The sequence below is a fragment of the Lathyrus oleraceus genome, chromosome 3 (genome assembly GCF_024323335.1).
Source record: "Lathyrus oleraceus cultivar Zhongwan6 chromosome 3, CAAS_Psat_ZW6_1.0, whole genome shotgun sequence".
In the NCBI taxonomy this organism is placed as follows: domain Eukaryota; kingdom Viridiplantae; phylum Streptophyta; class Magnoliopsida; order Fabales; family Fabaceae; genus Lathyrus; species Lathyrus oleraceus.
Window position 1 is genome coordinate 494,696,544 of NC_066581.1, and position 72,089 is coordinate 494,768,632.

The 72,089-nt window shown below is 34.8% G+C and overlaps 2 protein-coding genes across 6 annotated transcripts; one reads left to right on the forward strand and one right to left on the reverse strand.

The window, feature by feature from the left end:
- Positions 1–10,094: 10,094 nt before the first annotated feature.
- Positions 10,095–15,114, forward strand: LOC127128347 (probable protein phosphatase 2C 33). 5 transcript variants are annotated; one of them, XR_007805853.1, is made up of 7 exons: positions 10,095–10,440; positions 10,587–10,931; positions 12,087–12,452; positions 12,543–12,660; positions 13,183–13,406; positions 13,887–14,379; positions 14,663–15,114. XR_007805853.1 is itself a non-coding variant. In XM_051057601.1 (7 exons), the coding sequence occupies exons 1-6, from the start codon at positions 10,432–10,434 to the stop codon at positions 14,175–14,177; spliced, it is 1,353 nt and encodes a 450-aa protein (XP_050913558.1). In that variant the 5' UTR covers positions 10,095–10,431; the 3' UTR covers positions 14,178–14,179; positions 14,663–15,114. The 5 variants fall into 5 exon arrangements, 3 of the variants coding, with proteins under 3 accessions (XP_050913558.1, XP_050913559.1, XP_050913557.1); XR_007805854.1 differs by having other exon boundaries at positions 14,683–15,114; XM_051057601.1 differs by having other exon boundaries at positions 13,887–14,179.
- Positions 15,115–19,063: 3,949 nt separating this feature from the next.
- Positions 19,064–24,616, reverse strand: LOC127128348 (aspartic proteinase 36). The gene is made up of 10 exons (XM_051057603.1): positions 24,262–24,616; positions 24,033–24,162; positions 22,731–22,984; positions 22,273–22,500; positions 21,294–21,456; positions 21,143–21,216; positions 20,188–20,275; positions 19,881–19,956; positions 19,547–19,618; positions 19,064–19,454 (listed from the first exon to the last, which is right to left on the reverse strand). The coding sequence occupies exons 1-10, from the start codon at positions 24,480–24,482 to the stop codon at positions 19,309–19,311; spliced, it is 1,452 nt and encodes a 483-aa protein (XP_050913560.1). The 5' UTR covers positions 24,483–24,616; the 3' UTR covers positions 19,064–19,308.
- Positions 24,617–72,089: the final 47,473 nt, after the last annotated feature.

Genomic DNA, 72,089 nt, shown 5'->3' on the forward strand with positions numbered 1-72,089 from the left:
TGTCTTTTAAAGATACACCTACATCATGAAACAAAATACCTTTTTCAAAATTTCTCGGATAAGAAACATTAATAGTAATCAACACACTTTCACCAATTAAAGAACACTGTTGACTCCCTTGGTCACACAACCCTTCTTCCTTGCCACACATTCAATGAAATAGGGAGATGTCACTCGTATCATGTCTTGAGCATCCATAACTAGGCATGGAAACATAACTCGTACCCGTGGATATCCACCCGAACGCGCCCCGAAGTTGACGGGGAAAATCCGCTTTGACTGGGTTTGGGTTTTCCCCGATTATAAAATATGGGGATAGATCAGGTAATGGGGACACTAGTACCCACCCCGAACCCGCCCCGTTTATTTTATTATGTACATTATTATTTATTTTTTATGATTTAGAATATTAAATTAGTGGCAATGTTTTAATATTTTGATTTGTATTAATTATTTAAAATATTCGAAATGTATGTATGGAATTGTTTTAGATTGTTTTATTTTATTATTTGTAATGTAATTTGATTTTTAAAATAATTAAATATTTATATTAAAAAAATGATTTCACTAAGTGGATGGTGGCGGGGCGGGGATACCCGGACCCATTCGGGACGAGTTTGAGTTTTAATTCTCCATCCCCGTTTGGGTTTGGGGCAGGAAACGGGGATTGGTTGGGGATTCGAGTTTGGGTTTGGGGGAGGTAAAAACCGTCCCCGGCCCGCCCCATTGTCATGCCTATCCATAAATGAGATCTCATACTCTCTTTACAGAGCCAAGACATTTATCCTGCAAGATCAACAAAAAGTGCTAGGTACCCAATCCTCATTGGGTCCTTGAGGATTATTGAAACCTTGGTTGAATTTAGGCAAACATTGAAAAATACCTTTAGGAGCAAAGAGTCTCCTAAACTTGCACTTTTCAATAGTGTGAACTTTCTTGCAACAATAATGACAAGTTAAATTATGAGGAGAGTGTCCTTTGCTATTTTGATCCTTTTCAACAAAGTTATACCTTCTATAAGGATTATAAGAAGGTATCTTATATTTAGTAGTATCAATAGCAAAGGTGGCCTTTGACTGTAATGCCTTATCCAATTTAGCTTGAAGAGTATTTACCTCTTTTTTCCAAATGTGACAAGTTTCACAACCGAACCATGAAGGTTCTTCATCCTCATACTTATCTTTTAGAATATCTACCATAGATTTCTTAAGAGTTTCCATATTCTTTTTGTTTTTTTAAACTTTAGCTTCTAAACGTGAAAAGATTATTTTTTGTGAAGCTAATCTTTTAAAAGCGTTTACGGCTTCTCTATGTAGATTTTCAAAAGCTTTTTGTAATTGAGAATAAGATAATTCATTATTATATTCAAGCTTAGAATGAATTATATTCCTCTTCTTCTTTTTGTTGGTCATGAAGCAAAGTTTGGCTAATTCGACACTTGAACTTGAGCTTTCATCACTTGAAGTATCACTTTCACTCTCATAAGCAACATAGGCTCTTATAGACCTGCTAAATTTCTTGTGGTGGCCTTTCTCTTTGTCTTCCTTGATCATATAACAATCCGACATATAATGATCGATTTTTCCACAATTGTAGCATGAACTTCTAAGCTTACCCTTTTTATTCTCATCTTCCTTTGAGGAGTTAGATAGTCTTCTATGTTTGATTAGGTTCTTGTCGGAGTGCTTAAATCCATGTTTCACACACACACACACACACACACACACACACACACATATATATATATATATATATATATATATATATATATATTGTACCTTTGGACAAACAACCCCATATTTTCATCATCAGAATTCTTGTCATCTCTTGTTTCATAATCACTTTGCTCACTGGTTGAGGACTTTGAACTTGAAGCCTTTAAAGTAATAAACTTCTTTTCTACCTCACTGTCTTTACCTTTCTCATTATTTATCTTCTTCTCATTTTCTTTTTCATATTATTCTAAGCAAGTGAATTCTTTCTCATGTTCTTCTAGCTTGCCAAATAAGGTTGTGAGATCAAGTGTTTTAAGATCAATTACTTCTTTGATTGCGATGACCTTGGGTTGTCATTCCCTATTAAGACACCTCAAAAATTTATTAGTAACAATATCATTGGAAATAGGCTTACCTAGATCATTCAACCGATTTATAAGATGTGTGAACCTCTTTTGGATGTCGGAAATGGTTTCACCATGCTTCATGCGAAATAGTTCAAACTTTTGATTCAAGGTATTGATCCTAACTTGTTTGACTTCATTAGTTCCCTCATGGGCAACTTCTAATGTGTCTCACATAACTTTGACGGTTTCACAATGGGAAACACGATAATATTCATCAACACCAAGTGAAAATATGAGAATGTTTTGTGCCTTCCAATCATGTGACCATAATTTCTTATCATTATCATTCCATTAATCTTTCAGTTTTGGTACGACGATGCCTTCACCATTGATGATGATGTCCCATACACCCTTATCAACCGAGTTGATATGGATACAAATACAAGTTTTCCAATAACCATAATTTTCACCGGTAAAGATGGACACTCTATTACACACCCTTTAGGTTCGGTAGTCATTTTCTAATAAGTGAATATTGAAACACGGAAAAAACCAGAGCTCGTGATACCACTTGTTCGATAGTAGGCTTCAATCTAGAGGGGGTGAATAGATCACAAGTTAAAAACTTTTACAAAAACTGTTTTTAAAAATTTATGGCGAGCAAAAGTAACCCGGATCGAATCGTCTAACCGAACCGCTATCAAAAATCTCGGATATGCGTAATTGCAATTAAGGTATGATAATGAACACAAATTTTATCAACAAACTATCAAACACAATCACTTTAACGCAATACTAAAAGTAGAGATTATTCCCAATGATAAAATACAAAAAAATAATATTGAGACAAATTATCGAACACCTTGTGTGCAATCGAATTCATTTAGTAATTTATATGATTTTGTTGATCTTCAAATCCAATCACAATCTAATAGATTGTGATCAACTAAAAAAATGTTTTCAAAAGAATTAACTAAATGTATTGATCACATAATTGAAGAGAGAGAGAGAGAGAGAGAGAGAGAGAGAGAGAGAGAGAGAGAGAGAGAAAGAGAGAGAACAAAAAGATTTATTTAGGCAGTTCTCCAATCGGCCTCGCTATGGGTACGTCTGCTCTCAATTCGAACTCGAATTGAGATAATGAGATTAACCTTACTTTGCAAGAGAAATGTAGCAATTCAACCCTATAAATCTTATGCTTGATGTTGATTCTAACACTTTTTCTTCCCTTGATCAGAGCTTGATCAAGTAACCCAACAATGCCAAATTGATTTACAGTCTCATGCTACTACTTTGCAAGAATCTTACATTCTTCAAAGCCTTCCCTCGGTCGAATCCAAATTGCGAATTATTGTAACCTAAGATTTACCAATATGATCCACCGTGCCACGCTAATCCTTTGCAAGAACCTCCCATTCTTCAAAGCCTTCACTCGATCGGATCCAAATTGAGTAATATTGTCCAAAACCATCAAATCCCTAATTGATATTGAAGGGAAACCCACCTTGTTTTTCTTATTTGAAACCCTCAAAGATCTCAATCCAATTTACAATTCAACAACCTAAATTGGACGTTATCAACCCTAATTATAGATGGCACCCAAACAAAGAGTGATCATGTGAAGTTTATTTGTGTGTACGCATAGGATGAGATTGAAGATGATGAGAACTTTTTAAATCCCAGTTTCATGTAGGTTTACTATATAACCTTACTTGAAATGATGCATGTATGAAGTATATGTATGTGTGTAAATATGAAGCAAAAGGAATGCAAGAGGATTGGAAAAAAATGCAATTTTTTCAAGATTTTTAATGCATGTGTCGACCTATACAAGTCATGTATCGGCCTATTTGATGCATGTGTCGACCTATATAGGCAGCACATCAAACAAAAGCTACAAACTTCAAAAATTTCTTACATGTGCCGACCTGAAGCTCGTATGTGTCGACCTGTTGAAAAAAATTTCTTTTATGTGTCAACCTATAACATGTATGTGTCGACACATAGACTATTTTCACATAAAAATCAGTTTTTGATGCATGATACCTTTTCTAACTCATTTAAACATGTTGTTATACTTCCTAATTCTAAGATGCACATTAAGACTCAGAGGATACCATCCAATATACATAAATGCTAAAGTATCCTAGTTTCGACATCATACAAAATAACTCTAATAGGAAGAACACTCACACTTGACACAAGGCAAGGCTAGTGGCGAAAGGATTTCTTCAGAAAGAAGTAATCGACTTCGACAAAGTTTTTGCACTTGTTGCTAGGATCGAAACAATCAAGTTGGTTGTTGGTCTAACAAACATGAACAACTGCATATGTGTCAGATGGGTGTTAAATATGCATTCCTGAATGGACCATTAAATGAAGAAGTTTATGTTGAACAACTAGTTGGGTTTGTGAAACATGATGAAGAAATCAATGTATACAGACTGCATAAAGCCCTGTATGGACTTAAGCAAGCTCCAAGAGCTTGGAATAAGAAGATAGATAGTTTTCTAAGAGATAAGGAATTTGTGAAGTTCACAACTGATCATGGAGTATATGTAAGAAGAAGCAATAATGAATTGCTAATACGGTGTTTCTATGTCGATGACTTGTTGATAACAGGAAGTTGCAAGAAAGAGATCGAAGATTTCAAACATGACTCAACTAAGGAGTTTGAAATGTCAAACTTGGGAAATCTCTCATACTTCCTCATTATATAATTTTACAAGAGTACTAGAGGATTAATGATGCACCAAAGAAATATGCAGGCGAAATACTCAAGAGACTTGAGATGCAAGATTGCAACCCAACTTCAACTCCAGTTGAACCCATATTACAATTGTCGAAAGACACAAAAGAAGATGATGTCAATCCAACACAATACATAAGACTCATTGGATCACTTCGATACCTTTTTCACACAAGACCTGATCTAGCATACAATGTAGGTATGGTGAGTAGATTCATGCAGAAGCCAAAGGTATCACACATGGCAGTGATGAAGAGGATACTAAGGTATCTAAAATAAAATCTCGACTATGACATTTTATTTCCTATAGCTGATGAAGGAAAATAATGCAAGTTAGTGGGATACATCAACTCAAGTTGGTGTAGTGATGTTGAGGATAGAAAATACACAACTGACCATGTGTTTATGCTAGACGGTACACCGATTTCTTGGAGTTCAAGAAAGGAACTAATAGTGGCACTATCGTTTTATATATATATATATATATATATATATATATATATATATATATATATATATATATATATATATATATATATATATATATATATGCTTCTCTATGTGCATGTCAACCAACATGGATGGTGAATTTGGTCGAAGAGATTACGGGGAAGAATCATGATGCAATTACCATGAAGATCGACAACATGTATGCTATCAATCTGATGAAGAATCCGATAGCGCATGGAAGAAGCAAACACATTGAAATAAGGTTTCATTATCTTCGAGAGCAAGTGGAAGATGTGAAGCTAAACTTGGAACACTGCAAAACTGAGAATCAGATTGCAGACATCATGATGAAATAAGTGCATGTCGAAGTGTTCAAGAAATTAAGGTTTATGATAAATATAGATAACGTAGACACAATAAATTAAGCACTGTGTTGATTTGTAATTCTTTAAGTCAAAGCAGATTGCTCGACAGAAGCAAGAAAGTGTCGAACTGTGTAAACATCAAAATATTGAAGCATGTTACTCGACAGAGATTTCGACATAGGTTTGTTTGTTTTAAAAGTTAGTTAGTTAGTTAGAGATTGCTTGAAGAGCAATCAATCTAAGTCTATAAATATGGAGTTACCCTATTATTGATTGTAACACACAACAGAGAAGTGCAGTTGCGCTATTGAATAAAAAATCTCAGTTTGAGAGTAGAGAGTAACTCTGCAGAAACAATTTCTTCTTTTTCTTTCTCTAGTCAAACCCTAGTTCATTTTTTCCCCTATTCATTTTTTTCCTTTTCATTATCAATTTTTAAGCGAAATCTTGCAACCATAGTGTGGTTAATTCACTCTAGTGAAGAGTGAATAACAAATGGAGTAATCAATCAGAAAGATTGATTCTTGTTCATCAAAATTTTATTCGGAATTCATCAAGTTTTTGTGAATTCTTGAGCTAGAATTAGTGAATTTCCAACATATATATCAATTAATTCGATTTTAAAATGTGAAGAATTTAAACAAGCAATAAATTTTGTTACAAATTAAGTGAGTAATATTCTTTTTATCGGTAGACGAAATGAAAATAATCAATATTATTCTTTTTATCTGTAGACGAAGTGATAATAATCAGTAGAAATTCACATACACAACTATGAATTTCAGAGATCGAACCTAGATAATATGTTGTCCAACTATCATAATTAATATTATTACTCATTAATGTGTTATTTCATTCGAATAAGATTAATACCTTCCTTTTCTAATATATTAATGATTTGAAAATTTAATATATATATTTATAAAAATGTTTAAATAAAAAAGAGAGAAAATAATATGTAATGTCTAGTTCCGCATATAAATATCATTGTTAAGTTGAACACTTTATTTCAAATTCAAACACTTTCATTTGTAAAATTTTTTTTACTACATTATCCTTATAAATTATTGATATATTAACTCTAACAATCATCCTTATAAATTACTACTATATCATCCTTATGAATTTTTTTATTCTCACCCTAAAATTTTTTACACCATCAATCTATCACAACAAGTATTTATTTGTATTATTTACATGAAATCATAATAAAAGTCAATCTTTTTTAACAAATTAGTGGTTGTAATTGTAATACAAGTCAATTTTACATTTCAATTAAATTTATAATAATTATAAATAAAAAATTATAAAATTTTTAGTAAAAGATGTGTATGTAATTTAAATTAGATATTTTTAATCACATATATAATATTAGTTTTATGATACAAATTTCTTATAAATAAAATTAATGTGGTCTTTTTATTTTTTTTATTTCAAATATATCATACATCATGAGCAAAACAATAGTCTTTTAAATCTGGTATGAAATAGTTGGACCACAAACCAGAGGATAGGACACTTCGGTTAGATCATAGGGTTGTAATTATAATTGACTCAATACAATTTGATGTGACTCAATCAATTCACTATTAGACTACTGAATAAGTTAGACTACGGAATAAATGTGTTTCTTGAATAAATGTGTTTCTTGAATCGACATGCTAATTTTTTTATATTTATTTTTTAACTCTTTAAAACGATGTTGTTTTGAGTGGAAAGTAAGAAAATCTAAAAATTAAAAGAAGTAAAAAAATGTTAGATCTCCCTCATTTTTAGAATATTTCTTGAAACCAAAAGAAATAATGTTTCTTTTCTTTTCTTAAAGAGGAATCCTAATCTCTCTAATCCTTTAATATTTTTCAAACTCAAAATTCAACGTTCTCAATCAATTTCGGACTTTGTAAAAGTTGTATCCATAATGTTATAGCCTCACCTCCCTTAACACATTTCGTTAAAGCATCAAGTCTTAGTATATATTTAATTTTTTTCCTTCTACTAAAAATAAGATAAATTTTACAAAAATAGTCTCAAAGAAAAATATATTAAATTTGCAAATTTGCATTTGTATAATATAACATAACAACTATAGTCATAATATAGCCTCACCTTCCACAACGCTTAAAAGCACAAAAGTTCAATAGCATTAGAACATAATCATCTTTTAGGGTGTGCAAGATGAGTTATTATACTTATAAATATTGAGCTTTGAGCTTTTATCGCAACTATACCATAACTAAATAAGATCTCATAAAATATTGTCACTGTTAGATCGTGGTTAATTAGGATCTTTATTTTATTTTGCCACGGTTAAACTACAACTAACCTACACTAGACCTCCAAAAACTTGAGTTGACTCTGTGCTGGAAGGAAAACACTAAGCACTTAACACATGGGTTTTCTTTCTCTACCAAGTAGGTAAAATTTCCCCCAAAGTCTTTCCTAGCCGTCCAGATCGATTTGACGACTGACTGCATTTCATACCCCCTCACACGCGTTCAATTATTGACTGACTCTCTTATTTAAAGAAGGGAACATGCCATTTCTGATGGGACCTCATCAGGGAAACATTCACATTGGATCAAACACTCACCTAAAGGTCAAACAATATTCCAAACAAGTGAGAGAGACACCACATATTCACTCAAAACCTTAAGGTGATAGGTGTATGGATCATCTTACTTATAAAGTGTTTAACCTCCATTTTTCTAAGAAATTTGGAACTTAGGACTCACACTTGTCTCACATCACAATTCACATTTGTTTCTCAATAATCTCCCTCTTAAGTGTGAGTCCATCCACTATGCTCTCACTCAAGCGGAAACTCTTTCATTCACATGCTTGTACCGCCATTAAAAAACACCATTATCTCGTCATGAGCATTTCAACGGAACACGCCTCCTGACCACCATGTCAAGAAGACTTTCGACACAAAGAGTCAGTCTCTTACTCAAACCAGACTCTGATACCACTGATGGGATCTCATGAGGGGGACACATTCACATTTGATCAAACACTCACCTAAAGGTCAAAGACTCATCTAAACAAGTGTGAGAAATACCATATATTCACCCAAAACCTTAAGGAGACAGGTGTATGGTTCCTCTTACTTATAAAGTGCTTAACCTCCATCATCTTATTATAGAGCATAGTATTTGTGCTCTTTGAAAATCGACCTTTCATCCGTACTATTTCCATGTTTATATTGTGATGTATTTGAGAATCAACATTTGAAAATAAATAAATTATAAATTTTAAGTAAAAAATATGAAATGAATCAAATTTATAAAACTAATTTTGTGAACGGTTAAAATAGAGTATAAAATTGTAATTTGACTTATTTTTTTATAAAAAGTTTTCTTATAATACTATATTAATTAATTTTTTGTGAGAATAATTTTGATGTAATAATTTTCACACAATTAGTCATAAATCATTATTAATTCTCTATCTATATCAAAATGAATGGAATTTAAAAATATATATTTTACTAAATCAATTTAAAATATTATTATCCCTTTTTTATTAAATTTCATTTTATCAAAATTGTTATAAATTATAGATCACTTTACTATATCAATCAAAATTTATTTTCCATTATTATATTCTTATTTATTTAGTTATTTATTTCTTCCTTCAATTCTTTTTACTTCTTATCAATAATAAAAAATATTTTTATAAAATCATTCACAAACTTTTTTTATACAAAATTAATTACTTTTCTAATACTTGTAAAAGCGTCAACATATATATATATATATATATATATATATATATATATATATATATATATATATATATATATATATATATATATATATATATATATATATATATATATATATATATATATATATATATATATATATATATATATATATGATAAAAGAAGGATGTGTTACTATTTGGATTAATTTATATAATTATCTTTCCAAATATTATTTTCTATAATTTATTTAATTTTAAAAAAAATATTAATTTATAAACATCAATAATTTTTATATTAATAAATAAATATAAATAAATATTATGATCTATTTATACCCATATATTAATTAAATATATTATTTTTTAAATTTTCGATGCATAAAAAATAATCTAAAATAAAATATGAATAAAATAATCTTATAAGTCAAATTTGTATTTGGTTCAAATTAAAAAAAAACGTTTTTTTAAATTTCTTTTACTTATTGTTTTTATTATTAAAACTTATATTTTTTTGGATAAGATTAATTTTTGTTTGTTGGATAAGGAGTATGGCTTATATTGTTTTGTATTATTAAAACTTATATTTTGTTGGATAAGATTAATAAGGGGTTATCTATAATATAAAAGTCTTTTTTTTTTACAATGCACCAATTACAATTTATGTATAAAAAATGTTAATGTTTATATAAATAAATAAATAAATCAAATGTTATAAATATAATATTTATTTATTTTTCATATAAATATTAAGATGTTCTTTGTTCTTGCGTGGCGTTAAAACAAACCATTCAACAATAGCCACCACTTGCCGGTGACGCAGCAACTCGTGACGGTAGCGTTTTTCTCAGGGTTTACTTCAACAACTACAAAAACTTGTTCAATTCAATTCAGATTTTCGATTCTTTGATTTCGCAATCCAAACGGTGAAGTTACTCTGGATCGATTATCGCTGATTCTTTTTTCCGATTGTTGCAATTTTTTTTTTGCATTCACGCGTTTCGCGTTCAGATTCACGCGCTTTACGATTGAAGTTACTGTTACATAGATTGATTCGTGTTTCGTTTAATCGAGTTGGATTTCTGTTCATTGCAGTAATCGTCATGACTCAGGTAGTTCTTACTCGCTTGATTTACTTGTTTTCGAGTTCGATTTTTGTTTGCTTGTGAATCTGAATACCCAATGAGTATGATTATGGTGATTATTGTGTTGTTGTTGTTGATGATGATGATGATGATGCTGTTGATGACTGTTGCAGGCTGTGCAAGTGTTGAATAGGTATGGAACGGATTTTGTTGCGGAAGGTAGGGGTTCAGATTCGGAGTGTTTCGCTGGTTTTGAATGTTTTCTGAACATTGTGAGAGCTTTGGGAATGGGATCTTGTATATCAGAGGTTGGTGCTGGTGGTTCGCCTCCTCTGTTAACTTATTCGCAGGAATTGAATGTTGGCGACGGTGGGAAGAGGAAGAGGATAAGGGGTTCATCTACCATGGATTATAAGGTGCCTGGGAGAATGTTCTTGAATGGGTCAAGTGATGTTGCTTCCATGTATTGTAAGCAAGGTAGAAAAGGAGTCAACCAAGATGCTATGCTTGTTTGGGAGGTTTGTTTGTTTGTTCCTTTCTCTTTTGGCATCTATTAAATTGATTGTTCTTTAAATTAAAGTGAAAAGGTTATGTATTTTTAAAGTTTATCAAAGTTGAGTAGAGTATCATGTGCTTGTTACAAAGTTTTTAAAGTAGTAATAATCAGCTAACCCTGATCGACTATGAGAAATTTTGGATAACATAAACAATTATGGAAAAGAAATATTAAAAGAATTGTCAATTACTATAGCAGTTTTTCCTATAAGCTGAAATTAACTTTTGTATTGTATCTTTTGTTTTTGTAGAAGTTTCCTTGTTTCATTTGTCCATGAATGTGTATAACTTGTTTTATACTGAAAATCCAAACTGGGGCAATTTATGGTTTATATTCTATTAATCACTTTATTGTTTTTGGTTTTCAGCTTTTAGATCAGATGTCAGTGGAAATTTGTATTTTGTTCTCTTTTTGAATGAAAAATGTTGGTTATTTTTGGCTTTGGAATTTATGGCTTTTTACTTGATGAATACTCCCTCCGGAAAGATTTATAAGCCAAAATAGTCCATCTATCTGGGAATGAAATACAAGGGAAAGTTAAATTTTTTTAGCCTAATTAATGTTACCTCCGGAAAGATCTATAAAGACAAAATAGTCCATCTATCCGGGAATGAAATATAAGGGAAAGTTCAAACTTTTTAGCCTAATTAATGCTACTATCTCCAAAATAGGCGTCATTTCATTGAACTTTTGTTTCCAGCGAATCAATTCATTACTCAATGAGGGATAGTTTGGGTAATACAAATAGGAGTAATTTTTTACATGAAATTACGATTAATTGTCATTCTTAATATGCGTGATATTTAGTCTACTTTTGATTATAAATCATCCCGGAGAGAGTATGTTATTACCTGTGTTTGGTCGTTAGCTTTGTTGATTTTGCTTCCCAACACTCTTTCTCGATTTTCTCAAGCTTTTGGTAGTTATTTCCTTTTCATGCTACCAATTCAGTATAACCCAAGTCATACCTTATTTCACTAACTTTACATTACAATAGTTTGTCCATTATTTAGAGTTTAGACGGTTTACTCATAGTCAGTTCTTTTATTTTCTACTAAGATTTATGTTATAAATGTTACTTGTATGCTTAAAAGTATGTCCATTTTTGGCATTGCAGAACTTTTGTTCAAAGGAGGACACTATTTTTTGTGGTGTTTTTGATGGCCATGGACCTTATGGCCATAGGGTTGCAAAAAAAGTTAGGGATTCTTTCCCTTTAAAGCTTGGTGCACAATGGGATTTGCATCGTAAGAATGAAGCTGGATTCAGTAATCAAAATGGTGCTGCCACAAGTTATAATTCTGAAGAGCAAATTAGACAGGTCGGCAAGAACTTTGATCTTGAGCTCGATGGATCAAATACTATCTTGGCATTAAGAGAATCCTTTTTGAAGGCTAGCAAGATTATGGACAAAGAACTGAAACTGCATCGTGATATTGATTGCTTTTGCAGTGGGACTACAGCAGTTACCTTGATCAAGCAGGTAAGAAACATAAACAAAAACATAAATACAGAGTGCTTTTTTTTATATAATTTGTTTTACACTATGTTTCTAATCCTTATGTTTTTTTAGGGGCTGAATCTTGTTATTGCAAATGTGGGGGATTCAAGAGCTGTATTGGGAACCCGAGATCATGAAGATTCTCTTATTGCTGTTCAGTTGACTATTGACCTTAAGCCTAATCTTCCAAGTATATCCCTCTCTCTCTTCTTGCACATCCCTTCTGAGTCTTTGTGTGTGTTCCTTAATGAACTTGATGAACTAAATTGAAGAACTTCAAATCAATAGATCGAATTCTTTTTACTTATGCAAGACAACTCTTGATAGCTAAGCAATTTTCTCTGTAACTTTATTTTCAACAATACTAACTTACATTTGATCATTTATGTTGGTGCTTATCCGAGTTATAGAAAAGATGGACTTCAGACTTATCATTTATGGAAATCTAAAAGTTGTTAAGTAGCTGTGTTGGAGCAATGGAATGGGTTAAAATTATTCTAAGCCTCTGCCCGATAACTATTATAAGACATTCATGTTTAATGATATAGTGATTTACTTTTGGCAGTACTCTTGCATTGAAACTTGAAAGTTTGAGCTCTTGCTACACATTTTAATAAATGTTGTAACTTGAAATTTGTTTCCATACTTCAATCAGATTGGCATATACATATGTTTGTGTGTTGATGTATGATTTACACTTCATTTCATACAGAGGAAGAAGAGAGGATTAAGCAACGTAAAGGAAGGGTGTTTTCCCTTAAGAATGAGCCTGATGTGTCTCGAGTTTGGCTACCTAATTCTGATTTCCCAGGTCTAGCTATGGCACGGGCTTTTGGAGATTTTTGCCTAAAGGATGTTGGATTGATTTCTGTTCCAGATGTCTCATATCACCGCCTTACAGAGAAGGATGAATTTGTTGTGTTGGCAACAGATGGGGTAAGGCATATGACATCATATCTGTTGATAATTCACTGCACTTGACTTTAAATTGGTTCGAAGTTGATTGCAGTTAAATTGAACTTGTACTGCTTATACACACTTCACAGTTGAAGCTTCTGCATAAAATCTATGAATTATTATTCATAATTAGTTGCTAAGATAAATGATTAACACATACTTATGAAATATAAATGAACACTGGAATTTGTAAAAGAGACACGCATGTTCATTCTCCTATTTCGAACTGGAATTTGTAAAATTGTTGGGGTTGCGAAAAGGCTTGTCATTTGCATCAGTATATTGATTTACCTTAGGGGCCCCACTAATTGATCAAATGTATGATGGTCTGAATAGTAAGATATACAGGGTACTCGATGTCAGATATATAGGCCAAATCATTGCTTTAAATGCTGGAGCTAGTAAATTTGTTATGAAATGTTTGAATTGTTCCAAAATCTTGATGATTCTTCCATGCAGATTTGGGATGTTTTATCAAATGAAGAAGTTGTGGAGATTGTGGCATCTGCACCGCAGTCTACTGCTGCTCGATTACTGGTTGAGTCAGCTGTTCATGCTTGGAGGACAAAATTTCCTTTCTGTAAGGTTGATGATTGTGCTGCAGTGTGCCTCTTCCTCAATTCTGATTCTGAGTCGAAGGCAGAAGATACCCCAGACAAGTTGATGCCAGATGCAACAACCGACCCAGTTGATCAATCATCTCTATGTAGTGAGAACGGAATTGAAGCGGAAGCTGAAAAACTGCAGTGATAGTATAGCTTTTGCGCCATATCTCTTCCCACACCCTTTTCAATTTAGAAGTTTGGGAAAATTGTGCAAAGAGAATCAATATTCTTTTCATTATTTATGTTTCATTTTCGTGGACAGCATTTGATGGGTGGGGTTGGAGGAGTTTAATATATGTTTTGAATCCGGAGGAAAAGGGGTACCGGGCTTATTTTTTGTGCTAGAGGTCATTTTCCTTCTCTCTGTATAGGTTGATTTGGAGTTTTTGTAAATCCAAATCTCTAGATACACATTATATAGTTTGTCCGGTGATTATCTTTACTGTCGTCATTTTGATTTGCATCATTTGTAGTTACATCTTTTTCCAATTTAGACTGTAAGCTAGAACTTGAAAAAATTGGAGTTATTGGTTAATGGTTATGAACTTTTCAGTCAGGTCTTTTCATTAATGCTCTTTTTGTTCTGCTAAAGTTTTCAATTGATTTGTGAAACAACAATAACCTTTGCAGGATGCTTTTTTTCCTTCCAGCTTGGCAGTGTTTCTGTGAGAGTTTGTTTCCATGGCGGTTCGATGGATGAGATTGGGTGGTGACTGGTGAGGTCAATACGACCAGGCAACGTTCGGTCTGTGAAACAGAACATCTTTATGTGGATTTGTAATGATAGTGAAGAGAAACATCGATTTGGTAGTCGAACATTAGACTTGATGTGTCAAGTTAATCCAATGGCGGGGAAAGGAGAAGTAGATTCCCCGAAAGGTCATGCTTTGTGCAACACAACTTGTGTGCATAATAACAGCTCTGAAGCAGATATAGTGAAAATACTCCCTCTGTCTTCTTACCTTAAATTATAAGGAAAAAAACAGTTTCTTAAAGTATATTTTTTAAGTAAAGTTAAATGTAAATTTCTTTTAGTTTACCCTCTTTCATCCTCCCCTAATCAATGAAAATTGTCTTCTACATCTTTGCTCTGAAACTTACTCAAAAAGTAAAATCAAAAACAAAATATATATTTCAAATTATTATGAACAAAATATATATTTCAAATTATTATGAGCGAGTGTTTTTAGCAAATTATTTTTTATTTTTAAGTGTATTATATAAAATTGCAATGTGCCCAAAGTACACAAATAACAAAGAATGTTCCGAAAGCACTCTAATCGATTGAACTTGTTTGAATTTAAATAAATTAAAAAACAAGTACATTAAAGAGTATGTCTTTTTCTGAAAGATTACGAATATATTGATGACAATATATTTTTGGAGACCGTTCACTTCTTTGGCAGAGATTCTAAAATAATTCAAAATTTTAATTTTGGAATTTCAAAATTTTGATTTGAAATTGGTCGCATAAAAAAATGTTAAATATGGACTCATCCTAATACACCACAACAAATTCTTTGTCTCACCATTGGGTTTCTAGGGAAATGAGTCTCTAGTAATCCAGAGTTCGGCTTGAAAGATCATAGGCCTGGTCAAACATTACTCTCACTAGAAATCAAATTCGATATTTCTTGAACTTTTGTTCTTCAACATAAGTTCGGTTACCACTCGAGTTCAAGTGTTTGGTTAGCCACAATCAAAATTAAAGTAACAGAAATGTTCGAATTTCAAACTTCAAATTAAACTTACGGTTTACAAAATTCAGGCGCTTTCATTTAATTACTCTCGCCATGTCATTGCCTCTTCTTTCCTTTCCATTTGAAACAAAATAACACCAGTCTTTCAGAGGCATAGTTATCTTCTCTCACATTGTTTCAACTTTTCTCTCAAATTCTACTCTTGTATGTTTTACCTAGGATCTTCATCAACTTTTATTCTTCTCCATTCAAGTTATGCACAAACATCTATCACATTTAATAATTCTCTTATATCCTTTTTAATTTTTTGATTTGTGATGCATGCAATTCATTAATAGGTTAAAGTTATGCTACATTAGGATACATTCAATATAAATGTATTATTTGTTTGTTCTTAATAAGATTTGATGTGAATTTGAGTCATTTGAGGTTAGGCTACATTCATGAGCGCATTGTGCTCTGATTCATTTTAGTCAGTATTTTTGAAATCTGGACTCTTAGTACGGATATCAAAATCCATATTCTTCTGTTATTCATTCCTTTTTTTTTTTATTTTGTTTACAGATACAATTTTTTTTTTAATTCCATAGAAAAATGTCCGACGAACAACAACGATACATACATGGTAGAGTGGTTCAACATACTTCACTGCGCCAGGATAAAACTAGACTCTCGCGACGCGCACTTTGATAATCGTCGTGTAATGTTGAGAGATTGCCTTCTCGGGGTCATGTATCTCTGGCTCATGACGAAACACTTGCGGCTCCCGTTCACGATGATGTACATGTGAATGATCCACATCCTACAGTCAAATATGATTTTGTCGTTCCTGCTAGTTTTTTAAGAGGCCTTGAAGACATTTCACTACTTCTATATCATGCTATGTTGCAATTCACGTATGAGAGAGAGAGGTAGCATAAATATTTTATTATTGTTTTAAACATTTGTTTATACTAATTGAATTGCCTAACGTTGATGTATTTATTTGCAGTACCGTGACACATTGAAATATATAAACCATGACAGGAAGATATCAAAGATGTCGCACCTTGATGAACAGTTTCAAGAAGTTTTGGAGCTATTTGGTCTGAAGGACTTATGTAGGTCTAGATATGGTTATATTAACCATGGTTTGTTGTTTGCATTTGTTGAGAGTTGACACACAAAAATATCGTTATTTCATCTTTTGATAAGTGAAATGACTATCATACTTGATGATATAACACACCTCCTACATCTTCGGATCATAGAAAGATTATTGGGTCACTCTAAAATTACTAGACCAGAGGCCCTTGATCTGATGGTGACACAATTATGCTCTGATTCAGGTAAAGTCCAATGAGAGATAGAAGACACCAAGAGATATCATGCTAGATTCTCATTCCTATTGAAAAACTATATTTACCACCGGAATGCGGTTATGGATGTTACGGGTAATGAGACACGTGTTGCCTATCATAGAGTATGTGCATTTAAGACACACTTCATGATATTGGTTGACACTGACATTTTTGTGGACAATAATGTGACTTGTGTCAACATTGTCTACATTAAATACTTCACGGAGTTGGAGAGGACTCATGAGTACAATTAGGATATCTTATTTGATTTACCTTTACTCTAAGTACTCTAAGTTAGTTGAAGGTAATTTATGAAGGACGAGACATATGACAAAAAACAACTATCTATTTCAAATAATTTATTTATACCCTTACTAATATTAATTTCACAATACTTATGCTACACACTTATTTATATTTCACTTGAACCATTTGCAAGCATGAATCCTCTAACATTTTCAAATTATTATTGGTTGGAAGTGTGTTGATGACTACTTAGAGGATTTTCCATGTGTGCTAGATTATTTCACTCAGGGGTAATCTGGCGACTGAGCCATACATGTTTCCTCTTGACAGTATCCTGACGGCTGATATCTGTTTCACATTGTACGACGAACACTATCAGACATGAACATTGGAGATGATATTCTAGTACTCTGAATGACTCTCGTGGATTTTGAATTATGTTCGCATTTATATGAGCAAGTACTACGACAATTAAGGTATTTGTAAGGCAATACCCAGGAACACCCCCCCTCTAATTTTCTCCTCTTGCTAGTATCCTTCGTAGAGATGTGCGAACAACAATGAACATTGTGTTCATAGGATGTACGCAATGTGCTAGATCCTCATCAAAAGAGTAAAATATATCGATATTTGTGAACAACAATGAACATCTGGTGTCATAGATTGTACGCAGTGTGTCAGATCCTCATCAATAGAGTAAAATATATTGTTAAATCTAATAGTTTTATAAAGTGTTCCTCCCTTAGATGACACTAGAGCCAGAATGAGATCTCTCTGGCACAACTCATAAGGGCACAACTCATAAGGAGTTACTAGAAGAGGAATAAGTGATTATGGATCATGTCATGGATGTATTGCCGATATATCACCATATTGTTGCTATTGAGAGAGAGCATAACTATCGATTTTTTTTAGGAAAACACTCATGAGAGGATCACTCTACCGACAATCTTAATAGATGTATGACATGCATTACAATATATGAGACAGATGAAGAACAAGATGTTAGATATACACAATAGTAATCGTTTTTTATTTGTATTTTATAAACAATTTAAAAAATTGTACGGTTAGTTGTATTTCACGAGTGACTGATTTATGTAATGGCTTCCGAATGAGTTTATGAAAATTTAATCTTAGTTATGTATATATGATTTGTTATGTGAATAATAAACACAAAGATATGAAAATTTCTTCCTAAATATTAAGAGATTCATAACAATGTCCAAGGTATGTCTAGATTTTACAATCGACACCGGCTCCATTGTTCTAAAATACAGACCTAAACGGTTCATAAAATCATGTCAAAGGGTGCTTCAGAATTTTGATATCCAAATTCACCTATACTTAACGCACAAGCATAACACGCAGATTAAAACTTGGACTAATTTTTTCACTCAATTAGGAAGTGACTTTTTGATGAAGAAAATTGTATTATTATTGATACGTTCAGATTTCAAAACGTAGTCGGTGCAATAGACTATTTGAGTTTCCATAGGATTAATGATCACTACATACATTGAGTGCAATGAACAGTACCCTAATATAAAATCACGTTAATATTGCTTTGAAATGCGAGAAAGCCTTGCCAAACTGATATCCAAACATACACTTAAATAGTTAGTTCAAAAATACTCTATTACCCAAATCTTGAAGAAGTACAAAATTTCTTTCCTTTGGTTTTGGTAATGTCGAGCCATTTTCCATTGATTTATAGTTACAAATTTGACATGAGCACCATGCTAAAAACCGAAGTCAAATAACATATACAATTAGTAGTAAGCTATTGTAATATACAGATTCACCATTGGAAGAAAAATATTATCCACGGCGAAGGGTCCCAATCTGGCTTTCCTTGAAAGCACGTTTACAAAATCATGGAGTTTCTGCAGTGTTGATGTCTCTCAGAGCATTTTCATGTTATTTCTACTATTTTCAATTATTTTAACCATAATTTCGCCTTTGGTTATATGAATTAGTTTCTTTCATCTCAATAAATCAACATGAGAAGTAGTACAATTGGAAATAAAACTGTGACCAAGTTGGTATTTTGAGAGTAAGAGGAAGAAATAAGGTGCGAACCAACTAAATGAACTGTTCCGGTCCTTTCATCCCTCACTTTAATACTCGACGAACCTGCGATACAACAGAGAAAAAACTAGATTTTGTTTTCTTATTGTGTCGAAATAACAAAACACAAAAACAAAGAAATATGAAGTGATACTCACAGTTGTACTCCGTCCATCCAATAACCTGATTTTCAAGGTCATAAAAGACAAGTTTATTTGAAAGCACCAAATCTGCAACAAATAAAAATAAAGTCGATCAGCATCATAAGATAAACACATCTAACAAATACGAATACAATCATATATACACTATTCTGATCTCAAACTGGAAGTATAAAGAGGTTCATGCAAGCTATCCTTAAAGTTACATATAAGGCTAATTAATGGATTTTTAATTGAATTCAAAAGCTTTCACTAGATAATAGTAAAAGTTAGATAGCGTTACTAAGCAAAGTCATTATTGGCATAGACAAAGATTTCAAGAGAATAATACCTCCCAATAAAGTCATATTCTTACTATCTCTAGATTGCATTCCACTATTTTGCCAACCAATACACCAAAAACCTTCCTGCAGGGATGGTACATAAGTAGTTAATCAAAATAAACAGATTCTGAACTTAAATTTGATGTTATACAAAAACAATAATTGGGAAGTATTAAATGGAGGCTGCGCGTGCTTTCACATGGAATGACACAATAGCAATATATAAGAAATGCTGATGATAGGTCCGAAAACAAGACCAGTTAACTTCTGATAACAGTAAAAACAAATATGTGAAAGGGTTTTCCAAATACTTACAGAAAGAAATAAATAATCGTGTGGATAAACCTTCAAGGAGAGTCCATTTTCAAAATAAAAGGTAACATTTGGAAATCCATCATCAACACTGCAGCATAAAATCGAATAACCATTACATATCTGAATGGAGCTCATACTAACATTAAAGCATATATTATGCAAGGAGCAAGTGCAGTTACTGAAGCAATAGTAGTTATTAGAAGAATAGATCATATAATGCATTTTCTTACAATCGTAGTTATTAGCTATGTGCCAGAAACAAATGCTTTTTACCTAATTAATCAACTGCCTCTTTGTTTAAGCTTTTATCACCCAAAAAAAAGGACAACAACCAAGCCTTATCCAACTAAGTGGAGTCGACTACATGGATCAACTTTTGCCATAATATTTTATCCACAACCATGCTTCTATCCAAATTGTTAATCTCGAGATCTTTCTTAATAACCACTTCTCTTATAGTCTTTCTAGGTCTTCCTCTTCCTCTAGTTGCTTGAATTCTCTCCACCTGATCTACTCTTCTCATCACAAAATTTACATGTCTTCTCTCTACATGCCAAAAACACCTAAGCCTATTTTCCACATCTTTTCTACTACAGGTGTTACAACACTCTCTAATATTTTCTTTTCTAATCCTATCCTGTGTAGTCTATTTTTAAATCAGTTCTGTAAAATCAGCTAAGGTAAAGAAATATAAGGAAGTAACAAGAAATTTCATACTGAACATTGAATACTTTCTCCTACAGTGACAAGAGTGGAACTTACAAAGTAAACTACCAAAATAGTGAAAACACATCAAGCTTGAAGCAACCAATAGTGATGAAACACTAGACACATACACACAAAATATGCATGCATACATACATATCTCTTTACTGACATGTGTTTCAAGAAAGAAAGATTATGGTAAACCCGTTGTATAGTATCAGATTTAGTAAACGCATGTGATGCATCATACCTTCCAGAATATTGAAAGCATGTATACTCGTCATGGAGAGTTTGAACTTTTAGGTCGGGTTGCTGAGAAATTATCTAACAAGAAAAAGAAACTCAAACAACTTTACATACAACTGTTACATAATTTTACAAATAGTTACTCCCTTGTATACCTTATATACTAGTGGCTGATAGATCCCGTCAGGTAGATAGGCCAAGGTTGTACCGCTGTCAATTATTGTCCCTTTCTTGTCTCTTTGTTCAGATGCGTCTGTTGAGAGATTAAGGAAGGTATGACCAATTTGAACAGCCGTCATGTTGACACTGTAATGTGGCCTAAAACATTTTTAAATGTCAGATATCTCTCAACATATGGATTTTTGTAAACTAACATCTAAATAGAAAAGCAACTCCGAGTACCATTGTAAACAATCATATGAACTTATCTCATTAAAAAAAAAACAATTTTACGAACTTAGGCAAATTGGCCCAACAATTCAGCAAATAAGAAGCTAAGACATAAACATTTAACAATGATATCTTGTTTTTAGTTTAGAACAAGAGATGAAAAAGGTCATTTTTAATTTTTATGGCTGAAGAACACAAATATTAAAGACCAATAAAGCACTGAGTCTGCAACATTAGGAAAAACCCTATTGTTTGCCTCAGCTAACATGAGAAACATTTCACATTTCACAAAAGGAATCATCAATTGCATTTTGACTTGCAATCCTTTAGCTTCAAAGAAACTTCTAAACCAAAATTTTAATACTACAAAAATCATGACGGCAGGACTTAAGTACCAGTTGATGAGGGCTACATTTATTTAGAGAGTAGAAATTGAGGCATAACAGGCCACTAATGACTCTAGCACTAGCAAAAGTCACAATGATTAACATGGGATCCAACAAATCAAGGACAGCCAAGGTTAAAGATACATATGCGACTCTGAAGTATAAAATACATATACGATTCTCGCATAGTGCAGATCAGATCTTTATAATATTTGCACAGCATATACAGTGTGAATATTCCAACAAATACATGACAAGGAAACTTAAAAGATGCTATCCTCAAAAGAGTAATCAATGACACTATGGGAAATTGAGAATAAATAATTTCATTTAGAAGTATAGTAAATATATGGCATACTGGTCAGGTAATAATGGAGTCGTGTTGACTTTAGGTTGTACAACATGCCCAATCGCAAATATACCGCCTCCATTTACTCCATTTAAGCAATGAGCAAACTTCTTTTTCACTTTGCCAGAAGAAGAAAGTTGTGAAATCATTGAATAATTAGCTTTTCCAAATCCAAGTATTCCATCAAGTGCTTCTTCGTTTGAATAACTTAGATCTCCAGATTGTCTAGCACCACACCTGCAAAACAGCAAAACTCATTTTAAATTGGTTAGATAAGAACAAAAAGAATATATTTCAATACACATCAGAGTTAAATTAACATGCACAAGAAGAATAGCAAGCAAAATATTTGTAGCACGAGAGCCTCCATAATTGCATAAACCTTTGTTGCTTACGGTCACGTCAAAAGAAAAAGACATCCATAATAAACATATAATAGCATTCACTATTGTAATGACAAAACTCACCCAAATATAACACTTCCATTAGCCGAATCAGTTTTAAGGTCCCCGGAGACTTGATCAAATAGTACAACATCCTTTACAAAGTAACCTGCAGTGGAGCTCCCATCACCATATATCTCCAGATACGGACAGGAATCATTAGTATTACGAGCACATCCAGACAGAAGACCTCCGTTTATCTCTTTGCAGACTTCTTGATCACACGGAACTAATTTACCCGAGGAGGATTCCTTTATGTTGTAAAGCGTAAGGTCCATCTTTAATACCAAAAAAATTGTATGAACAAGAACATCAGTGTTGATTTGAGGTTGCACAAGATTCAGCCATACAGCAATTTATTGGCTATGCCCCGACAACCATAGGAACTTAAATAATTATTTTACATGTGCAAAGTTGTGAGAAACATAACACAAACTAACCTATCATCAAAGACATTTTTTTACTGCGACACCACCTATGAGTGTAGTTTTCTATGAAACACGGACACCAACACTAACACGTCGACGAACCAGGTTTCCCTGCATTCGAGATTTACCGCATTCACGCCTTCAGCATATTCACAGTCGTTGGATTAAAATCAGACGGTTGAAATATTTTAAATTCAATATTTTTATTTTAAAGCAAATTGAAAACTGCATTAAAATTCAAACCGCTTAATCTTGATTCAGCGATTGTAAACGCGTCAAATGTGGCAAGGTAATGAAAGCAGGGGATCTGATTTCCACGTGGACGCAAATAATAACTTGAAAAAATAAATAAATTAAACATAATCACGAGTGTTAGTGTCGATTTCAAACACCAACACTGACATGAACACACTTTCAACACCAGTAATAATTTGAAAAAATGAATAAATTAAACGTAATCACAATTGTCGGTGTCAGTTTCAGACACTGACGGACACATTTCAGAGTTGTCGGTGCTACCGAGGTAGTTTTGAATTGCGAATATAATATTAACTACATTTGTTTATTTCATAATGAATACACTAATATTTCATAAATGTTAAACATGTTAATGTTAAATTCTATAAAATTGCTATTCTCTTTATTTAATTCATAGCTTCTCATCAAGTTATGTAAAATAATCAAATGCTTAATAGCTCCAACATCTCTGAAAAAATGTGTGTCAAATGTCCAAAATCGACACGGTTGATTACGTATATTTTATTCATTTTTTTTCAAATTATTATCAAATGTGAGAGTTTTGATAGGGTTTACAATAGTGTCGAAAGTTTCTAAAACACAGAAAGTTGAAAGAGTAACATAGAGAATAACTGAGAAAGAAGGTGAAGGAGAAGCATACACCAAGGTTACTTCTAGTAGGACATTCTTTACACTGTATGCAATTAACCCACATCATATCAGTACCAGTATCCACTTGCAAATAATAATCCTTCGAAGGAGTTCCAATTCCAATTTTAGCATAATATAGCCTATAAACACAAACACAAAACACAAGTTCATAATCAATCATCAATATCTTGAAATTTTCAAAAACAATTGTGAATACTGAAGTATGGAAGAGCGAGCACCCGACGGAATCAGGACGACCGGTTCCTCCTAACGGAAGATCAACGCCGGTGATGAGAGACATTTGACGGCGGTAATCGTGAGCTTTGAGAACGGAAAGAGAGCGTTGTTGATCGTCTGCGAACTTGTATTTGACGTTGAAAACGCCGTGGTTGGCGGAGACAGTTGAAATCGTGAGAAGAAAAGTAAATAACAGTGAGATTATTGCGGTGTTGATGTTCATGATGACGGCGAGTTGAGTTGAGTGGTGAGTGGTGGTGACTCGTTGTGAGTAGAGAAGAAAGTGTGAGTGTTATTATGAATGGTATTGGGTTCGAGTTGGAATATGGGGTCCACTAATTGGGTTCCCAACAATCTAATTCAATTTCGTGGCCGTCACATTCACGCCTCACTTATAATAAATTAAACTGAAGAAATAATTGAATGGAAAAAAACTAAATCTATATTCTTAAAATCATCCAATAAAAAAAGATTATTTATTTATTTATTTAAAATTTAATATTTTTTGATTGAAATCATGGATAGTTATTAAAGAGGAAAAAATTTAAAATAACTTTTCTATATTATAGTTTTAAATTATTTTAAAAATTATACTATAATTAGAAAAGTTATAAAATTTAAAATTAATTATATTTAATATATTTTCAATCATTCTTTTCATAACCAATAACCATTTATTTTTATGTTTTTTTTATGAAATTTAATTTTAAAAAATATATACTTTAAATTATAATATTTTGATTTATTCAACAAATATGAATTTTATTTATTTATTTACTTATAACTTAGGATAAAAGGAACTTGTATGTTTAAATAACAATTTTATAATTACATTTATTTTGGAAAAAATTTATATAACTAAATTAAAAAATATTTAAATTGATAGTCATATATAATAGAAAATTCTTAAACACAAACATAACAGAAACAGACGATCATAACTTTTTTTTATTAAAAAATTAAAAATAATTTTTTTCCTCTTTAATAATTACAACTATCCATGATTTCAATAAAAAAAATTCCTCTTTATCATGGTTAGTGTCCTTGATATTATCTTCCTGACATGTTGAGAGAATTTTTTTTAAATAATTAATTTTTAAAAAAAAATTCTAAAAAAACCCAAAATTTCAAAAAAATTACATATATGGGCAATTTTTGCCCTAATATGTGCATGGGCGCCACCCTAGATGGCGCCTACCCTTAAATTTAGGACAAGTCGCCACTAGGAGTGGCGCCTACTCCTATTTCCATTTTTTTTTTTAAATTTTGTTTTTGTTTTTAATTTTTTAAATATTTTTTAAATTTTTTTAAATCTTTTTTAACTTATTTTAAATTTATTAATTTAATTTATGACTAAATTATATTATTTATAAATTATTAAAATATATTAATTTATATATATGTAAATAATAATATTATGTATATATTTGTAAAATACACAAGATATATATATATATATATAATATATATATATATATATATTATATATATATATATATATATATATATATATATATATATATATATATATATAAATATATCTATATATATATATAATATATATATATATATATATATTTTATATTAATAAATACAATATTTTATAAAATAATACACAAGACAATATTATAAAGTATAATTAGAATGTATTATTAATTTGGGATTTATCACATATTATGCGGTCCCTGGTACGATCCGCATGGGGAGGTCTAACTACTCGTCTAGACGGCTCACGTGGTGGTGGTGCTTCCCTATTCCCACCCCTAGTCGTAACGCGTCCCCTTGCTGTTTGCCGCTGTGGTTGGGTCGAAGTCCCTTCAATGCTGTAGGAAAGGCGGGTGCCCTCTGCGCCCTCAAAGCTTTGTCTCGGTGGGACAAACTGACTCATGTTGGGTGCGCCCTCGAAATGTGGCCTTTGGTAGTTGAGGGTTGAATCGGGTTGGCTAAAGAACAATGTCTGTTATGGTGTGTAGTAGTCTTGTTGGTAATCCTCTTGTATACATGTGTCGGGGCTAAGTGGAGGACTAGAAGAGCCCGGGACATCGTCGTGATGGAAGTGTTGGGATTGGTGTTGGTGGGGGGATTGAGTTTGTGGTAGGTGTTGGGACTGTTGATGGTGGTGGGAATGTTGAGGTTGGTGTTGGTAATCTTCATGATATTGGGGTTGAGTTTGTGGTATGTAGTGTTGATTTGGTTGGGGGGTGGACATGTGTTGTGGTGGTTGTTGTTGGTAATACGGTGGTGGTGGTTGTTGTTGGTAATACGGTGGTGGTGGTTGTTGTTGGTAATATTGTGGTGGTTATTGTTGTTGGGAATATTGTGGTGGTTGTTGTTGTTGGAAATATGGTTGTTGCATTCGGGGATCGTCCAAATAGAACGGTGGAGCTGCATGCATGTCTTCACATAAGACACGTCTACTGCATGCATCAGTAGGTCAGGATAAGACATGAACTCACCACTCTAGGTGGCGAATACATTAAAGTCTTGTCTTGTTTGAGAATCTTGCAGGCTAGGTGGAGCTGCATGCATGTAATAATTTTGACACGTCTACTGCATGCATCAGTAGGTCAGGATAAGACATGAATTCGCCACTCTAGGTGGCGAATACATTAAAGTCTTGTCTTGTTTGAGAATCTTGCAGGCTAGGTGGAGTTGCATGCATGTAGAGATAAGGAGACTTAAATGGATACTTAAATATTTAGTTAAATCGATTCAATTGATAACTAGAGAAACATTATATGAAGGTTGGGAGTCCAAATCTAAATACTCAATGAATTATAGTTATTAAGCTATTTGACCAAAATTAAAACAGTTCAAAATATTAATATTTAGTTGATTTTCTGCTATTTGAGATGAGTTTGAAAAAAATTCTTTAGGCATGCGTGGGAATCTTGCAGACTAGGTGGTGAAGACATTTGATGGATAGGCATGCGTGAGAATCTTGCAGGTTAGGTGCAGGCTAGGTGGATAGGTTAGCATGCATTGGTACAGATTAGGTTGCACTTGTCTTGTCTAGGGGAAGGCTTGGTGGTAGTGTTGCATGCAAAAATGTGACATGTGTAACGCATGCATCACAATTGAATCAAAATTCTTTAGGCATGTGTGGGAATCTTGCAGACTAGGTGGTGAAGACATTTGATGGATAGGCATGCGTGGGAATCTTGCAGACTAGGTGGTGAAGACATTTGATGGATAGGCATGCGTGAGAATCTTGCAGGCTAGGTGCAGGCTATGTGGATAGGTTAGCATGCATTGGTACATATTAGGTTGCACTTGTCTTGTCTAGGGGAAGGCTTAGTGGTAGTGTTGCATGCAAAAATGTGACACGTGTAACGCATGCATCACAATTGAATCAAAATTCTTTAGGCATGCGTGGGAATCTTGCAGACTAGGTGGTGAAGACATTTGATGGATAGGCATGCGTGAGAATCTTGCAGGCTAGGTGCAGGCTAGGTCAAAACTATTATCTCCCATTGTCTTGCTGTTTTCAAATATACACCGTCGTACAGAAAGGCTTGGTTAGCGAAAACCAAGGCAATTGAACTAGTATACGGTAATTGGGAGGAATCATACAAACAACTTCCGCGCTACCTGGCTGCACTACATTTGTATTCACCTGGGGCGGTTTCTATAATGGAGACCTTGCCAACACAATCCCCTGACGGAACTCGTCTAGAAGGTAATGGAATATTCCATAGACTTTTCTGGGCATTCCGTCCCTGCATCATCGGTTTCACATTCTGCAAGCCGCTTATTCAAGTCGATGGAACTTGGCTGTATGGGAAATACAAATGATCGTTACTGATGGCGGTCGCACAAGATGGAAATTCTAATATTTTCCCAATAGCCTTTACATCGGTAGAAGGAGAAACGGCTGCTGCTTGGAGTTTCTTCCTTAAGAATCTCTGAGCGCACGTGACTCCACAAGCTGGCATCTGTGTGATTTCTGACAGACACACTTCTATAGACAGTGCATACAATAATCCAGCAAATGGTTGACATGACCCCCCGTCTACGCATGTCTACTGCATCAGGCATATTGCTCAAAATTTTGTGCGAGAGTTCAAAGATAATTTCTTGAAGCAAAATTTGATAAACGCGGGGTATGCATTAAACTAACATGGATTCCAATACTACCGCCGGGAAATAGTGTTGGCAAATTCTGATGCAGGGAGGTGGATCGATAATATTGACAGAGCAAAGTGGACTAGGTCATACGACGATGGGGTGAGGTGGGGCCACATGACAACAAATCTTGTGGAATCAATGAACGACGTCTTTAAGGGCATACGTAACCTCCCGGTAACCGCTTTGGTGAGTGCGACCTATTTTCCGATGGCAACGTTGTTCGTAACAAGAGACAAGCGCTGGCATGAAGTGTTACAGACGAGTCAAGTATATAGTGATGCCTGCATGAAGTTTATGAGGCAGGAATCTGCCAAAGCCAATAACCATCGGGTTATGGAATTCAACCGCCATGGCCACACTTTTAGTGTTAAGGAAACAATTGACCACAACCAGGGGCTGCCCAGACAAGAGTATAGGGTCCTAATACCAGACTGTTGGTGCGACTGTGGTCAATTTCAGGCCTATCGTATGCCTTGTTCCCATGTCATTGCAGCGTGTTCACACAGCCACTTCGATGCATTGTCGCTAGTGTCTCCCATCTACAAAGTTGCAACATTGCTAAATGTATACGACAATCCCTTTCCGGTGGTAGCATTGGAGGCATATTGGCTAGAGTATGACGGGGAAATTGTTTGACACAACGAATCGATGCGGCGGAATAAAAGTGGTCGCCCAAACAGCAGGCGCATTAGAACTGAAATGGACGTCGCAGAGAAAATGCAGAGGAAGTGTAGCATATGTCGACAACTGGGGCATAATAAGAACAAATGTCCATATCGTGGATCTAGTTCCACAACATAGTTTTCATATTCATAACTATGTGTACCAATGCTATTTATCAATAAAATTTACTTTTTATTCCAAATAAAAGATGACACTGGAACAACAAACACAAACATCTAACATTACAACAACAATTACTAAAACAAAAACAAATATTGGAACAAGAACAAGTACTAAAACAAGAACAAGTACTAGAACAATAACAAATACAAGAACAACAACACAAACAACCATTAAAATCTAGGAAATTACAACAGTTAACACTATGTCATCTGATCCATGCATCATTTGGATGCAATTAATGTCGCTTTCAACTTCAACCCACCAACATTATGTTTCTTCAGTTTCAAATGAGAACCTTCTTCTAAGCCTCTGAATCCTTTTGATGACTTCACCAGGTTGGTAATCTCCCTCTAACCAAGACATCAAGGACCTTTTTAGTTGGTCCAACGAACGGATGTTCCAAAATTCATCTCCATTGGGGGTTTCACAGGCGAGAAAATAACATGCCCATCCCTTTTTAAGATTACTGGTTCAGGATCCGGCCGCCTTGATGATGTTCGCTGCCATGATGACGGTCTGGGGGATGCCATGAACTCAACTTGATAGAGAAAGTGATAGGAAATAGTGGTGAAGAAAATGCAAGGAAATAACACTTTATTTATAGGAAAAAATCTAGGTTGTACATCAATGTACTTAACCCTAATTAGTGTCGCACTTGATTAATTAGTCTTAGGGAGAATTAGGGTTTGAATTAGGTCATAACTACCAAACTCTAATTATAACCGATCAATAAACCCTAATTATAATTGATTAATTAACCCTAACATGATTAACCCTAATTCTCCCAAAAATTTATAAATAATATTAATTTGTTATAAATTAATTAATATATATAAATTATATATATATATATATATATATATATATATATATATATGTATATATATATAATATATATATATATAATATATATATATATATATATATATATATATATATATATCTTGTAAATAATATTATTTATATATATGTATTAATATAAATTAATATAATTTATAATAAATATAAATTAATAAATTTAAAATAAGTTAAAAAAGATTTAAAAAAATTAAAAAAATAATTAAAAACATATTAAAAAAATTTTTAAAAAAAACAAAAAAAAAATGGAAATAGGAGTAGGCGCCACTCCTAGTGGCGACTTGCCCTAAATTTAAGGGTAAGGGTGGCGCCCATGCACATATTAGGGCAAAAATTGTCCATATATGTAATTTTTTTGAAATTATGGGTTTTTTTGGATTTTTTTTTTAAAAATTGATTATTTAAAAAAAATTCTCACATGTTGAGTATATATCCTAGTTCTGCATGTCACTTCTGGAGAGGATCCCATCATTATCACTCCTTTTTGAAGCTTGATTATCATGAATGTTTGTTTTACCCTCCTTCTTGGTCCATTTCCACTGGGTTTTCATGCTTTGCCTAGTCTCACTATGTTTCTTCAGGTACTCAAATTCATTCCCCCTCTTTCTAACACCTTCATTAGTATCCTTGTTGACTTTGTTATTTGTCTAATTACTTTTATATGCGTTGTTTTGGTTTCACTGCAGATGATGGATCTTCAGGATCCTTTCGTCATCTTCTTCGAGAGTATTCTTGTTCTGCTAAGGGCGTTGGTGGTAGTTTATCCTCTTCATCATCATTCTATCATCCTTGTTATGCGTGTTCTGACTCAGGTGATTGCTAACCACAACAACCCTTTTATGGAAATTGATGTTATTGTTTCTTTCCACTACTCTATTACCAGTGTTGTTCTTTCTGCCTTTAGCTTGTTTGTTTACTTTGTGTGTAATATTATCCTTTTGGCCCATCATTTTCAGGTACATTTCACTGACAGCCCCCCCTCTGCTCATCGTTATTCCCTTTTTGTAGTATTACTCCCTTCTACAGGTGTTATATAGTTCTTATTATTATTCAACTCCTTCATACCCTGATTCATGTTCTGCTTGTTGAGGTGGGATTTTTTCCATCTTTCTGACCATCCTTGATCTTATTCTAATTGTTGGTTTCAGGCATCTTCCATATGTCCTAACTTTGTTTGTCCATTAACAGCTCAAAATCAATGAGATTCTTGTTGGCTTTACAAAGGACTTCCTAAACATATAAGTAGTTTTGGTCAAATATGGACTTGTTTCTAGCACCCCATATCTCGTCTAGGATGTGTTGAATCTGGCTAGATTAGCTATACTCATGATCCTGATGTCGTGTTTGCACCATTCAATGAAGCTAGTCTGTTTGTTATTATTGAAATTTATGTTGAATTGAAAGCCAATCCAAACATGTTTAACCCACCAACATTCCATGAAATAATGATCCACCGTTTCCACCTTAGAGTTGCATCTAGGACAAAGGAGGTCATTATTCCCTCCCCTGGTTATGAGGTTTTCTTTAACTAAAATCATGTTAGATATGACTCTCCATAGGAGATATTGCTGCGTGTGGGTAATCTTGTTGCTCCACACTTTCATCCACAAGTATTTGTCATGATTTCTAGTGGAGCATTCAATGTCCTTGTTAATGGACCAATTAATAATGTTGTGGTACCTTGTTTTAACCGAGTAGTTTCCATCGGACTTTGCCTTCCAGTTGAGGCAATCTTCTTCCTCCATATTATTTAGGGGTATTTGCAAAATATTTATTCTATCTATAAGTATGAACAAATTGTTAATGACAGTTTGGCTCCACCATCTGGTTTCCCTCTCAATGAGATCCATAACGCCACATATCCTTGTTTCCAAAGGCATCTGTGTTAGGAGTTTAAATCTGCACTTATTAGGTATCCAATTGTCCTCCTAAATATTAATATTGTTTTCGTTCCCAATCTCCCAACAACTCCCCTGCCTTATAGTCCTAATACTATAAAATAAACTTCTCCATAGGTAACTTGGGTTTGATCCCAAAGTGGCTTTCAGGATGTCTTTTTTAGAGTGGTGTTTGGCTTTAATGAGTTTGGCCACCATGGAGTTTGGTTGCGTATGCAGCCTCCATATTTGTTTATCCAACATGGCTTCGATAAACTTTTGCAGCTTTCTAAAGCCTAACCCACCCTCTTTCTAAGATATACAAATGTTGTTGCATTTCATCTAGTGAATTTTCTTAACCCCCACCAGAAATTAACAATCATCCTTTCCAGCTTTTTGCAAATACTCCCGGGAAGGATAAAATTGCTCATGAGATAAGTAGGTATGGCTTGCACCACGACCTTGATCATCGTGGCCCTGCCAGCGTAAGATAAACAATTTCCTTTCCATGTGGCCAACTTATTCCTGACTTTCTCCACCATAAAATCAAGGCTTATGTATTTTGATCTCCTTATGACAGTTGGAATCCCCAAGTAGTTCTCAATTTGATTGACTCTAGGTATGCTCAGTTGATCATTGAAATGCTCTCTTTTAGGGTTGAAAGTGTTTTTAATGAACCGTATTTGCGGCTTCAGAATGTTTATCTTCTGGACCAAGTTGTCATAATACTTTGTGAATATCTCACTAAGAGTCTTGGCTTCTTGGTCCCTAACTTGGCAGAATATCAAGTTTTCACCTGGAAAAAAAGGTGAGTTATGTTAGGAGCCCATCTGGCTATGGAAATGCCTTTGAACTTTTTAAGCCCTTGGGACTGCTTGATGAGATTAGACAAAACATTTGCACAAATAATAAATATATAAGGGTAGAGGGGGTCCCCCTGTCTTATTCCTCAGGTAGGTTTGAAGAAGTCAGTGGGGTGCCCATTTATGAGAATAAATAGTGATACAGTGTTCACACAACTCATAATAAGACTGATAATTTTTTGGGGAGGTCAATGCTAAGCAAGGTTCTTTGGATAAAATTCCAATATAACATGTCATAAGCCTTTTTCATGTCTAGTTTGATTCCCACCAGACTACAATAGAACATAAACAAATCACAACAGATTAACAATACATGGACCACAAGACATTAACAGTTCAGGGACCACAACACATTAACAGTTCAGGGACCACAACATAAGAAAGTTACATAACATAAAAAAATATTTAGAATGATCAAATCAAGGCACAACATTAACGCATTAAACAACCCTAAACAAAATCACATACCTTGAAACGTAAGTAGGGTTTGCCATTTCAGAGATGAGCAACCTAAAGCGACCAACACGAGTTGATTTGGAATGGTGATTTCAGATTTTGTTCTTAGGGTTTGTGTTCGTAACTGAGAGAGGAAGAGATTTCATTCATACTCATATGTTTGTATCTATGAGAGACGAAGTGAGTGGTTGAAATGCTTTGATTACTCTGATTTTTAATTAAAATTAAAGTTTAATAGATAATTGAAATAATGTTAAAAGGGACAACAAATACATGAAAGTATATTTAGTGAATAGGATTAATTTTAAATTGACCTGACATAGCTTCGCCATTTTGGATAGTGCCACGTCATGAAAAAAAAAGGTCTCAAATAGGATGGGGGACTAAAATCAAACTCAAAAGTTAAAAAAAGGGACCAAAATAGTGGTTTTTAAAATTGGGGGATCAAAATCCAAAAAATATATAAAATAGGGGACCATAGTTGCAATTAAGTCTATATATTTATAGACTCAGGTTCAAGTGTTGATCTAGTATTGTGACCCGACATAGATAACAACTCAAGTTTAAGAGTGGGAATAATGATAGGTGTTTTAGGGATACTAGGATTAAGGGTCGAAAACTTATACTCAAATTTCATGTCATTTATATATTTCTATTAAGATTGAGAATGGGTGAAGTATCATACATTTTTATGAAATATGATATCATTGAAGACAAAAAAAACCGACTAGGAATAATATTTGTACTCTCTTTTTATTAGGCATTTAGTTCAAAAAGATACATCAAACAACACAAAGATTCAACTTGTCGCAATATTGTTTATGAACATAAAAAATGCGACACGACCAAACACGTGAGACACAAGGTTCTATAATACGAGAATAAAGAGAAAATGTAAGAATATAAATTGAACATGACTAATATTACTGAAGACTAAAAACAGAACTTGATTAGTCACATATGCAATAGTAAGAGTTGTCTCTCCTTAATAAAAGTTGGGAACAAACATTTGAATTAAGAGACATCGAGCAACTTCAAGTATATGACATTTTTTTCTTTTCGTGACTTTGCTCTAGTGAGAGGTGTCAACACGTGTGAATTCATGGATATTGTCATGTTTTTTTATGATGTTGGGAAAGGCATTATTATGTATTCTTTATCATTGTTAGATCAAATTATTTTTCACATTCATCCCAAATTGTGTTTGTACTTTGTACCATGTTATAAAATTGAATAAATAATTATGATACTTCTGATTTAGTATTCCTCAAGAAGATCCAAGTAACTTGAGTAAAATCATCAATAAAAGAAACAAATCGTTTTTTTCATAAAAGGCTTAAAGGTGGGATATGTCCTCAAACATCAAAATGAATAAAATGAAATGGTTAATCACTTTTATTAAAATTGGAAAGAAAAGAAATATGATTGTGTTTTTCTAACTAACAAATATCACAGTTAAAAAACTCAATATAATGTTGTAAGAACAAAGACGAAAACATATACTTAATTATATAAATGGAAGATATTCAAGATGCTCGTGCTGAAATCAAATTTGTAAGGTAAAAGAGGAAGACCTGAACTAGAGACAAGAGGAAAACACCTTTTGACCATCTGGCTCCTAAAAGAAGTAGGATAACTCGTCCTTTTCTTTAATAATTCCAATCGCCTTCTCATGTAAAGTTATGAAAAACATCAGGATAAGTAAAAGGTGTAACTTTACAATTCTGATCACGAGTAAGCTTGTGGGTGGAAATTAAATTGTTTGAAAATATAGGAACATTAAGTGAAAATTATAACTTAAATGAAGGTCACAAATAAATATTTTTCATTGTTAATAACATGAACAAGAGATCCCTGAGAAACGTTGATATAAGAAATACTAAAAGATGAATTGTAATAAGATAGTGATTTGAAATCAAATGTCAAATGATTAGCAGCACCAAAGTCAATAATTCAAGCGACCATAAGTATAATACCATAAACAATAAAACATTATGAGCACAAACTCTTACCAATAATTGTTGGACAAGTGACTTCAAGCACAAGAGGGGGATTGGATTGTGGTATTTAAAATTCTTGATTACTTTTATATTTTTCTTGATTAAGATTATGTAAGTAGTTCTTTTAAGAGTATATAGCAACGAAAAATAAATGGCAGAAATAAAAGAGATGATAGTTTAAAGAGATTGCACCAGAGAGTTATCCAGGTTTAGTTGAACGTTGGCTTAGTCTTATACCCAATAGGTCTTCTTGATATTTTGACTATAAATTTTGAGCATTTATAGGTTATGCCCATGAACCTTAGTACAAACTGATCTTGAGATTTTTACAGGCTTATCCCCAACCAAAGATATCTTTTACCACAAGCTAAACTAACAAACATTCTTAGAGATTTTTAGGTTTATCATAATAACCAAAAGCAAAAAAAAAATCGACAAAGTTCAATAAACCAAAATAAAGATTTTAAGGTTGGTTTATCTCACGAACCAAACTCAATCCTCTCAAGAGTACCACATTCTCAAGAATTAAACAAACAACTGAAGGTGAGAAAAACAAGAAAGGGGGTTTGAATTGTTTTAGAAAATAAAAGTTTTTTCAAAAAATAAGAACACATAGAATTTTATACTAGTTCGCTTAGAAAACAAAGTTACTCCAGTCCACCCGGCCAAGATGATTTCGCCTTCAAAAAGGACTTAATCCACTAATCTTGAAAGATTACACAACCAAACATCTAAGAGAATGATCTCTTAGTCCTCTCAAGTATACAGACAACGCAGAGTCACTTGAGGAACAAAAACAATTTTGCAAAATAAATTTGTAATAGAAAGTGCTTCTAAGAGTAAGCAAGTATTACAGCAAAGTATTTGAGCAAGAGTTTTCACGTATGAGCAACAGCTCGTGAAAATTGAGAGAGAATATGAATGACTTTTTCTGTGCGTTGTTGTGTGTCTCTCAATGAGGTAGACTGTCCTTTATATAGTAGTGAGAAGGACCATTGGAGTGATGACAGAATCTTGGTCTTTGATGAGCATTCAATGTCATTACTTTTGTGTTTCTTGCTAAAACCATTTTGTCTCCCTGAATAAATTCTTTCTTAAAATACTTCCTTTCCATATCGAGAAATTCTTTCCGTTACTCTTTCTGGATTTGGTGAATCTTCATCAGAGTTTTGTTGTATCGGAGTCATTCTTCAGAAGGAGATCATATCTGAGTTCATCAGAGCTTCTCAGAGTACTAGTCCTCTAGATCATCAGAACTAAGACCAGTAGATGTTAGAGCTTTTGGTTCTTTTTATTGTCTTGCTTTTCTCAGATTGAGAACTTCTTGGGTGCACTTCTTCCTCAGATGCGTCTGATCTTCTAGCACTTTGTATCTGATCAGTGTTTGTATCTGATAAAATGATCAGAATCCTTTGTTGCTGTTCAGAGTCCTGCACACTTAGAATTTTTTTGTTAGGGTGCCATTTTGGTTTCATCATTTATTATCATCAAAATCCTGGAATTCTATTGTAGAACTAATTTTGTTCTTACAATCTCCCCCTTTTTGATGATGACAAAACAATTTTAATTTTAGAGATGAAACATTTTTATATAAGAGTTTTAGATCAGATAGAAGTGAGCTCCCCCTGAGTTAAATCTGGGAGTTCAGAAGTTCTTACCGGACCTTCCATGATTTGGTGTTCTAGCTACTTTCCTGCAAGTCTCTTAGTCAAAAATTAGAAACAATGTTTGTAGTCTGATAGGAGTTAGATATGTTTTCATCTGAGCTGTTTTTAGTTCTCCCCCTTTTTGTCAGAATCAAAAAGACTTAGTGAAAATTTAGGAGCAAAAATATATATATATATATATATATATATATATATATATATATATATATATATATATATATATATATATATATATTATATATATATATATATATATATATATATATATATATATATATATATATATATATATATATATATATATATATATATATATATATATATATATATATATATATATATATATATATAGCAAGTACAGAGGCCAGAAACGCAAAAAAAAACACGAATGCAGAGAACAACAAGCAAATAAGAGCAGAGCAACAAGCAAATCAAAAGAACAACAAGCAAAAGGAAAGAACATGAAAGCAAATCATAGGTGCCTAAGAGTTTGGAGGTGGAGGCATCCTCTAGAGCAGCTGGGCTAGCAGATTCTGAATGTTGACATTTACTGAGTCCTGTTGATCCAATATGGCTCGGACTTCCTGCTGTTCTTTCTGAAGTTCTTCAAGAGTCCTTAGAACTAGAGGGACAAAAGTGGAGGACTCCCCCTGAGTCAGAGCATCCTGTTCTACCCTGGTGGCAGACTCTTTAGCTAGGCGTGTTGCTTCTTCAACAACAGCTTTGGCTTGTGCTTCAGCTTCAGCAGCAGCAACAACATCAACCAGAGCTTTGGCCTCAGCTTCCTTGATCCTTTGTAGTTCTTCTTGCTTGGCTTTCTCTTCGGCTTCTTTGCGTGCTCGCTCCTCAACTTCTCTAGCTAGGTGCTCCTGAAGTCTGATCTCAGCGTCTCTGATAAAGTCGTTGCGGACTTGCTCAGAGAGGCCCTTCAACTTAAAGGCTTCACAGGTCATCCAACTTATCACTCTGTTCCAGTGAGTCCTTACAGCGGAGGGATCATCACTGATGCCAGAGTTGATGGTCAGAGACTTGACCTTGTCAACTAAAGCTTCTGCAAACACCGTTATTGCTTCCTCAAGGGTTAGAAGGGTGTTTTCAGGTTCAGGGGCTTGGGGTGGAGAAGTGGGAGGGCTTAAGTTAAGTGTGGGAGTTTATGGTTCAGCGGATGTATTTGGTGGGGGTATTTCAGAGTTAAGTGGTTGTGTTTCAGCGTGAATTGGTTCCGATGGTGGAGGGTCAGATGTGGTTGTGTTTGGGTCTTCTGTGGGTGAAGAGGTGACTTCTGGTTCAGGAATGGATTATGTTGGCTGTTGGGAGGCCAGAGCACGTGTTTGGAGCTGAGCCAAAGTTGGGGAGTGAGGGTCAGATGGTTCAGTGTCTGAAGAGAGTGTGTAGTATGGTGGTGATTCTGGAGAAGAAGATGAGGAGGGTTAGGTTGTTTCGTTTAGCTTTTCTGCTTCAGAAATGGGTAGAGTGGTGGTGGCTAGGTTAAATTTTTGAGAGGGTTGGTTAGATGGTCTGGTGGTTGAGGGAGGAATTTATGAGTTAGTGTATATGGGTGTTGGTTGAGGGATAGAGGAAGCAATGGGTTTAACTTGTACAGAAGGAGGGAGAGAGACAGACTTACCAGAAGATCCAGTCAGAGGTACTGGAGGTCTTGATCTAGAGGATTCTCCCAACTTTGCTTTCTTCGCCTGCTTCGCCTTCTCAGATGGTTCTCGTGGCCTCTTCATGAAGTCTGGAGGAAAATATGGCAGCCAGTCGAGGGAGAAGTCTGAGAACTCAACTCCTTGTTTTCGCAGATCATCTAAGTAGTACATGAATACCTCTGGAGGGTCGACCTTTGAGAACAGATAGAGTCTGTTAGGGATCTTTCTCTAATCTTTGAGAGCTTCCCAGGAGGTGTCCAGAGTTGGTTTGACCCTTACTTGATTTAGAATCCCCATGCTCTTCAGATTGCGGGCGTTCAAAGCTCTTCTAGTATCGATCATCATGTCTTCCATGAGTCTGAATTGAATCAGATGGTCCACGAGACCGTTTTCAATCAGAACATCAGAGATCAGCCTCCCTAGAGGGATGTAGTTTCTGGTTTTCATGTTGTTTCTTGTATCTCTCACAGAGTCTCTGAGATACTTGAAGAGGAGTGCAGGAAGGCAGAGCTTCAGACCCTTGTGGATACAGTACAGAATGCACTTTTGGTATGTGTTGATGTAGTCTGAGGAGTTGGAAGTTGGGTGATGATGGATGGTACCCAAAATGATCTTCAGCCAGACCCGGAGGTTCTGATGTAGTTCCTTATTCTTGGAGTGTTTGCCTTCAGCGTTCTGTTGGAAGAATGTTGGATTAATCTCATGGGACAGATACTTTGCCCTAGGATTAATGTTGTAAATTCTTCTTCCTCCAGCTTTCTCCATGCCCAGAAGAGCAGCAATGGATTTCTCAGTGATCACCATCTTGACTCCCAGAACATAGGAGACGATGTAGTGATCGTCAGTGTCAGCAAATCTCCAGAACTCTTTAACCAAATTTGTGTAGACTGGGCCATAGAGACGTTGGAAGTAGTTTCCCCAACCTTGATTCTTCAGTTCATCAGTGAGGTCGACACCGTTCCTTCATATGTTGTCAAAATCAACCGGTGATTCACACAGTACTTCCAGTCTTTCAAAAGGTGTTGCAAAGTGGATATGGGGCTCACGATCAAGAATGTGAGGTTCTTTGTAAATGGGAGTTGAGACGACACCGGTAACTGCTGGGTTTGGGTTGCTTGAACTTGGAGCTTGCTCATTGGAGTTCATCTGTTGAGAGTAGTTATACACTGATTGTTGTTGAGAATCCATGAAGGTTGTTGAAGAACTGGGTTGACGTTGAAGAACTTGAGTGCACACTGCAGAAATGCCTTCTTGTTGACTGTACCCTTGAGCCACCAATCTAGCTTTGTTTCTGACAACTTCTCCTTTCTCATTCAGCTTGTTTCTGAACACCCATCTGGTTCCAATAATATGAGTGCCTTTAGGTTTAGGAACAAGATCCCAGACGTCATTCTTTGTGAATTGCTCTAGCTCTTCTTGCATGGCTAGAACCCAATTGTTATCTTGAAGTGCCTCATCACAAGAAGTAGGCTCGATCAGAGATACTAGTCCCAGAGGAGTTTCTTCAGGTACCTTGAAGGTTGACCTAGTTCGGATAGGTTCATCCTTGCTTCCCAGAATCAACTCTTCAGATATGTTGAGGCGACTTTTAGCTTTCTTTGGGATTGTTGGGGATTTAGTTCCTACTGAAGTTTGAGTAGCAGCTGCTTCAGGTGCTTTGATCTTCTCGTTAGAGCCTACAAAAGTAATCTCCAGATCTTCAAGTTTCTCAACTAGCTTTGACTTTTCAGGGTCAAGTTTATCATCAAATCTGACGTGGATTGATTCTTCCACACTTTTCGTTTCTGTATTGTATACTCTATAGCCTTTAGAGCGTTCTGAGTATCCTAACATAATGCCTTTTTGTGCTTTTGAATCAAACTTGTTCAGATGTTCTTTAGTATTTAGGATAAAGCAAGAGCATCCAAAAGGATGAAAATAAGAAATGTTGGGTTTTCTTCCTTTACACAGTTCATAGGGAGTCTTCTCCAGAATAGGTCTTATGGAGATTTTATTCTGAATATAACACGCTGTATTTACTGCTTCAGCTCAAAAGTGCCTAGCCACATTTGTTTCATTGATCATGGTTCTGGCCATCTCTTGGAGTGTCATATTCTTCCTCTCTACAACTCTATTTTGTTGTGGAGTTCTAGGGCAGGAGAAATCATGGGATATTCCATTAGAGTCAAATAATTCCTCAAAAAAAAATATTTTCAAATTCTCCACCATGATCACTTCTGGCTCTGATGATTTTAGAGTCAAATTCGTTTTGCACTTTGGAACAGAAGTTAGTGAATACAGAGTGAGACTCACTCTTGTGCTTTAAGAATTTTACCCATGTCCAGCGACTAAAATCATCAACAATAACAAATCCATATTTCTTTCCATTGACTGATGTTGTTTTCACAGGACCAAATAAATCAATGTGAAGAAGTTCCAGAGGCTTAGAGGTAGAAACAATATTTTTCTTTTTAAAAGATGATTTTGAAAACTTTCCTTTCTGACATGCTTCACATAGAGCATCTGAAGAAAACTTCAACTTAGGTAGACCTTTGACTAACTCGAGTTTATTTAGTTGAGATAACTTTCTCATGCTAATGTGGCCCAAGCGTCTATGCCATACCCATTGCTCTTCATGAACAGACATTAAACATTTTACATTTTGTTCTTTTAAATCCGAAAGATTTACTTTATAAATATTGTTTTTCCTCTTGCCAGTGAATATGACATATCCATTATTCTGATTTATTGCTTTACATGTTTTTTGATTGAAGATTACATCATATCCGTTATCACTTAATTGACTTATTGATAACAGATTATGCATTAATCCTTCTACATAGAGAACATCAGATATAGAGGGAAGAGTACCATTACCAATAGTTCCGGAGCCTCTGATTCTTCCTTTCTGATTTCCTCTGAAGCATATGAATCCAGTGTCTTTAAGTTCCAGGTTTTGGAACATATACTTTCTTCCCGTCATGTGTCGCGAGCATCCAGAGTCCAGGTACCATGACTGGTGTTTTAACTCTGCTGCATAAGATATCTATAACATAAACAATATTATCCTTTGGTACCCAGAATCTTTTGGGTCCTTTCTGATTAGTTTTCCCAGAGTATCTTAACACTTTGGGTTTTCTAGCATTATTAAATCGTTGTGCTTGTGTATGTGTATAGTGATAGGAAAATGGAGATTTAGGTTGGTCATTAGTAGAAGTTTTATCTTCACTAGGATTATACCCATTTCCTCTTCTATTGTTCTGACTGACCCCATAAATCATGGATGCCATTCTGCTCCTCTCTATCCCATTCTTCAGAAACTTTTGAAAGGATTTTTCATATTCATAAATTACTGTGTTTGAAGTTTGTGGAGCTTGAGATAACGCTTCTTCAAGTTTTAAGCATTTTTTGTTTGTGGAATTTCTTTCTAATATCAAGGTTTGGTTTTCATCTTTTAGTTCTAAAACTGTTATCTCAAGTTTACCACATTCTTCTAGAGTTTCTTCAAGCACACCTTTCACAGCTTTAAATTTTTGTTTGAGTTTATGATATGAGTTTAGAGTTTCAGATAGGCATGATTCTAGGTCAGATCGAGAAAGTTCAGAAAATACCTCTTCGGATTCAGATTCTTCATCTGAAGTATTCTTAGAGGTGGTAGCCATGAGTGCCACATTTGCCTGTTCATCAGAGTCTGATTCTGATGAGTCAGATCCACTATCGTCCCAGGTAGTCATCAGTCCCTTTTTGGTTCTGAAGGAATTTTTCTTGAGATTCTCTTTTCTGGAACTGTCTTTCTTCAACTTGGGACATTTGTTTCTGTAATGACCCGTTTCCTTACATTCATAACACGTAACATCTTTGTTAGATTTACCTTTTGAGGTTGATTCTGATCGATCTCCTTTGGATCTTGGTTTCCTAAAGTTATTATTCCTTTTTCTCCAAAGTTGTTTTACTCTTCTGCTCAGAAGGGATAATTCTTCCTCATCGTCAGAATCTTCCTTTTCAGAGTCATCAATGTCTTCTTCTTCAGCCTGGAAGGCTTTGTTTCTATTAGACTTGTGCCTTTCTGATCTGGACTTTAGTGCTACATACTTGATCTTCTTCTGAGGCCCATCTTCCTCTAGTTCTATCTCATGACTTCTGAGTGAACTGACAAGTTCTTCAAGGCTGATGTTGTTCAGATCCTTTGATAGCTTTAAGACTGTGACCATGGGTCTCCATTTCTTTGGCAAGCTTTTGACTATCTTTTTGACATGGTCCGCAGTTGTATATCCTTTATCTAGCACTTTGAGACCTGCAATTAAAGTTTGGAATCTAGAAAACATTACCTCTACAGCTTCGTCGTCCTCCATTTTGAAGGCTTCATATTTCTGGATTAGAGCCAGAGCCTTTGTTTCTTTGACTTGAGAGTTTCCTTCATGAGTCATCCTCAGGGAGTCAAGTATTTCTTTAGTTGTTTCCCTATTGGTGGTTTTTTCATACTCATTGTAGGATATGGCATTGAGAAGTATCGTTCTGGCCTTGTGATGATTCTTGAATTCACGCTTCTGATCATCTGTCATTTTGCTTCTGGGAATGGCAACTCCAGCATCTGTTACAGGTGGTGTGTAACCAATTGTGACAATGTCCCATAGATCAGCGTCGTAGCCCAGAAAGAAGCTTTCAATTCTGTCTTTCCAATAATCGAATTTCTCTCCATCAAAGACTGGAGGTTTAGCGTTGTAACTATCTCTTTCATTGGTGTTGGCCATAGTTTTTCTCGTTCTGGATCTCTCTACACTGTTAAGTGTTTTGATTAGAAAATCTATAACAGAGCCGAAGCTCTGATACCAACTAAAGGTGAGAAAAACAAGAAAGGGGTTTGAATTGTTTTAGAAAATAAAAGCTTTTTCAAAAAATAAGAACACACAGAATTTTATACTGGTTCGCTTAGAAAACAAAGCTACTCCAGTCCACCCGGCCAAGGTGATTTCGCCTTCAAAAAGGACTTAATCCACTAATCTTGAAAGATTACACAACCAAACGTCTAAGAGAATGATCTCTTAGTCCTCTTAAGTATACAAACTACGCAGAGTCACTTGAGGAACAAAAACAATTTTGCAAAATAAATTTGTAATAGAAAGTGCTTCTAAGAGTAAGCAAGTATTACAGCAAAGTATTTGAGCAAGAGTTTTCACGTATGAGCAACAGCTCGTGAAAATTGAGAGAGAATATGAATGACTTTTTCTGTGCGTTGTTATGTGTCTCTCAATGAGGTGGACTTTCCTTTATATAGTAGTGAGAAGGACCGTCTGAGTGATGACAGAATCTTGGTCTTTGATGAGCATTCAATATCATTACTTCTGTGTTTCTTGCTAAAACCATTTTGTCTCCTTGAATAAATTCTTTCTTAAAATACTTCCTTTCCATATCGAGAAATTCTTTCCGTTACTCTTTCTGGATTTGGTGAATCTTCATCAGAGTTTTGTTGTATCGGAGTCATTCTTCAGAAGGAGATCATGTCTGAGTTCATAAGAGCTTCTCAGAGTACTAGTCCTCTAGATCATCAGAACTAAGACCAGTAGATGTTAGAGCTTCTGGTTCTTTTTACTGTCTTGCTTTGCTCAGATTTAGAACTTCTTGGGCGCACTTCTTCCTCAGATGCGTCTGATCTTCTAGCACTTTGTATCTGATCAGTGTTTGTATCTGATAAAATGATCAGAATCCTTTGTTGCTGTTCAGAGTCCTGCACACTTAGAAAAATTTCGTTAGGGTGCCATTTTTGGTTTCATCCTTTGTTATCATCAAAAACCTTGAATTCTTTGTTGTTGTAGAACTAATTTTGTTCTTACAACAACATGTTCACTTACAAAAGATTATTTCTCACAAGTAAAGCTTCACTTACAAGTACTAAGGAAATTTTATGTAAAATAAGTATTTTAGAGAGAGAGAGAGAGAGAGAGAAACGAGATTGATAAATTCCAAAGAAAATGTAAATCGTTGAAAATTTGTGTGTAATGAATAGGAAGTGAGCCTCCTTTACATAGGAGTTGGAAAATCAGAAAAGGAAATAATCCATGGGATGAATTGAGAGAGAGAGAGAGAGAGAGAGAGAGAGAGCGCGGGAGGGAGAGAGAGAGAGAGGGAGATAAATTCCAAAGAAAATGTAAATCATTGAAAATTTGTGTGTAATGAAGAGGAGGCGAGCCTCCTTTACATAGAAGTTGGAAAAATCAGAAAAGAAAATAATACATGGGCTGAATTGATGAGCCAATTGATTGGCATAAAGCTCCAATCAATTGGCCAAGTCATTTTAATAGATAATCATGCCCAAATAAGAAATATTGGATATAAATCTATTTTAATTCCTTAAGGTATAGTCCTAATTACTTGGTCAATCGATTAAACTCTCTCCAATCGATTGGCTTAATGCTCTAATTGATTGAATGGCTTAGAAAAATTTCACAAATATATTGAAATAAGTTACTAATCGATTAGTTAGTTCAAAAATTGCTTGGACAATTTCTTTATCACTTAGCATGGCTTAGAACCTAATTTTCAAGTTAAAACCATATGAAAATGATACTTTGAGGTGTGAATGTATCTGTGTGTGTATGTATATGTGTGCGTGTGATATATATATATATATATATATATATATATATATATATATATATATATATATATATATATATATATATATATATATATATAGAGAGAGAGAGAGAGAGAGAGAGAGAGAGAGAGAGAAGAGAGTTTCCTTAGTACTTCAAAGTTACTTTCTTACATTTACAAAAATTTGGTCACTCAGACAAACAAACATGCATGACCTGGTGAGCTAAAAGGTGGATAAAGATATGCAATGTGAGAATTAAGATATCCAAACATAAGCACATAGATCTCATAGTGTCAAACATGTAGGAATTTTCAGTCCATGCATTATTTGTTTAATATTCTTAATTCGGTTCTTATGAAAAATATGTTTCCTTTATGAATGAGTTTAGTAAAAATATATGTGAGTTGATTACTAGTTTTTTTTGAAGATCGCAAATTTCATTTTTTAAATAGTCACAATTACCGCACTTATCACGTTCATCATCTTTGTTTGAAGTGAAAGAGTTTGAATAGAATATTTTTATCTCTCTTTAAGGAGTTCTATCTCCTTTTCCAAGGTTTTATTTTTATATTCAAGAGACGATATATTATCCTTAGATGCAGAGACAATTTGTTCTAGTTTGCTCATTTATTTTGTTAGTTTTTTTTTACATATTCTAAATAAATCATGATAAGATAAGTGCGAGGTTACTTCATCATCTCGATGATTTTCCATTAGGCAGATGTTGGGTTTTTCTTCTTCATCGTTAAAAGATTCCATATTATTATCTTCCCATATAACATAAGCTTTTTCATTTTCATAGATTTCTTGATTTTTTGATTTGCCTTCTTGAATAGGGGACAATATGGTTTAATGCGTCCTTCCTTTCCACAGTTAAAGCATGTTGGGATGAATGATGTTATTTCTGTATATTTTTCTTTCTCTTATTTTTTACTTTTCTCATCCTTCATAAACCTTTTAAAGTTCTTTACTATGAGAGCCATGTCACCATCAGACTCAGATTCCTTGGCTTTAAGTGCTAGACTCTTATTTTTCTTTTCTGCTTTTTCATTTATGGCAAGTCTTTTGAGTTTCGTTCATGTTCCTGCAATTTACCAAAGAGAATATATGTGTCCATAATTGCTAAATCCTTATATTCACACATCAGAGTGAATTTGGGTCGCCAAATACAGTTTAGGCCTCTAAGATTTTTTATGACTTATTCCTCATTTGAGAATGTTTTCCCTAGAGTTCTCATATGACTCACGATATGGGTGAATTGTGTTTGCATTTGACTTATGTTCTCTTCAGGTTTCATTTGGACGTGTTCATACTCATGACTTAATGTGACAAACCATGCCCTCTTTACCTCAGTAGTTCCTTCACGAGTAACTTGGAGGATGTAACATATTTCTTTAGCAGTTTCCCAATGAGAAACTTACAAAAAAAATCATCAAGACTGAGAGTTGTAATTGTTATACCCCAAATTTGTCTTATTTTCTTTTAAAAAATGGGGAACTATAGTCGTATAATTATTGCATTTATTCCTCTTACCCGATTTTTAATCTGTTCGTATAAGTCAGATCATCCCTCAAAATTTTCCTCTATGGCTATTTCACTTGGTTATAAAATTCCATAAGTTTCCATTAAGAAATATAATATTAAATAGGGGAAAAGAATGTAAAAGTAAGCTTAGGTTTATGTCACTTTAAGTTTCGGCATGATCATATACTTATGCATGAAGTAAATCACAATTTGACTCATTAATTTGATTAAGATTAGGCTCATGATCTATCTTATTTTGAGTGTTGATGGGAATTAATTGTTTTATTCAAAGGTTAAGGTCCAATAGGCGATGTGCAAAAGTTTTATTTTGAATGTATTTGCAACATGTGTGCCATGTTTTTTGTTATATTTGAAGCTAATATATTATTGACTTTAGTGGTGTTTGCAGAATTTAAAGTGAAGATAGGTTAAATAATTGGACATTTCATGGTCAAAATAAGTTTCTACAACTCAATTTGGTTACAATAAAAGAAACTTCTAATTTGTCATTCTGATTCGATTACATCACATAAAATATTAAAAGTGATCTTCTAAAAAACATTATATGCAAGCTTCAAATAAGAAAAGCTCAACGACCGCTTCATGTGTCCATACTACATAAACCAACGAAACTTCAGAATGCCATGCACCATTCAAACAAACCCAAACCAATCCAGTTAGAAATAACACAAATAACTTCAAACAATAAATCAAGGAAGGTTCTATATGAAACTGTTGAGAGAGGAAATACAAACTGGTTTACCATTGCTCCAGAAGTTTCACCGAACTCACGATTCCCTAAAGTCAGTCACAATAAATTACGTCCATGTAGTAAATGATGACATAAATAATCAAGGTTAAAATTGTAGGAGAATTGCGATCCAAAACGCAACGGAAATTAAAAATTTCTCCTTTAGAGATCCTTACGAATGGTCATGATCAGTGATAGAATATTTACCTCTTGTGACGATTGAAACCTTTGGTGTTGATCTGTTGTGACGATCAAAACCTTTGATGCAGATCTACGAAGCGATCACGAACGTTGAATGATGACAACGTCTCTACTCAGTCCATATTAACGGATTCCTTCAATCTCAGTGCTAGCTGGTACAAATGAAGACTTTGAGTGAGAGAGAGAGAGAGAAAGAAAACGAAAATAATGCAACCGCAATCAATGCTTTTGCACAAGGGTTCTATTTATAGAACCACTTGTGTGGGCTTCAAGCTTAAAAGCCCACTTAAGTGTATTTTGGCCCATATCTTATAATATGCCCAAAATCACTTAAGCCCATAGTACCTTACCATATTTCATATTCTACTTAAGTACACCGTACCTTACGATGTTCTACAACTCACTTAAGTGCACCATACCTTACGGTGTTCCTTAGTTACTCTATCTCTTATCAATCTGTCCTTTGTGTGTGACCCTGTAGGTTTTCGCAGCATTGGCAATTATATTAAATCATGTATTTAATATAATAAACAGTGAGCGGTATCTAGCAACACATCACTACTACCCAAGACACGAAAATATCATGTGATCTGACAAATCCTTATGTGATAATATCTATGTGTATAATTACCCTTTTGCCCTTATGTCTATATTGAACACAAGGCATAAACTGTGTCATCCTTGTCCAGTTCAATATTGGGCCCATAGACATTTTTCCTGTTATGCAGGATGGGAAAATTCCATCTAGGTCACTCATGTCCCTCAGCATGCTTCGTGGAGTACCCATCAACTGTCTTTATGGTTATCCAATTACGGACAACGTTTGATCAGCAATAAAGCACTCGACTCTACATCCAGGGTCCATAGTGGTTTCAGGTCGAAGAGTGGTATACACCATTATCACCATGAGAATAACTTATGACACTTTGCATAACATTCTATATAGTATTCTCATAGCGGGTCAATCCGGTATAAATATTACTCTTAATATTCATACCTATGTTTAAGACTTGATAACTCCTTATCCATGATCCATGAGATGTGATCATCAGTCTATATACATAATAGTCTTAATGCTTTAATGTTATCCCACTTCACAATAAATCTCGACTACGGATACTTTAAGAATAATGTCCTTATGTTTAATGTGATCTCATGATTAAGTCATACTTGATACATTAAACGGACTAGCTATTCTAGGGACTTTATTAAACAAACATAATAAAGAAAAAGCCTTTTATTATTAATAAATAATTCGATGCAAGTACCAAAAGTATTGGCCTCTAGAGATTACACCAACAATCTCCCACTAGCACTAGAGTCAATCAGGCATACCCCTAATGCCCATAGATCTAGTATGGCCATCATGCTTCTGCTGCGCAAGAGGCTTTGTCAGTGGGTCAGCAATATTGTCAAGTGTAGGTACTCTGCATATTTTCATATCTCCTCTATCTATTATCTCTCGAATGAGGTGATAACACCTAAGTATGTGTTTGAATCGTTGGTGAGATCTAGGCTCCTTGGCTTGTGCGATAGCACCATTGTTATCGCAGTAGAGACCAATGGGATCCATAATGCTAAGAACTATGCCAAGTTCACTAAAGAAATTTTTGATCCAAACAGCTTCCTTTGCTGCACTTGAGGCAGCAATATACTCGGCCTCGGTTGTAGAATCAGCAACTGTATCTTGCTTTGAACTTTTCCAACTCACAGTGCCACTATTTAAGCAAAAAACATAACTAGATTGCGATCTAAAGTCATCCTTATCTGTCTGGAAGCTAGCATCGGTGTATCCAATTACAACCAACTCTTCCTGACCTCCATATATCAAGAATGAGTCCTTAGTCCTTCTTAAATACTTAAGGATATTCTTGACAGCTACCCAGTGAGCATCACCAGGATCAGATTGGTACCTACTCGTTGCACTTAAAGCACACGAGACATCTGGTCGAGTACATAACATGGCATACATGATAGATCCTACTACAGATGCATATGGAATCTTATTCATGCGATCCCTTTCTTCCTTAGTTGAAGGGGATTGTGTTTTTAATAGACACAAGCCCTGTTGCATAGGTATGAATCCTTTCTTGGAATCATGCATATTAAAGCGTCTCAACACTTTGTCTATGTATGTACTCTGACTTAGGCCAAACAATTTTTATGATCTATCTCTATAGATTCTGATTCCTAATATATATGCTGCTTCACCTAGGTCCTTCATAGAAAAGCATTTCCCCAACCAAGATTTTACTTGTTGCAGGGTAGGGACATCGCTTCCAATGAGTAATATGTCATCTACATATAATACCAGGAAAACGATCATGCTCCCACTAACCTTCTTGTAGACACAAGGCTCATCTTCGTTTTTGATGAATCCATATTGTTTTACTGTTTCATCAAAACGAAGATTCTAGCTTCTGGAAGCTTGCTTCAATCCATAGATTGATCTTTGTAACTTACATATCTTTTGGGCTTCTTCTGGTATGTTAAATCCTTCAGGCTGTGTCATGTACACATCCTCAAGAAGATTCCCATTAAGGAAAGTAGTTTTGACATCCATCTGCCATATTTCATAATCATGATGTGCAACGATAGCAAGTAAAATCCGAACAGATTTAAGCATTGCAACTGGTGAAAAGGTTTCATCATAGTCAATCCCATGAATTTGTTTATATCCTTTTGCAACCAGTCTTGCCTTATAGGTATGTACCTTACCCTCAATGTCAGTCTTCTTTTTTAAGACCCACTTGCATCCTATAGGGTTAACTCCTACAGGAGGCTCTACCAAGGTCCAAACCTAGTTTGTGTACATGGAATCCATTTCAGATTTCATGGCTTCTAGCCACTTCTCAGACTCGGGACCAGTTATGGCCTCTTGGTAGGTCACAAGCTCATCTTGATCCATGAGTAATACATCACCTTGATCAGTTATGAGATATCCATATCTCTCAGGTAGTTGACGTATCCTCCTTGACCTACGCTGGTCTTGTTCTACTTGAGCAGGTTGCTCTTCCACAACTACTTGTGTTTCCTGCTCTAATTCCTTCATAGGTGTATCTATGCTTTGTGATTCTTGAATTTCTTCAAGCTCTACTTTCCTCCCACTGGTTCCTTTGGAAATAAAATCCTTTTCTATGAAAACTCCAGTTCGAGCGACAAACACTTTGCCCTCAGAAGGATTGTAGAAATAATACCCTCTTGTTTCTTTAGGATACCCCACAAATAAGCATTTGTCAGATTTGGGCTCAAGCTTAGTTGAAATTTGTCGTTTCACATAAACTTCGCAACCCCAAATCTTCATGTAAGACATATGTAGTTTCTTACCACTCCATATCTCATATGGTGTCTTCTCAACCTTTTTTGATGGAACACGGTTAAGTGTGTAAGATGTTGTCAATAGTGCATGTCCCCAAAAGGAGTTTGGAAGATCGGCGTGACTCATCATGGATCGTACCATGTCTAACAGGGTTCGATTTCTTCTCTCAGATACACCATTCCATTGGGGTGTTCCAGGAGGAGTAAGTTGGGATAGGATCCCACACTCTTTCAGATGGTCATCAAACTCTAGGCTTAAATACTCACCACCTCGATCTCATCGAAGAGTTTTAATATTCTTACCTAGTTGGTTTTGTACTTCATTCTTGAATTCCTTGAACTTTTCAAAGGACTCTGATTTGTGTTTCATTAAATACACATAACCATATCTACTGAAATCATCAGTAAATGTGATGAAGTACTAAAAACCTCCTCTGGTTGGTATGTTCAGTGGTCCACATACATCAGTATCTATGAGGGCCAAAAGATCATTAGCTCTTTCACCTTTTCCTGTGAATCGAGACTTTGTCATCTTTCCAATTAAACAAGATCTGCATGTCTCATATGATTCATAATCAAAAGAGTCCAAGAGTCCATCCCTGTGGAGTTTGGAAATGCGTTTCTCATTTATGTGGCCTAATCGACAATGCCAAAGGTAAGTCGAATTTAACTCGTTAGGTTTCATCCTTTTAGTATTAATGTTATAAATAGGCATTTCGAGATCACGGACATATAGTCCATTGCTCATTTGTGCAGTAGCATAGAATATATCATTCAAATAAATTGAGCAACAATTGTTCTTTATTATAAATGAAAAACCAAACTTGTCCAAACAAGAAATGGAAATAATATTCCTGCTAATTGCAGGTACATAATAACAGTTCTCTAACTGAATTATTAAACCACTAGGTAAAGTCAATACATAAGTTCCTACGGCTAAAGCAGCAACCTTTGCTCCATTGCCAACTCGTAGGTCAACTTCACCTTTTGCCAAATCTCTACTTCTTTTTAGCCCCTGCACATTTGTACAAATGTGAGAACCACATCCAGTATCTAATACCCATGATGCAGAAGTAGATAATTTTATTTCAATAACAAAATACCTGAAGTTGAAGTCTCTACTCCATTCTTCGTATCTTCCAGGTACTTTGGGCAGTTTCTCTTCCAGTGTCCGATCTTACCGCAATGGAAGCAGATGCCTACCTTTGTTATGCCTCCACTAGGCTTCAAAGCAACAACAGTGGGTCTGGGTTTGGCAACTTCCTTGCCTTTCCCTTTATCACCCTGCTTGATGAGCCTTTTGTTCTGTCTCTTTCCATTTCCAATCATCAGAATGGACTTCCCTTTTGACTTCAGGTTCTGCTCAGCAGTTCTTAACATGCCTAGCAGTTCAGGAAGCGATTTGTCCATGTCATTCATATTGAAATTTAGAACAAATTGACTGAATCTATCTGGCAACGGTTGCAAGATCAAATCAGTCGCAAGTTCCTTTCCGAGGGGAAAACCCAACCTTTCAAGGTTTTCCACATACCCAATCATCTTGAGCACATGGGGACTTACAGGGGCTCCCTCGGCTAACTTGCTTTGAAAAAGGGCTTTTGAAACTTCAAACCTTTCATGCCTTGCTTGCTCTTGATAGAGCATCTTCAGGTGTTCGATCATATTGAATGCTGCCATGTTCTCATGTTGCTTTTGTAATTCTGAGTTCATGGTAGCTAGCACGAGATAAGTAGTTTCATTGGCATCATCGACATGCTTCTTATAAGCATCTCTTTCTGCCTTAGGTGCAGAACTAGGAGGTTCCTCTTCAGGAATAGGTTTCTCCAAGAGATACAACTTTTTATCATGTTTGAGGACAATCCTCAGGTTTCGGTGCCAATCCAGAAAATTTGTCCCAGACAATTCTTCCTTGTCAAGGATTGATCGCAAGATGTTATTAGAGGTGTTTGTTGTCATGGTAATCTACATAAGAATTAATGAAAATATAAGTATCAATAATATATTTAATTAGGCCTTTAATTAAATATGCTCCCACTATTTTACTCAAAACAAATGACCCTCATCATTTGATTCGGAAAATCCCGTTGGAAGATTTTCTAGTGGGTCGAGATCCACATTTTACTTTCTTCTAAGTCCGCGTAGGCGGATTACACAAAACTAGGTTATTTAGGTAGGAACTCCTTCCAATTGTATCTAATACAACTCTCGAAAATTTCAATTGGGTGAATAACTCCTTATTCCAATCCATCATATGGATCATTTCCAACTCTTGCTTCTAAACGTATATAATCTTATTATAATTTGTTGAGTTAAGTTTGACCCATTATTTTAGCAGTTGGATATTAAAATTATCCCATCGCACCTTACTAATATAGAACATGCACCTCGCGTAGGCGAAACCTACATTATTCGATACTAGTCTTGATGAGTGCTAAAACTTGGAAAGCATAAACTTAATATTTTAATTTGAGGGAATTGCAATTATTTTGATCTCACCGGCTTATTTATCATATAAATCGTCTCTCACATGCATCAACATACATTCACATGCATCAACATACATACACATGCACCAACATACATAATGAAACAGTTATGGCCCCTAGCGCAATTGTTCTCCCAAGCCAATGAGAGAACCTAAGCTAACCTAATAACGATCTAAGCTTCTCCAAGCAAGATCTTCAAGGTTGTCCTCCTTTGATATTGAATTCTTCTCTTTCTTCATAACATTGTCCTCCTTTGATATTGAATTCTTCTCTTTCTTCATAATATTACATTACAGAAGAAACTCGTTTTATATACGAGGGATTGAGATGAGAAAAGAAGTTACATTAAGAGATTAAAAGGAGAGGCACGATACGCAGGTCGTATTTTAAAACCCAAAACAAGATAAAGGATAACTAAGGCCATAACTGGTCACCACAAGGCAATAATAATTAACACATTATTATTATTAATTTTAATTCCTTTAATTACTTAAAACCAAATTAAATTTCGGCGACCGATCACACTACGTAGAGTTAGCCGGGGGTCCGCTGCCCGGTCGAAAATTTTAATGAACAATTCATTTGAAATCGATGTCGTTTTGCATCGACACAACTCTTACGCAGTCACAAAACAAAAACCCCGAAAATTTTGACTCTGTGAGTGTGACGACCGTCACAGGCCCATGACGAACGTCACGCAGCCAAAAACAGAAACGCCTAGAATTTTGGATCTGTGAATGTGACGACCGTCACAAAGCACGTGACGACCGTCACGTCTAACTTGTTACGATCGTCACAAGTCCATGACGATCGTCACGCGGCCAAAAACCAGCGCTTTGAAACAGTCAATAGACGTGTTCCAACAAGCCCTTAATTCACAACTTCTTGACGGCACAACCCTTGCGCCGTCACTAACCCTAATGCACCAATTTCAGACCGTCAAACACACCTCGATTGTTGATTCAGTATGATTAATCAACAGGTCATTGCTTCACCATACTAATGTCGGATTCCGAAGCAAATGACCATTGATCGCTCAAAGGAAAACAGCCATTTAGTGTTTGAATGAACGAAACAGAAACAGTATATCATAGATACCGTACTTTGCATTAGGATTACTTATATCATATATAACTTGATCGGTCTCAATTGCGTAACTTATGGACGATCGATGTATCGCTGCTTCATCATAATAATGTCGATTCCGAAGCATAGTCAACATCAATCATCCAACTCGTACACTCATGATGCCAAATTTAATTACCCGTTTAATTAATTGATTCATTCTGTCTTTTAATCATTTTAATACAGAAAATAAACAGCTATCCGATTCATGGTTTCGTAAGTGGCTCTGATACCACTGTAGGAGAATTGCCATCCAAAATGCAGCGGAAATTAAAATTTTCTCCTTTAGAGATCCTTACGAATGGTCATGATCAGTGATAGAATATTTACCTCTTGTGACGATTGAAACCTTTGGTGCAAATCTGTTGTGACGATCAAAACCTTTGATACAGATCCACGGGGCGATCACGAACGTTGAACGATGACAACGTCTCTACTCAGTCCACACGAACGGATTCCTTCAATCTCAGTGCTAGCTGGTATGAATGAAGGTTTTGAGTGAGAGAGAGATAGAGAAAGAAAACGAAAATAATGCAACCGCAATCAATGCTTCTGCACAAGGGTTCTATTTATAGAACCACTTGTGTGAGCTTCAAGCTAAAAAGCCCACTTAAGTGTATTTTGGCCGATATCTTATAATATGCCCAAAATCACTTAAGCCCATGGTACCTTACCATATTTCGTATTCTACTTAAGTACATCGTACCTTATGATGTTCTACAACTCACTTAAGTGCACCGTACCTTACGGTGTTCCTTAGTTACTATATCTCTTATCAATCCGTCCTTTGTGTGTGACCCTGTAGGTTTTCGCGGAATTGGCAATTATATTAAATCATGTATTTAACATAATAAACAGTGACGGTATCTAGTAACACATCACTACTACCCAAGACACGAAAATGTCATGTGATCTGACAAATCCTTCTGTGATAATACTTATGTGTATAATTACCCTTTTGACCTTATGTTTATATTGAACACAAGGCATAGACCGTGTCATCCTTGTCCAGTTCAATATTGGGCCCATAGACATTTGTCCTGTTACGCAGGATGGGCAAATTCCATCTAGGTCACTCATGTCCCTCAACATGCTTCGTGGAGTACCCATCACCTGTCTTTATGGTTATCCAGTTACGGACAATGTTTGATCAACAATAAAACACTCGACTCTACATCCAGGGTCCATAGTGGTTTCAGGTCGAAGAGTGGTATACACCATTATCACCATGAGAATAACTTATGACACTTTGCATAACATTCTACATAGTATTCTCATAGCGGGTCAATCCGGTATAAATATTACTCTTAATATTCATACCTATGTTTAAGACTTGATAACTCCTTATCCATGATCCATGAGATGTGATCATCAGTCTATTTACATAATAGCCTTGATGCTTTAATGTTATCCCACTTCACAATAAAGCTCGACTACGGATACTTTAAGAATAGTGTCCTTATGTTTAATGTGATCTCATGATTAAGTCATACTTGATACATTAAACGGACTAGCTATTCTAGGGACTTTATTAAACAAACATAATAAAGAAAAAGTCTTTTATTATTAATAAATAATTCGATACAAGTACCAAAAGTATTGGCCTCTAGGGCTTACACCAACAAAAATATTTGAAGTGCAATAAAGGATATTTCAAAAGGTAAGTCAAATTTTTATAATAAAATAACAAGGTCTGCCTTTGAAAAACCAGGTCACTACAAGTTAATTTTTTTCAATTCACAACAATAATCACGATAAAAGCTAAGGGGACGTTTTAAGAAAAATATGGGGACCACAATTGAAGTCACAATAAGGAGGTACAAACACACAAAGAATATTTGATAGAAATTTCTTGTTTCACTTCCACTAAGAAACAATCCCATAAAATCAGGGATTACACGAAAAAACTTCTAACAGATCATTTACAGAAATTACTAGCTCATCCATTACCCAAAGAGCTCACACGATTATAAAAATTCCTAAGAAATTTCAGATCTCACACGTGTGATACACTACCTCACACTCCTATAAATAACACTTCACTCATTTATCAGTGAGAGTCATATAAAAATGCTGAAGAAATGCGTATAAAATCATACACCTAAAAGCTCTAAATTCTCTTAAGGCTTCTTAGAGTTTTGCATCAAAACTCTAAGATTAGTTGAGCTTGGCCTAATACAAGACGTTCATTGGACACGAACAACGCAAGGCAGAGAAGAGGGGGAGAAAAGATAAGAAAGCATTAAAAAGCATAGAAAATCAGAGAAGGGACTTATCTACTTTCGCTAGAAAAAGCCATCTGACTAGCTTCGTTTTGGGTAAGTTGGTCTTCTTTCTTCATTTTCTTGACATCATTGTCCTCTCCATGAAGATCTTACTGATACCCCTTTGCTAATTTTGAAATCCCTGGTGTATGAGGTTGGATTTCCCTTTTAGGGTTTCATTTCTAGGTTGTGTTTTTTGTGCGAATCGGGCTCCGATTTGTGTTTGGATTAGAATTTGATTTAGTTTTTATGTTGCAAACTTGGCTTTTTGGTTTGGGTTGTGTGACTTTCGTTGGGAGTCTATCTATTTGGTTAAGGTTTTTTTTTTCTGTTTGTTTGAGTTCAGAGTTAAACTCGCCTTGGAAATTAGAGGGGGGTTGGTGTTTAACATTTTTAGATTTTGGGTTGGTGGTCCGCCGGAGAAGAAGGTAGTGTCGCCGCTGTCGCGGCGCGAAAAATACCCGAGCGTAAGGAATGCTCGAAATATAAACAAAACAGAGTCGCCACTGAACTTTATTTATTCCCAAAGAGGAAAAGGGGAAATATCGATAAAACCCACAAAAATAAAAAAGAAATGACCGTCGCAACCAAATCAGGTTCGGGAGTCGGTTATGCAAGGGGAAGGTATTAGCACCCCTCACATCCATCGTACTCGATGGGACCCATTTAGCTAGTTTCGTGTTAGAGTGTTAGCGTGATATCGTTTGTGATCTTCTACTTATCGGGTGAGGAAAGAGAAAGAAAGAAAGGAAAGACTCAGGGTTTTTAATATTAATGTGTCTGACAAGATTTCGCAATCCTGCTCCTACGTATCTCCAGGTGCTATGAAGAACTCAAGGCATACGTAGTTCTACCCAAAGAGAACTACTGGGTGGATTGCTTTTAAAAAGAGTGATGCTTGGATCAAATTTGAGCAATTAAACCTTTACTTGTTGCTCACTCTTGGAGGCTGAAGTCTTTGTTTGTTTCACATCAAAATAGATGTCGCATACTCTTTTTTGAAAATGTTTTCGGAGTCGCATAAGGGCGGAAAACAAGTTTGAGTTGATTTTAAGCGGAGACAGGCATCCAAGCAGGGAGCTCTACTGCAGTACTCGAATGCCCGAAAAGGAAGAGGCCTAAGCCCAATCACTCTCTTTTCATCCAAAAGTTTATTATGAAAATGTGTGGCAAATTAGGTCAAAATTCATTAACGGAAGACAATTAATCAGACATAGAGCTCTACAGCAGTGTCCAAATAATCGGGAAAGAGAAGGTCGATACCCAATCAATCTTTTTCTTCTATAAGAGAAATGACCTAATTCTAGTAATTATTGTATTTTAATATGGAAGACGAATGTTTGAACATTGAGCTCTACAGCAGTATCCTAACATTCGAAACAGAGAAAGTCTAAACTTAATCAGTTTCTTCCATTTTTATTGTGAAAAGCTTTTGAAAATAGGGGGACGACTTGACATTGGATCAAGCGTTTGAAGTTGACTTTATGAAAATAGTTTGGATGTGGCGGGGGCTTAATTCATGTACAAGAATGAAATATTTGATTCTATTTACAAATGATATGGTGACAAGGTAACACGAGAGTATAAGAGAATAAAATGATGCATGAAATGAGTAATGTGAGAGCACTAATCATAAAATAAACAAGGTCGCGTATGAGAGCAACATATATAAGATAAATAATGCACAATTCGAGACAGAAAACCTGACCACAATGGCTTAGCCTCCCCTAAACCTATCATAAGTTAGACATCAAGGAAATTAACAAGTTCTAGCATGTTAAACCTATTGTAAGCTAAACAAGGAAATTAACAAGTTATAGCATATGCCATCTAAGTAAAACCACTACCAAAATTTTAAACATATTAGCCTCATCTTCAAACAAATCATCCACGGAGGTGTGCATAACATCTAGAACCGTAAACTATACAACATAAAAGTGTGTTTTGGTGCAAGCATAAAATTCACTGTCATTTTAAACCAAATTTCTAACAAAACTTCAAACTCATTTAGCAAGTTATATTGGAAATAAAAGATCACCCAATGTCATAATCTAACTGTCTTAGGATATCACAAAATTAACTCACAATTAAAATATCTTTAGTTTTTTGGTTTAAAAAAGGTTACCATTTTCGTTCGTGTTAAAAGACCTGAAACTCATTATTTAAGTAAGACCAAAGAAACAATAGCTTAGGTACATGAATAAAAAAAAACAAAAGTAACAGACCAATCAATACAGGATAAACTTAGAGCCCATGCATCAAATGATAACTAACGTGAACCTAAAGAGCCATCATGATTTAATAATCAATATAATGCAATGCAACATACTAAGATAAGAATGACAAATGATGAGTTAATGTTGGTTTGAATTTTCCAAATTCAATAACACAATACATTCCTATAGTTTTAAAGAAAAGGAAGAAAAAAATGCAGTAGCCTAAATTGACTCATTCACTCTCCATGGTTTATGAAAAACTCATCTCTCATATTGCAAAACACTTCCTTTTTCTATTAAAAGAAAATAAACACATAATATTTTCATCTTTTTTATTTTAATTTTCGAAAGAAAAAGTTACAGTAATAAAAATGAAAGCTACTACTTCATTACATAGACGCGTCAAAAATGATAATGGCGGTGATGCTTATCATGATATAATAAAATGAAAATTCTACAAAAAATAAAGAAATAAAAACACACCGCATGTAATCAAACTGAAATGGAATAAAAGCATGGCACACGATCACATACGAAACGTAATGCCGAATGTGTATCACAATAGAAAAGAAACGCAACAATATTAATATGTATTTCAAATCGCAATTAAAACAGCATGTACACACACAACACGAGTTTAAACTACGCGCGACATATAGAGGATGAACGAACTTATTCGAAGTACAAGTCGTAACCAAATGCCGTGCACTCAAAATGACACGAAAGCTCTAAATGATATCATGCAGAAAATTATGAAAGTATTTTCAGATCTCAACAACATTCAAAATGATGGCTATACACACACACACACACACACACACACACACACACACACACACACACACACATATAAAGAGGTCTTGTGGTGTGAAAGTGTTATTATTATTCTTTTTTCTCAAAGTCAGAAAGTGTTATTATTATTCTTCCCTCTCAAAACACCAGAGAGAGAGAGAGGAAAGTTATATGAGATAAAAAGGTCTTGTGGTGTGAAATATGGGAGACGTGGTTCCAAAATCAACCTCACAAATGGAGCCACGTGTCGTTTATGTATTGGAGGGATTGAGATTTTTTTTCACTTTCAGCCAGCTATTTGGGAGCTCACGTGTGTCTTCTTCATTAGAGAAGAGGGAGATATTTTTCTTTGATTCTTTTCTCAATTTAAAAAAAAAACAAAACCTAAAATATTACTATTTAAAACTAAAATCAAAAACATAAAATATAATCGAAAATAAAAATGTAGAAAATTCTATTTAATTTCAACAATTATTTTGGTTAAAAAAATAAAAATAATCGGATAAGAAAAGAATAAAAATCTGGCGCAAAGATGCCTGAAAAAATAAACTGAATGCATTGAAATGATCAGCACTAAATAAACTTCTCGGAAGCATACAGGTTTTGGTCAAATTTTGAAACAAAAAAAAATGATCGGTAAAAAGGTTCAGGCTGATTAAAATGTGATCGAAAAAAGTAGTCGAAAAATAAAATAAAATGAGCATGCCTGGTTAAACTACGCGGAACAGAGATTAATAAAACTGATGTCTTAAAGCTCAATTTTGAAATTTTTCATCCGCTAATTCGACGTACAGTTGAGAAACGGTGCGAACGATCTGTCTGTGGATCCGGAAAATTATTTTGTGTGACATTTTAAGTTTTATACAAAACAAAATACATGTTGTGACAAGTAATAAAATGCAAATGTCTGGTGAATGTACTGATTCAATGATTAAATAAATATAAACAGACAATGGATGCAAATGAGTCACCCTTGAACCATTTGCTTCCCTTTCTCAAACACAAACAAAACCCTATACATATTCAGACAATGAAAACACTCTTGATTATCACCCTCTAAACCTCTTAAACAAGATGCAACAAAATAAATTATGCACTGAGATTGAGAAATCAAGTATTTCGACTTCTCAATCAACATATGACTGAATGAATATTATCAAGATCAGATAAAATGTCAGAACTCCTAACTTTTTATATAAACTCTGATAAATGCTTTTTAACTAATGAAATGCACGACAAAAATGGATTGGTTCATGCTATGCCAATGCAAGCGGAAAAACCCAGGGTAAAATTTAGGGTATGACAGCCGCCTATGGCCGGCAACCACCGTTTTCTCCGGTGAGGGTTGTTCATAGAAGGGTGTTGGTTGCAGAGCATTTTAGGTTTCAAATATTGGAGAGAGAGAGAGAGAGAGAGAGAGAGAGAGAGAGAGAGTGGAGATTGTGAATGATCTTCATTTGTTTGGGTTTACTTCATTTGATGCTAATTAGGCCCATTGGTGGTTGAGACAGGTGCTGGATTGGTCGCCACTTGTCTCCCATGCGGGTTCGCACAGGTGGTTTGGTTATATGTATGCAGGTGCACCACAATTGCATAATCCATCATTGTGGTTCATGGGTTTTCGTTGAATGATCTAAGTAGGGCCATCGTGTGGTGGTTGTTAGGTCAACACGATTGACTTTGGTTTGGACCTCCCCTCTTTTGAAAGCGGGCCTCCGGTTTGGGATTGAATCCCTGCACCCTCCTTTTGTTGATTGAGGGTTGTTTTGAGTTGGGGCAGGCCCATGTCTTCTTTTTTTATTTATTTACTCTTTTATATATAATGCCTTTTATTTAAACTAAATATTGTATTTTAGGTTATTTTATTAATTAACATTTTGATTAAATAATTGAAGTTTTATTTTAATAATTTGTATAATAAACCCTTTTATTGTTATTATTATTTAATTTATTATTTTGGACTTATTTAGATTGTATTGCATTTGCATGATTTATTTATTTATGTATATTTTTATGCTAGTTAAATCATATATTGAAGTTTATTATTATTTTTGAGAATATATAATTGGTAATTATTCTAAACTCTATAACCCCGTTAGACCATTTAAAAATTAATTGATTCTCGATTCATTGTTGAGCTTATTTTCATCTTTGTAAGTCGATTGCTTTTAGCATCGCCATCAACCTCACATCGCTTACTCTTGGGCTTTCTTACAATGAGGCCTACTCAATTCTCAATTAATTGATTCACTAAAAATAATCCAATTTATCCGCAAACACGAATTTAAACATTGATCCAACATCGAGTATTTTTATTCAAATTAATTCAAAATACCTAATTATGATTAAATACCATTTCATTTAGAAATGAAAAGGGGATAGTTTTGAGCCTTCAATTCCTCTTCTCGATTGTTTGAATACGAGTTCCCTTACTCGGTTAGTCAAACAATTGTTATTTCTCTTAAACCTTCTAAACTCGATTAAATCAAACTTATTTTTATAATAACCCAAACAAAAAGGGAGATGGTCTAGAGCCTTCGATTCCTCTCCTCAGATGCTTGGATATAGGTTGCCTTATTCAGTCATTCGAACATTTGTTGTTTGTCTAAAATACCTCAACCATACACAAACTTATTTTCATACTTACTTAGATGAAAAGGGAGATGGTCTAGAACCTTCGATTCCTCTCCCCAACTATTTGGATACGAGTTGCCTTACTCGACTATCCGCGTAATTGTTATCCAACAAAATATCTCAACACATCAAACTGTCTTTTTCTCGACCCCGTGCGATTAGAACCAATCAAACCAAACATCCAACATATTAATCTAACTTGTCACTCTAATGTGATCAAAACTCTTTTCAGAAAGAACATTATTTAATCCCTTCTAACGCGCATAACAAACTAGTGCTTAAGCCTCCGACGAGAGTAGACAAGCCAATATTCAACCTTTAAAACGCGATCTAAATAGTTGTTCATTAAAAGACACCAACAAACCATAGTTTCCCGAACTACGAATGCTCTGATTTTATTATTTCACTATAAGGATATGTAGGCACGAGATTGTGATATCTTGGCGTGTACATTAATAAAAAACCTCATTTTCCACCTTTCTGAGGTTTCCATTCACTTCTTTTTTCAATCTCTTTATCACTAGAAGAAAACAAATAACATTAGCTAACATTCAAAATCACAAATTAGACCAAGAGGTGCCCGTTGAGTACAACGGACGTGAGGGGTGCTAATACTTTCCCTTTACGTAATCGACTCTCGAACCCGAATATGGTTGCGACGACCATTATTCTATTTTTAAAGGTTTTATCAATATTTTTCTATTCTTTCTTTGGAATAAATAAAGTTCGGTGGCGAATCTGTTCGAATAATTTTTTCGCGACCATCGCAAGGAATCGTATTTTTCGAGATGCGACAAATGGCGACTCTACTGGGGATACTTGCTCTAAGCAAGAGAGAGTTAAGCCTAACTTAGTTCAATTTGCTTTTGAATGTTAACTTTGCTTGTTTGTTTTCCATATTATGTTATTATTATCTCTTTATAATTGATATTTTGTGATTTATTGATTGATTCTTATATTGTTATTGGGGTATCTTTGATTATTGGGACGTTGTGAGATAAGCTCTTTACTCGAGTCTGAGAAAAACCATAGGATTAAGATAATGGTTGTAACTAGATGCCCACGAGGAGCCTTCCTTGTTGGGATGATACGAAGACCCCGCCTAGAGTATATTCTCTTGAGATATCATTGTTCGAAGAGCCTTCATCACGACGATGGTGTTTTCAAGTTGGATCAATGACTCTAGGGACCTTTTAACCTGTTCCATATCTGGTGGTTGTGTAGTATTAACCAACGAGACTTCGAACTTGTGGGGTTAATACGAAAGCCCTAATCAGATGAGATACCTTGGACATATTATTACCTTACAATAATATTTCCAACCTTGATCTATGACTTTGAGAACCTTGGACTCGAGAGTTGTGTAATAGAGGCCCACGAGGAGCCTTATTTGTTGGGACGATATGAAAACCTCACCCAGACGAGATTATTTTGAGATGATTATTGTTAGACGAGTCTTCATAATGACAATGATATTCTCAAAAAGAGATCCATGACTCTGGGAACCTTCTAACTTTAGTGCCTACCCATGGGGTTCCAATGATCAAAAATACTTGTTATTATGACCAATATTCTGAAACTCACCTATACTTGTGATCCCAAAATCACGCATAGAAATATTGCATATTCATAACATAACATTCATATTGTTTTTGTTTCCAGGGAATCTAAGAATCATAAGTTGCAGGTGTAGCGGTAAATTCATGACCATCAAGCTATGAATAAACTTGACGTCAATAAAACCAGAGTCGCCACCGCACTTTTATTGTTTCCAAAGGAAAGGGGAAAAGTACGAACAAAACCCAAGGATAAGAAGTTTTCAAATCAAAACTAATAAATGCCAGAGATTTCAGGTAAGGGGGTTGGTTACATAGAGGGAAAGTGTTAGCACCCAAAGTATCCTAGGTACTTCTAGGGAGCCCTTTTTTATGTGTGCATGTGTGTTTGGTATAAAAGATATTTGGGAGAAATAGAGTGTGGGGATGAGAAAAGAATCCATTGATTATATTTTTGTGTTTGACAAGACCTTCGGACTTGTGCCTACGTACCAACATAAAAATGAGGGATCAAAACCTCGTAGTTCATGGTAAAAATTTCAAATGAGTTTGTGAATTGCTTTTAATAAAAGTTTAATAAGAAAAGGCATAAAGGGCCAAAAGTTTGAATGGAGTTGTAAGTTCTTTTTGTCTTTTGAAATTTTAAGTCAATGTCATTAAGTTTATTTACAAGTTTGATTTAATAAAAAAGGGCTTGAAAATTCAATGACATAAGACCAAAGTTTGTAATCGTTAAAATAAAGTCTAATTTTGAAATCACAATCAAAGAAGATTTTGAAAAGAGGGAGAGGTTTTGAAATTTAAGAAATGGGAGGAGATGAAGAGGCTATCCTAAGCAAAAGTTAAGAGTTGAAAAGATATGACCAATAAGATGCAATCCAACAGACAAGAATGTCATATAGAAACCCCTTTTTCTTTGGACTTTAATCAAATAATAACTAATAAGTAATGAGCAATATCCAGACATCATGAAGATCAAGGCATCAAATAAAGATAGCCACATCCAAGCAAGCAATCCAAAAGCTAGCAGTCTTCTTTGTTTTCTCATGTATCAGATGAAATATTCCTTGATCAACTCAGAGCAAAGCATCAGGCACAAGAAGATAACAATTAAGTACAAAGATAGAGTAGTATATCAATTCAAACAATTCCCAAGGCTTGCATCAGATGAAGGCTCAGTTGAAGATATCTCAGTCTCAAAATGTTGGAATTGGCCAAGTCCTTTTTTGCACAGGGAATGTTGCCTAATCCTAAGTCCAAAAGTTCAGATCAAGATCAACAGTCCACCAGATGTTTTTTTAAGGTTTTTGTTGTTATTAGATGTTTTAAGGTCCCCATACCACAAACAAGACCAAAATACACACAAACAATATATACAATCACAAGATATGGCTAAAATGAGCAAAGTGAAAATGACATAAACATAAACAAGTTAAATGAAATGTAAATGGTAATGAATGATAAATTACTAAAATTTAAATTGCATAAAATAAATGACTTGAAATTAAAGAAATATTAACAAGAATTGGTCAAATATTAGTCAAGTGTTAGTGGTGATTTCTTTTAATTGGTTAAGTCACTCTTTGGAGAACACTCAACCATTCATTCACAAGTATGAATCCTTAAACCAAGACATCTTCCATGAGAAGGGCTCCAACTTGGATAGTTCAACAAGTATGCCACTAGCTCTCATGATAGGAATAAAGGTCAAGTTTCCACATAATGCCATGAAGAATGGGAGACTAACAATCTCACTTACTAGAATGATATGCCTTTAGGATCACATTTAGCTATATATTAAGCAACCGTAATTGGACTTATGTAGAAGTCACAACTATCTGAGGTCGGGCAATAAAAATTTAGGTGTTAATGCATGTTAGAGATTTGGTATGAAGAACCAAACTCCTAAAACATACCACACACTAAAAGAAAAGATCAAGAGGGAGGGACTTATCTCAATCATACTTGTATTGGTTCATCTGACACAAGGTCATTGATGAACCAATTAGCCTTAAGACATTAGAGATTTCATTGGTCACATGAGGGAGTGGGGAAGAATAGGGATGAAGATGAAGAGGGATGGGAAAATAGAAACACAAATTGACCAAGGGAGGATTTTCATCAAATCAAAACCATCCATTCATTTTGGGAGACGAAATGTACATTTTATCAATCCCCTAAATCCAATAGTTTTGATCCAACAAAAGTCAAATCAACCTTGACCAATGCTCAAGCAAAAAATCAAACATCACAAGACCATAAAAATGGATCCACAACATTTTTAAACATTTAAACAATTAAAAATCCAATTAAAAGTGAATTAAAATACATTTTTTATTTGGTCAAAACCTAAAATCTCTTCAAAACACCAAATAAATGGCCAAGGGATTTATCATAGATCAAACAAGGTCAAAGGACCTTAGACAAAAAATTTCACTATTTTTGAAAAGTCATAAGTATTTTTAAACAATTAAAAATATGTACAAAAACATTTAATTCATGAAAAATATCAAAATTAATCCAAAAAATAATTTTAATTCAGAATATGGAAGAAAAATATTTAAACATTTTTGGTGAAAGTCCCATATTTTTTGGATTAAAAATGAAATTTCTATGAATAAAATAAAATAAAACAATTAAATGAAAATTTAGAAATTAAAAAAGAAATTGGAAAAAACGAGGGCCATCAGATCTCCCTCATTAATTGAGGTGGTAGATCTAGTGGCCACGCGCGCAAAGCAATGTACGCGTGGTAATTCAAACCAAAGGTCAGGATTAGATCATTGGACCAGGATCAGATGGATGTGAAGCTACCAACACACCATCGGAGCTAAGGCTCCGGTCTTCTTCTCCGGTGGACCTCACCGGGCTGGTCCATCTTCAACCACCACTAAAATGAAAAACAAGGACATGGATTTAAAGGAAAAATGCTCATGAGCTCGAATATGACCTCAATTTTCTTTAATCCCAAGTATATAAAAAGATACAGGGATTTGAATTTTGAGGACCATGAACTGAGTTGCTTCGACTTGAGCTCAAAGCAACTTAATCTTGTTGCCTACATTGGTAGGACTTCAGTAAACTAAAAATCAAAGAGAATGGTGAAGAATTGAGAGAGAATTGGAAAGATGAAGTTTCTGAAAAACCACCTTTGAGGGAGCTTGAATCTGGCTTGATCTTGCTTTCAATTGGCCTTGGCTTGACTTCAGATGCTTACAGGAAGTGAATTGAATCAAGGAAGGGCTTGGATTCTTGGAGTTTCAACTTCAAAACAAAAGTGAAATTGAAACTCTATTTTCAATTGAAAACCTTCAAGTTTATCCTCTAATGGTAAGGGTTATGGTTGCAGGATCAAAGCTTGGGCAAGGTCTCCTCAATTTCGAGCAAGAGGGGCTGTATTTATAGGTTATGCACCTGCTTTCTACACACTTCCATCAAAATGCCAAAAATAGTAATCTCACTTGCATGGATGTATGGGCGTGTGATGGGTCCATAAAATGATGCCAAATGATCCAAAATTTTGTGTTATCCAACCTGAAATGATGTCACATAGCCATGCATAAAGGAAATAAATGATGACCATAAATCTTACCAAATGGAACCTTGTGAAGAACTCATGTGTAAGTCCCTTAATCTTAGTCCAAATGAGGTGATCTTGGACTTTTTGAAAATGTGGGATCAAGGGGAACAACTTTCATGTTGAACACGTTTCCATTTGAAACTTGGATCATGATGAATTTTAAGGTGGAAGTTTGGAAAATCAAACATAAATGAAAATTTTCTAAGTACCAAGCCAAATGTTCACTTCTTCCACCTTGAATAACTTTTGCTATGGGCTTTAAGTGGAAAAAGTTCCTTCATAAAAGTTGCATCTATTTCAAACATATTCAATTTGGTCATAAATTTGACCTTATTTGAATTTTGCATGAAGGAGTTATGCATTTTAGAAGTAGAGAAAAATCTCTTGTTCAATGGTAATGACCCAAAGTGACCTATAATATTTCCTCTTGGAACATCCATTTTCAAGTTGAATTTGAATTTTATCAAAGAATAAAAGTTGGAGAGGACATATTTAAATTTATCATTAAACTTGGATGACCTTCATCTCATAAAAATTGATCAAGTTATGCTCCTTGGAAGTTGACTTCCTAACTAGGGTTTAGACAAAATGACCTATAATCTTTCACCATAAAAAATGACTTTCCAAGCAAAACTAGCTCTTGGCCTAAACATGAAAGTTGTTTGTAATATCATAGGGAGTAACTGTGCTCTTGGAATAATTCTCATATGACAAAAATTATAGGAGATAGGGTCTAGGGAACCCTAGTTTTGACCAGTTGACTTTCTCTAGTCAACCACCATGAACCATCTTGCAAACTTGAAGTTATCTTGATCTCTTGGACTCGTGGAGGATCATATATGCATAATATGATATGATATGAAGTATACCTTGAAATATTTGATCAAATGTTGAAGAAACTTGCTGAGAAAGTCACATAAGATACCCATGTGAATTAGGGTTTCTAAGGCAAACAAGCTTCAAACTCTTGATGAATTCTTGATCAAAATGATAAATGAAGATCATAGGGATCCATATATGATGTATAAAACCAATTTGAACCATCTCTTTATTGATTTCCTTGTATTGAGGGACTCAAACCCCTAGACATGAGCTTGATGAGGCATTGGTGGATGCACACACTACCTACAAAAGGAACAAAGTTATACATAGAGATATTTTTGGTATTTTAGTTAGTAAACAAAGAAAAACAAAGTATGATACAATCAAATGTGCTTGGTAATCTCTCCCAATGCAAACCCAATGAATGAGGGGTAAGGAGGATGCTAAGGTGTGATCCCAAAGCCAGTGCATATGATGAGATATCATGAGGGATCTTAGGGTCAAAATTGGGGTCTTACAACAGAAATTCAGGAAACATGGAATCAAACAAGAGAAACATTTATTCTTTCAAGTTCAAAGAGCTTAACCTAAGTAGCCTACATGACTTGGTTTCTCAAATGCATCTGGTATACATAATCAACTTTGGAAAGAACTAGGGAAACTTGCTTAAACTTTTGAGTCAGAAGGTAGACCATACATCACTGGTGACTTTGGCTCAGTTCTATGATCCACCCCTGAGGTGTTTCACATTCCAAGATTTCCAATTGGCACCAACGTTGGAAGAGTTTACACGTCTCGTTAGAATTCCCATGAATAAGAATAAGTCATTGTTTATGGGAGTGGACGAATCTCTGAAACATGAAGTTATTGCTAAAGCTCTTCACATAGATAAGAAAGAAGTTACTTCCAATCTAGGGGTCAAAGGAAATACCAAAGGCTTCTCACTCAAGTTCATCCTAGAAAGAGCTTATACCCTTTTGAATATGGAAAGTTGGGAAGCTTGCTACACTAGCATTTCCTTGGCTATCTATGGAATCATCCTATTCCCAAATATGGATGGTTTCATAGACATGACTGCCATTAGTATTTTCCTTACAGAAAACCATGTATCTACCCTTTTGGCAGATGTTTATTACTACCTAAGTTATAGACACTTTAAGAAGAAGAGAATAATTGCTTGTTGCACCCTTATTTTGTACCAATGGTTCTTGGAGTATCTTCCAAAGACATGAGCTTTTATGGAAAAGAAAGATGATAGTTGTCCTCAAAGGTTGGGATCGCTCCGATCCAGTGATATTTCTTGGTATTCCGGAGAGTATGTTGGTATGGAAATCATATTCAGCTGTGGAGACTTTCCCAACCTACCACTCATTGGGACTCATGGATGTATCAACTATAAACCTGTTTTATTAGTAAGACAACTCGGGTACCCAATGGAAGGTCCTCCAGATGCAAACTCTTTGGAAGCCTTTTTGCTACTTGATTTGGGGGTTGAGAATCCTGACCTATTCCAAAAGATTTAGGAAGCTTGGAAAAAGGTCAACCGAAAAGTAAAAGCTAACTTGGGAAGAATTAATGAGATCACTAAGGAACCTTACTTCCAATGGGTAAGGAAAAAGGTGGAGGAAATCAAAATGACTTTCATCATTAGGATACTTGTACCCCTTCTTGAGACTAAACTCACTCATATCCCTATTGAGGAGGCTAAAGAACTCAGAGCCACCATAGTAAAATTGGGAAAGGAAAATGAAGAGTTGCATTTGAATCTCCAACAAGTCATTGATGATAAAAGCAAGATAAAATGGGAACTCGAGAGGAAGAATGTGCAGCTTCAGGCAAATAAGAAAAAATTTAACAAAGAAGAGCATAAGAGGAAAAAAGTTAAAGTGAGTATAGAGAAAGCTGACCTTTATTTTGATACCATCAAGGATCAATTGAAGCAACCCCAAAATGAATGTCAAAAGAATGAGCATTGGTGATGCCTTGCTACTAAGGAAAACAAGACAATAAGAGACACACTCTGAGCTCAGATAAAAGAACTCACTATTTCTTTTCTCTATGCAAAGGCATGGGAAAATCGCGAACGCCGACTCAAAAACATAGCTACAAAAGCCTCTCGAGTTACGCCTAGGATTTGGGAGGAGAAATGCCAAGATGTAAGGGATGCTAACGAGTGTGCCATTTATTGGAAAAACTAGTTAGAGGCTTTACATCAAGATAACTCTATATGGTTGAAAGAAAGGGAATATGTGATTGAAGATTATGAGTCCTTCAAGACAACCATTGACTTCCTGCAAGGGGATATGTATAAGTATCGTGCAAAACTCAACGGATTGGTAGAGTTCTGCAACTGGGTAGCTAAAGACATGCCACGAAAATTAAGGGAAGGAATGGAAGAATTGAATGACGACAACACCCATCTTGATATGTATGCTTCATCCTACTTTATAGAGAATTGTTAAGAAGATTCAAGAAGGAGTTGAAAGAGCTTCAAGCAAGGAAACCTGCAGCCTGATTTTTGTTTTTTGTATTTGACTTTGGGCTTTTAGGCCTTTGTATATAGTGTACTTGAATGAATGACGTTTAAGTTGCTTCAATATTATCTTGTTTTGATATTTCTTACTTAATTGAATAATTAACAACTAATGAAATTGAACGATTCCCTGAAAAAAACATATCATTTGCATCTCCATATACACCACTCACCAAAAAATCCAAAACTTACACCATCTTCTACCCTTTATCCAGTAACGCTGACTAACCAACACCGATACGAGATGCACAATAACTATAGGATGATGTTGGAACAAGTTAAGGCCAATTAGGTCATCATGAGGACAAACATTAATACCATTTAGGAGAATACGGACCAGCTACTCGAGACTATGCTGGCGATTGCTCAGAGAGAGAGAGAGAGAGAGCTGCTGAAATGGAGGCTGGAATTAAGAGAATTACAAGTCAGGTGGGCACCTCAGGCTTATTCAATCAAGATGACACTTTTGCTCGTGCTATGGGAGTTCTTGTCCATATACCCGTAGGGAACGAAGATCACATAGAAATTTCTGACGCATTTGCTCAACATGGATCTGAGGTGGAAGAAGATGACCAGTACGATGCTTTTTACATATCGAATCCAATAAAACCCAAAGTTCTTTTGGATCCTGCTGCAGAAAGACTCCGTGCTTTGGAGAAGAAAGTAAAGACTATAGAGAGTAACAATATCTTTGGCTCCACAGCCATGAACATGCAGTTGGTTTCGAATTTGGTTATCCCAGCTAAATTCAAAACCCTTGATTTTGAAAAGTACAAAGGCTAGAACTGCCCAAGAAGCCCTTTGGTGATGTACTTTAGGAAAATGGTCGCGCATATTGAAATTATAAGCTACTTATACATTATTTTCAGGACAATCTAAGTGGGCATCTCTAAGATGGTACATAAGCTTGGAACAAGGACAAATTCAGAGTTAGGAAGACTTGGCTGATGTTTTCCTCCGCCAATACAAGTACAATTTCGATATGGCGCATGATCGAATGTAGTTATAGGGTATGGTTATGAATGAAAGAAAGTCATTCAAAGAATACACTCAAAGATGGAGAGAGCTTGCCTCTCAAGTGGAACCTCCATTATCCGAAAAGGAAATGAT

Excerpts from the sequence above, each read along its gene's own strand:
- LOC127128347 (XM_051057601.1), top strand. Across the intron at positions 12,453-12,542 it reads CAGTTACCTTGATCAAGCAG|GGGCTGAATCTTGTTATTGC; the intron begins GTAAGAAACATA and ends ATGTTTTTTTAG. Across the intron at positions 13,407-13,886 it reads TTGTGTTGGCAACAGATGGG|ATTTGGGATGTTTTATCAAA; the intron begins GTAAGGCATATG and ends TCTTCCATGCAG.
- LOC127128348 (XM_051057603.1), bottom strand. The coding sequence starts at position 24,482 with ATGAACATCAACACCGCAATAATCTCACTGTTATTTACTTTTCTTCTC. Across the intron at positions 20,276-21,142 it reads TGCTTTCAATATTCTGGAAG|TGTTGATGATGGATTTCCAA; the intron begins GTATGATGCATC and ends TTTATGCTGCAG. Across the intron at positions 19,455-19,546 it reads TGGATGGACGGAGTACAACT|GTTCGTCGAGTATTAAAGTG; the intron begins GTGAGTATCACT and ends GTTGTATCGCAG.